A 69,964-nucleotide genomic window follows, 5' to 3' on the forward strand; every position below is an offset into this window, starting at 1 on the left:
GAACCGAAGGAGAGTGTGATGCGAGATGTTGATGAGATTGTGACCTTGTAGATTGGATGGTTCGTTGTGTTGCACGCTGGGTAGCATGTTGGGTGGCTCCCTTATGACAGTAGTAGCTGAATGGCTTGATCCCATCTCATTATGGTGTCATGACTCCTAACGCTAGTGTTGCTGTCGTTGACATGGAAGACGAACGGTTTCTTAGCACCTGGCGAGGTGAGAATGGAATTAGTACAAGATAATATCTTTAGCGGTTCAAATGAAATGGAGTGTGATGTGGTTTTCAGATATTTGGGCTGAAGGCTGGTCAAGTTGTCGAGAGGACCACGTTTATTTGGATTTTGTTCGTAGGTATGAAGATCTTTCCTGATTTCGGAAGTAAAAATCAAGGAGTTGGAACCATTGCAGTCAAGGAAAAGCAGCATAATAAAGGCTAGAATGTACCTGGGAGATGTTGGTTTTCTTACACAGGTCCTTTGAGAAGATGGTGCCACAACTGTTCTGACTCTCCTGAGGATGTCCGCACTGCGGGCACTGTTTCACGAGGTGCTTCACAACGTTATCAGCCGTACTGTTCTTGGTGGGAACTGCTGTAGGGAACCTGGTAATAGAAAACGGGATATTACTGATATGGATGTTACCTGGTCTTGTCCTGGGCAAATTCCCGACACTGTCAAGCTTACTGAACGGTTCCGAAGGCACTGGGATTGGAATCGGTGGTGCCTTGGGTACAGGAGCGTTCGGCTCACCTGCCATCTGACACGTGTGGCAAGTATTCACAAAGGTCTTCAAGTTACGAACCATACCTGGCCAGTAGTAGTCCTGTTTCAGGGCATTGTAAGTCTTGTTGAAGCCATAGTGAGAGAGAGGGCCATGGACCAGACACATGATCTCTCGTCGTAGGCTGGTAGGGACTACCAGCTGGTCGGCGTTAGCCCAATCGTCGTCGTCCTTTAACTTACTGGGTCTATATCTGCGGTAGAGTATATGATTATCCACAAAAAAAACAGGGATAGAATCTGATTAAGTCTGGGCCTGAAAGAATAAAGATGTTAGGGATTGATCTTCTCTCTGCAACTTACGGAACTCCAACATGTTGAGATTCGGTGGGAGACCCTGAGAATCTTGAGGGACAGCTGGAGCAGCTGGTTGCGGTCGAGCAGCTTGAGCACGCGTCGTCACCATGACAGGTTGGGAGATGTCCTCTGAATCGTTGTCGGTTGGACATCCTCTGCAATGTATTTCATAACTGGATTTTCCACGGAAGAGTCACATAACTGTGGTTTGTCACTGATAATGAGATTCGTGGGCTCTTGATCTTCTGCCCAAGTCATTGCCCAGGAGAAGTTGAATTCATGGCATGGGAAAAGGTTCCTCCCGGATGGCGACTTGGACTTCACCACGAACGAACGAACAATCCAGGTGAACTCTAGCGAGTGGGTATGGAGTGGTTGCAGTGAGGTCAGTCATGAGGACGGTTTCTCCGGTGTAGGTGACGTTGGGTACAGCTGCTTTGAGGAGTATAGATTGTAGAGCAAATGTGTCCCTCAAGATGTTCACTTGGATCCTTCCCTCCGAATCTCCACCGTTGGCAGAGACAGTTTCGGAGTATAGGTGTCAGTGGAAGAGAGAAAGATCAGAGGATGGAACATAAATATTCATTACAGGCATATGAATTTTAGGAGATGATTTGGGCTTGTTGGGTCTCACTGCTGGACTTAAATGTGGAAAAATCCTAGCAGGTTTTAATTAATTTTCTTTTTATGAATTATTTAATATTTACTTTAATTTATTTTTTATTTGACTTTAATATTATATTATTTTTCTTCTGAGGTAGTTCTTAGTTCTATCTTAGAGGACTGTATACTCTAATTCAGCTGCTAGAACTTATCACACACAGTTGGAGGGACAATTTGTAGCTTAAACCACTTTGAGGTGGATCCTTCATAAACCACAAATTGTTTACCCAGTCTTTAATATATAAATTATAATCATACCACATATGGTGGTCTAATCTACCGTTATTATACTTATAGTTAATCTATCTACAGTATAAAATAAAAGGGGGGGGGGCCTTAGCTGATACTGTAGATGGGTCTGCTAAGGCTGAATAATTGTAGCATCAGATACGGGTGTGGCCTTGTGCCTCAGAGTGCCACGTAATGGCGGCTATCTGGAGGCCTGCAAGTCTTGATGTACAGCAGGGTAACAACTTTCTATAATTATGTTGAGATCCAACTGTCTGCTTCAGTAACTTCCCTCACAATTACCTGTTTGGGATGTTTAACATCAGTAAAAGCACACCAACATATTAAGGCATAGGTATGACTGAAGTATAATGTTGAGTACGTACTTAGTTGAGCTTTAAAGCTCTCTTCATAACCGGCTACCTAACTAATGTTACCTAAGTGCTCATATTAATAAAAGTTATAAGGCAGTTGGATACTCAAGTGTTCCAGTTGTGTGGTAGAAGTGTTGCTGTTGTGGCTCTCTTGGGATGGAGTAAGTCTATCGTGCGAGACTAGTATCACAATTCTCTCTGGAGCACTCTCATGTTGTTTGTTATGATTCTGTGGTGTACATGACGACGCCTCTAGGGGAGACGTCCCAAAATATTTGGTAGTTCTATTTATGATTAAGGAATAGAGAGTTAAGCTATATTCCTGGTGTTGGAAATTATATTCAGTCCTAGTGAACAGTTTTTTATTAAGTTTAAATACTAGACTGAGGTTTAAAGAGAGATGAGATGTATAAATATACATCTTGTTAGATGACGACACAGAATAACCCATTCTCCATTTCTTTAATGGGTAAGTTATGTTATTTTGTGTGTCGGATTTCCGACATAATTCCAGGGTGGGGGAGGAAAACGTGTCGTAGTCCCTGTAACGACTGCGAACACTTTATTCCTGTCCTTCAGAAGTATAGTGTTGTTTTAATTTGAGTTTGCATCGTTGTGCAGCAGTCCACTCGGGACGGACGTCCCTTATTGGCTCATCGGGAGGTGGAAGTCGTTGAACGTCTTCTTTCCTTCCAGTTCTAAAGGAACTAATTTCTCTAATGTTTTGAGAGTACTGTTGTCTCGGCATTTTACTTTTACTATTCTCAAGATGCCCTGACTGTCTGGATGAACAGAGACTATTTAGCCTATAGGCCACTCTGAGCGTGGCCCATCGCTGTCTATCAGAACTATGTCACCAGGGTTCAAGTTAATTCTGTTGTAGGGGTTGTTTGCCCCGTAATGATACTCCCTCAGAGCAGTAAAGTATTCTCGAGTCCATACGTCATTCCACCGACTTATTACCCCTGATACATGCTTGAAACGTTGAACCAAATCACTCTCTCGGACATATGAAGGATCCTCTGGTTCCTCGTCCGTAAGGGACACAAGTGTTTTGAGAGGTCTCCCATACATGAGATGAGCTGGACTTAATGGTTCACGCTGCAAAACATCATCAGAGAGGTAGGTATGTGGTCGGTTATTAACTCGTGCTTCTATCTCTATGACTACTGTTTGAAGCTCCTGTTGGTCAATCTTTTGGCGGTGTAGGGTTTTCCATAGAGAACGTTTCATCGTACCAATCTTGCGTTCATAGAAGCCTCCGTGCCATGGTGCTCTGGGAGGTATGAATTTCCAGTGGCACTGCCGTTGATTTAGGGCCGTGCGCACCTTTGGGTGTGTCCAAATTTTCCTCAGACATGATTCTCCTACCATTAATATAGACCCATTGTCTGAGATCCATAACTTAGGACAGGATCAACATGAAGCAAACCTGCGGAAAGCCTGTAAGAATGCCTCAGCACTCATATCGGGAGTCACCTCTAGATGGACTACCCTTGTTGTGGCACAAGTGAAAAGACAGAGATTTTTCTGTTTTTTGTCCTTGGTGCCTGTTAGTGTTAGTGCTCCTGTGAAATCTACTCCTGTAGTGTCAAAGGGCTGAATATGTACAACTCGTTCCTTTGGAAGTGGTGGTCCTGGATATAGACACACTCTGGCATCGTATCTCCGGCAAATAACACAGGATTTAATTATGGATTTTACAATGTTGGATGTTGCTTAAGGCCTTGATCAGATAATGAGCCAATCTTGTTCCTAGCAGTAAGGCTGTTAATTCCAATTGTGGCAATGATCGTTTCTTTAACGGTGCCACTCTGGCCTTTGATGTGAGCAAATTAGCTTGCCCATTTAAGACCAGGTAAGCTACTGTGCCATAAGCCTTTCCTGAGGCATCATCGAATGCATGTAGCTTAATTGGTTCTATTTCATTTACTGCGTTCCGTTCTGATATCAGAATATCTGATATCCGTTCGTGATATCAACCCCTAGATCTTTCTCTCTGTCCGTTTTGTGAAGGACTTCGACTCCCATTCGGTATCCAGTGACTGGCCTACATCCAATGACTGTGTGTGGGTGTACTCACCTAATTGTGCTTGCGTGGGTTGAGCTTTCTCTTTGGTGCCGCCTCTCAACTGCCAATCAACTGGTGTTCAGATTCCTGAGCCTACTGGGCTCTATCATATCTACATTAGAAACTGTGTATGGAGTCAGCCTCCACCACATCACTGCCTAGTTCATTCCATTTATTAACTACTCTGACACTGAAAAATTCTTTCTAACGTCTCTGTGGCTCAACTGGGTACTAAGTTTCCACCTGTGTCCGCTTGTTCATGTCCCACCCGTGCTGAAGAGATTGTCTTTTTCCACCCTGTCAATTCCCCTGAGAATTTTGTAGGTGGTTATCATGTCTCCCCTTACTCTTCTGTTTTCCATGGACGTGAGGTTCAGCTCCTTTAGCCTTTCCTCGTAACTCATACCTCTTAGTTCCGGGACGAGCCTGGTGGCATACCGCTGAATCTTCTCTAACTTTGTCTTGTGTCTAACTAGGTATGGACTCCAGGCTGGAGCTGCATATTCCAGGATTGGTCTAACTAAAGTGGTATACTGGATCCTGAACGATTCCTTACACAAGTTTCTGAAGGCAGTTCTTATGTTGGCCAGTCTAGCTTATGCTGCTGATGATATCCTTTTGATGTGGGTATCTGGGGACAGGTTCGGTATGATATCAACCCCCAGATCTCTTTCTCTATTTGATTCTTGCAGGATTTCACCTCCCAGCTGGTACCGTGTGTTCAACCTCCTGCTCCCTTCGCCTAATTTCATTACCTTACAATTTCCTGAGTTAAACTCTAGCAGCCACTTTCTAGGCCATTCCTCCAGTTTGTCCAGGTCATCCTGTAGTCTCTGTCTATCTTCATCCGTCTTGATTCTTCTCATAATTTTTGCATCATCAGCAAACATTGAAAGGAACGAGTCTATCCCCGCCTGAAGATCGTTTACATATATTAGAACCAGGAAGGGTCCAAGTACTGAGCCCTGTGTGACTCCGCTGGTGACATCTCGCCACTCTGATGTCTCCTCCCTCACCGTTACTCGCTGTTTCCTGTTGCTTAAGTACTCCATTATCCACTTGAGCACCTTCCCTCTTACTCTTGCCTCTTGCTGCAACTTTTTTAACAGCTTTTTATGCGGTACTGTGTCAAAGGCTTTCTGGCAGTCCAGGAAAATACAGTCGGCCCACCCTTCTCTTTCCTGTCTAATTTTTGTTGCCTGTGTGTGTACTCACCTATTTGTGCTTGCGGGGGTTGAGCTTTGGCTCTTTGGTCCCGCCTCTCAACAGATCAATCAACTGGTGTACAGGTTCCTGAGCCTAATGGGCTCTATCATATCTAGATTTAAAACTGTGTATGGAGTCAGCCTCCACCACATCGCTTCCTAATGCATTCCATCCGTTAACTACTCTGACACTGAAAAAGTTCCTTCTAACGTCCCTGTGGCTCATGTGGGTACTCAGTTTCCACCTGTGTCCTCTTGTTCGCGTCCCGCCAGTGTTGAATTTTTTAATTCAGTGATTTTCCTTGTTTACCCGGTCGATTCCCCTGAGGATTTTGTAGGTTGTGATCATGTCCCCCCTTACTCTTCTGTCTTCCAGTGTCGTAAGGTGCATTTCCCGCAGCCTTTCCTCATAACTCATGCCTCTTAGTTCTGGGACTAGTCTAGTAGCATACCTTTGGGCTTTTTCCAGCTTCGTCTTGTGCTTGACAAGGTACGGGCTCCATGCTGGGGCCGCATACTCCAGGATTGGTCTTACATATGTGGAGTACAAGATTCTGAATGATTCCTTACACAGGTTCCTGAACGCTGTTCTGATGTTAGCCAGCCTCGCATATGCCGCAGACGTTATTCTATTTATGTGGGCTTCAGGAGACAGGTTTGGTGTGATATCAACTCCAAGATCTTTCTCTCTGTCTGTTTTATTAAGTACTTCATCTCCTATTCTGTATCCTGTGTCTGGCCTCCTGTTTCCACTTCCTAGTTTCATTACTTTGCATTTACTCGGGTTGAACTTCAACAGCCATTTGTTGGACCATTCACTCAGTCTGTCTAGGTCATCTTGTAGCCTCCTACTATCATCCTCTGATTCAATCCTCCTCATAACTTTTGCATCGTCGGCAAACATTGAGAGGAACGACTCTATACCCTCTGGGAGATCATTTACATATACCAGAAACAGTATAGGTCCAAGGACTGACCCCTGCGGGACTCCACTTGTAACGTCTCGCCAATCTGAGACCTCACCCCTCACACAGACTCGTTGTCTCCTGTTGCTTAGGTACTCCTCTATCCACCGGAGTACCTTCCCTTTCACTCCAGCCTGCATCTCCAGCTTTTTCACTAGCCTCTTGTGTGGTACTGTATCAAAGGCTTTCTGACAATCCAAAAATATGCAGTCTGTACACCCCTCTCTTTCTTGCCTTATTTTTGTTGCCTGGTCGTAGAAATCAAGTAACCCTGTGAGGCAGGACCTGCCATCCCTGAACCCATGTTGATGCTGTGTTACAAAGTTCCTTCGCTCCAGATGCTCCACTAGTTTTTTTCGCACAATCTTCTCCATCAGCTTGCATGGTATGCAGGTTAGGGACACTAGCCTGTAGTACAGTGCCTCCTGTCTATCCCCTTTCTTGTATATCGGGACTACGTTAGCTGCTTTCCAAATATCTGGCAGTTCCCCTGTTGCCAGTGATTTGTTATACACTATGGAGAGTGGTAGGCACAGTTCTTTTGCTCCTTCCTTTAGAACCCAAGGGGAGAATCCATCTGGGCCTATAGCCTTCGTCACGTCCAACTCTAGTAAACACTTCCTTACTTCCCCGCTGGTAGTCTCAAACTCTTCCAGTGGTTCCTGGTTAGCTATTCCCTCTCTTATCTCTGGAATTTCTCCTTGCTCTAAGGTGAAGACCTCCTGCAATTTCTTATTCAGTTCCTCACACACTTCCTTGTCGTTTGTAGTGAATCCTTCTGCTCCTATCCTTAATTTCATAATCTGTTCCTTTACTGTTGTTTTTCTCCTGATGTGGCTGTGCAGCAATTTAGGCTGAGTCTTTGCCTTGCTTGCGATGTCATTTTCGTATTGTCTTTCTGCCTCTCTTCTCAACCTGACACATTCATTCCTGGCATTCTGGTATCTTTCTCTGCTCTCAAGTGTCCTGTTATTCCTATAGTTTCTCCATGCCCTTTTACTTTGCTGCTTAGCTAGCCTACATCTCTGATTAAACCATGGGTTTCTCATCTTCATTTCTCTGTTTTCCTTTTGGACTGGAACAAACTTGTCTTCTACGTCCTTGCACTTCTGCGTGATGTAATCCATCATATCTTGGGCCGTCTTTCCCCTGAGCTCTGTTTCCCATGCTATATCTGTTAGGAATTTTCTTATCCCCTCATAGTTTCCCTTTCGGTATGCTAACCTTTTGGTTCGGTATCCCTCCTCGAGTTCAATAACCCTTCTTCAATCAGGTACTCAAACAGCAGTACACTGTGGTCGCTCATTCCTACTGGGTCCTCAAAACCGATTTCTCTTATGTCGGAGTCGTTCAGAGTGAAGACTAGGTCGAGTCTCGCTGGTTCGTCATTGCCTCTCATCCTTGTGGATTCTCTGACATGCTGGGTTAAAAAAAATTCTAGTCACCACCTCCAATAGTTTGGCTCTCCACGTATCCTCGCCTCCATGCGGTTCCTTGTTCTCCCAGTCAATCTTTCCGTGATTGAAGTCGCTCATGATGAGCACGTGGGATCTATTTCTACAGGCAGCAGAGGCTGCCCTCTCAATTATAGTGTTAACTGCCATGTTGTTGTTGTCATACTCTTGACTGGCTCATCTGTCATTTGGTGGAGGGTTGTATATTACTGCTACTACTATTCTTGGTCCTCCCATTGTCATGGTGCCTGCTATGTAGTCTCTGAAACCCTCACAGCCCGGGATAGCCATCTCCTTGAAACTCCATTCCTTGCTCGTGAGTAGGGCCACTCCGCCTCCTCCCCTACCTGCCCTCTCTTTCCTTATTACTGTGTACTCCTGAGGAAACACGGCATTCGTTATGATTCCAGAGAGTTTTGTTTCAGTGAGTCTGATTACATCTGGGTTCACTTCTTGTGCTCTTTCCCTTAGTTCACTTGCCTTGTTTGTGATCCCATCTATGTTCAAGTACATTACCCTGAAACTGACTCTCTTCTGCTTCTCCTCTGGGGGGGGGGCGACCTGTGGGATCTGGGGTGAGTGTGAGCTGGGAGGATCTGGTACGGGGAGACTGATGGAGGAGGAAGGACTTGGGGAGGTGGGGGAGAGGGGGAGGGTAGGAGTGGGGGAGGGTTAGGGGGGAAAGTGAGAGGGGGAGGGTTGGGGAAGGTGGGTGAGAGAGGGAGGGTTGGGGGGTATGGGAGACAGGGAGGCTTGGGGGGACATGGGGGGGGGGAGGAGAGTGTGTGTGTGTGTGTGTGTGTGTGTGTGTGTGTGTGTGTGTGTGTGTGTGTGTGTGTGTGTGTGTGTGTATTCACCTAGTTGTGTTTGCGGGGGTTGAGCTCTGCTCTTTCGGCCTGCCTCTCAACTGTCAATCAACTGTTTACTAACTACTTTTTTTTCCCACACCACACACACACACACACACCAGGAAGCAGCCCGCAACAGCTGACTAACTCCCAGGTACCTATTTACTGCTAGGTAACAGGGGCATTCAGGGTGAAAGAAACTTTGCCCATTTGTTTCTGCCGGGTGCGGGAATCGAACCCGCGCCACAGAATTACGAGTCCTGCGCGCTATCCACCAGGCTACCAGGCCCCCCTAGGTTGAGTGTGTGTGTGTGTGTGTGTGTGTGTGTGTGTGAGGGGAAAGGGTGAGAGGGAGAAAGGTAGGAACAAGGGAACATTAGCAGAAACACACACAATACACAACCGTCATTTGCATATAATATGAAAAGCAGGAAAATTAAGAAAAGAATGCAGATTTACGGTAGAATTTCCCCAAAAATTCATATCCGATGCTTCTGAAAAATAAGTTCTTTCCTGCCCATTGTACTCGGCTTTAAAATATGAGGGGGAGTGACCCGCGGGGGGGTCCTCGCCCGGTGTCTGTGTACACTTGGGTGTATCTGATGCTGGGGACCCCACGCTGGGGACCCCACGCTTGGGACCCCACGCTGGGGACCCCACGCTTGGGACCCCACGCTGGGGACCCCACGCTGGGGACCAGCGAGTATGGTTGTGATGTATACCAGAAGTAGGCACCCTACCAGCAGTGTTATCATGGTATATCAGTAGAAACCACCCACCAGTATGGTTGTTACTGTCTTCCAGGAACAGAAACGTTCCATATGCATCGTGACGTTCAATAAAGAGCAAGACTGGACCCCCAAACAGTTCGGCTCTTCAGGTGCAGCTGTCAGTTCCCCGCTAAAGCTGTCAGAACAGTTGTGAAGGCCCCAGCAACAACACCAGTGCTCCCCTCTCCCCCTACACATACATGGCCGAGAAGCTGTAAAGGTTGAAGCAGCAGCAGAGACAAGTGAGCCTGTTACTGCTGTAGCCGCTGTGAGGGCTCCTCCATGGCTCATAACCCAGCGTCTGCCCACCATATTGCTCTTGTCGCACCAGCTGGTAGAGGGCGCTGGGGGCCACAGGCCAGTGTCCGGTGTGAGAGAGAGGGGAACGTGTCCGGTGTCAGAGACAGAGGGAACGTGTCCGGTGTGAGAGAGAGAGGGAACGTGTCCGGTGTGAGAGAGAGGGGGACCGTGTCCGGTGTGAGAGAGAGGGGGACCGTGTCCGGTGTGAGAGAGAGGGGGACCGTGTCCGGTGTGAGAGAGAGGGGGACCGTGTCCGGTGTGAGAGAGAGGGGGAACGTGTCCGGTGTCAGAGACAGAGGGAACGTGTCCGGTGTGAGAGAGAGGGGGAACGAGACCGATGTGTGAGAAAGGGGAAACGTGTCCGGTGTGTGAGAGAGTGGGGGAACGTGTCCAGTGTGAGAGAGATGCAGAACGTGACCGGTGTGAGAGAGAGACGGGGTACGTGTCCGGTATGAGAGAGAGAGGGAGAACGTGTCCGGTGTGAGACAGAGAAAGGGAACGTGTCCAGTGTGAGAAAGAGGCAGAACGTGAACGGTGTGAGAGAGGGGGAACGTGTCCGGTGTGAGAGAGAGGGGGAGAACGTGTCCGGTGTGAGTGAGAGGGGGAACGTGTCCAGTGTGAGAGAGAGAGAGGAGGAACGTGTCCAGTGTGAGAGAGAGAGAGGGAACGTGTCCAGTGTGAGAGAGAGAGGAGGAACGTGTCCAGTGTGAGAGAGAGAGAGGGGGAACTTGTCCGGTGTGTGAGAGAGAGAGGGAACGTGTCCAGTGTGAGAGAGAGAGGAGGAACGTGTCCAGTGTGAGAGAGAGAGGGGGAACGTGTCCAGTGTGAGAGAGAAGGGGAACGTGTCCAGTGTGAGAGAGAGAGAGAGAGAGAGAGAGAGAGGGGGGGGGAACGTGTCCGGTGAGAGAGAGAGAGGGGGAACTTGTCCGGTGTGTGAGAGAGAGAGGGAACGTGTCCAGTGTGAGAGAGAGAGGAGGAACGTGTCCAGTGTGAGAGAGAGAGGGGGAACGTGTCCAGTGTGAGAGAGAAGGGGAACGTGTCCAGTGTGAGAGAGAGAGAGAGAGAGAGAGAGAGAGAGGGGGGGAACGTGTCCAGTGTGAGAGAGAGAGGAGGAACGTGTCCAGTGTGAGAGAGAGAGGAGGAACGTGTCCAGTGTGAGAGAAAGAGGGAAACGTATCCGGTGTGAGAGAGAGGGAACGTGTCCAGTGTTGGCAATGTGGAGATAGATGAAATGTTCACACGTAATAGTAACAGAACGAGGGGACATGGGTGGAAGCTGGAAACTCAGATGAGTCACAGAGATGTCAGGATGTATTCTTTTAGAGTGAGAGTAGTGGGAAAAATGGAATGCACTTAATGAACAGGTTGTGGAAGCAAACTGTATTCATAATTTTAAAACTAGATGTGATAGGGAAATGGGACAGGAGTCATTGTTTTAAAAAAACGATAGCTAGAAAGGCGGGATCCAGTGTCAATGCTCGATCCTGCAAGTACAAATAGGTGAGTACAAATAGGTAAGTACAAATAGGTGAGTATGTGTAGATGTGATATGGCAGACCAATCCTGGAGTATGCGGCTCCAGCATGGAGTCCATATCTAGTCAAGCATAAGACTAAACTGGAAAAGGTTCAAAGGTTTGCCACCAGACTAGTACCCGAGCTGAGAGGTATGAGCTACGAGGAGAGACTACGGGAATTAAACCTCACCTCGTTGGAAGACAGAAGAGTTAGGGGGGGACATGATCACTACATTCAAGATTCTCAAGGGAATCGACAGGATTGATAAAGACAGGCTATTTAACACAAGGGGCACACGCACTAGGGGACACAGGTGGAAACTGAGTGCCCAAATGAGCCACAGAGATATTAGAAAGAACTTTTTTAGCGTCAGAATGGTTGACAAATGGAATGCATTAGGAAGTGATATGGTGGAGGCTGACTCCATACAGAGTTTCAAGTGTAGATATGATAGAGCCCAATAGGCTCAGGAACCTGTACACCTGTTGATTGATGGTTGAGAGGCGGGACCAAAGAGCCAGAGCTCAACCCCCACAAGCACAACTAGGTGAGTTGTGCCACACACAAACACACACACCAGTAAGCACACACACACACCCACACAGAGCCACAGGGCTCTGGGTCACTGCTCCAGGAGCGGGAGTTGTGGCTATTAAATCTAGCCAGAGGGCGTGACGAGCGCTGAGCAGGGAGACAGACAGAGCATAGGGCAGAGACGGGACCTGATGGACAGATACACTGCTCCACTCTATACCAACACACTGTCAGAGCACATGAGCAGAGTGTCACAAGGGTGAGGGAGAAGACGTAGTATCACAGGGGTGAGGGAGTCGAGGTAGTGCCACAAGGGTGAGGGGAGAAGAGGTAGTGCCACAAGAGTAAGGGGAGAAGAGGTAGTGCCACAAGGGTGAGGGGAGAAGAGGTAGTGCCACAAAGGTACCTGATACTAGGCGTGACAGTTTTGGAGGTGTATAAATGCTCCGTGTACAGATAGGAGACAGAGTGCCGGGTGCCAGAGTCGGTGGCTGGTCTGCCGAACATCACACAGCCAGGGACAGCCAGTGAGTCTCCAGCGGTGAGAGGCAGCGGCCCATAAGGTGTTTGTCTCTGATGTATTGTCTATGTCGAAAATACTTACTATTTGTGCCATTGTAGGATTGGGACTTCGGATATTGTCAGTGTGTAGGGACTTGGGGTCTGTGATGAATATCTTAATTTTGATTTAATAAACTCCTGTTAAATTTACATCTTTATGTGTCGCTTGGTTACCTCTTTTGACATCTCCCGTGTGTGTCATCAAGGACATTGAACCTCCCAATTTCTCCAGAATCAGATTATTAACATACTGTCAGTAAGTGATTACATCAGAAGAAGAAACCTCTCAGTAAAGCAGTTTCCTGTCACATCCTGTTTTTAAAATCTCATTAAGACAGGATGGTGGCAGCATTAAGACAGGATGGTGGCAGCATTAAGACAGGATGGTGGCAGCATTAAGACAGGATGGTGGCAGCATTAAGACAGGATGGGGGCAGCATTAAGACAGGATGGTGGCAGCATTAAGACAGGATGGTGGCAGCATTAAGACAGGATGGTGGCAGCATTAAGACAGGATGGTGGCAGCATTAAGACAGGATGGGGGCAGCATTAAGACAGGATGGGGGCAGCATTAAGACAGGATGGGGGCAGCATTAAGACAGGATGGTGGCAGCATTAAGACAGGATGGTGGCAGCATTAGTAATTAGTTTCCCAATAGATCCATATTCTCCTACTCCCCCTCCCCCCTTCCTACTTTCCTCCTGCTCTGATCCTCCGTTTTCTATTCACTCCGTACTGAGTCACCCCTCGACCTCCCATGTTTTCTATCCAAACTCTCCTCACTCCTCCCTTCATCACCTTACTCCTTCTCTTCCTTCCTTACTCTGCCTTGCTTCGCACCACCAAGGAGTAGAGAACCTCATCTTGCTTCTCCTTTGAATTGAGATTAAGAAGTTTGTTGAAAACGTACCATTTGTTCCGTGCTAGATATGCGAGTACCAGGCTACCCTCAACTACATATATTGGTTAGACGTTTTAAGGAAATATACTTAAGAGCCTAATTGTGTAAGCCTACAGTGTTACAGTGGTATCAAGTAAGGGGGTTACACAATACATCAGGTCGAGTTATAATTAACATTTTAGTTAGTGTTACAATAGTGGCAGCGGTGGGATTTGGGCTACACCAGGTGCAGATAAGGAGGAGTAAAAACGGCATTCTCGGATAGTGTTCACACTTTCCAATTTAAGCGTATGACGTTTAATTAGCGTATGACGTATATTTAAGCGTATGACGTTTGGGTGAAAGACAGCCTCTTCATCCTTTCACAGGGCTATTAATTACATCCTGAGACCATCCTTTCACAGGGCTATTAATTACATCCTGAGACCAGTCTTGGGTAACCATTCATACGTGGATGACGTTGTGATCTACTCCAAGTCGTTTGATGAACCCCACGAGAGCCATTCATTGTTAGATATGGGAGGTTTTAAATTAAATGTACAGAAATGCACTCTGACGTCTCAGAAATTCAAGTCTCTGGGGGTTCCAGGTGAGCACAGATGACATCCGCCTTGACCCGGTCTCATGCAGCGCCATTGCTGAGATGCCCAGGCCTAAGTCAGCTGAGATTCCTAGGCCTAGGTCACCAGAGATGCCCAGGCCTAAGTCAGCTGAGATTCCTAGGCCTAGGTCACCAGAGATGCCCAGGCCTAAGTCAGCTGAGATTCCCAGGCCTAGGTCACCAGAGATGCCCAGGCCTAAGTCAGCTGAGATTCCCAGGCCTAGGTCACCAGAGATGCCCAGGCCTAAGTCAGCTGAGATTCCCAGGCCTAGGTCACCAGAGATGCCCAGGCCTAAGTCAGCTGAGATTCCCAGGCCTAGGTCACCAGAGATGCCCAGGCCTAAGTCACCTGAGATGCCCAGGCCTAAGTCACCTGAGATGCCCAGGCCTAGGTCACCTGAGATGCCCAGGCCTAGGTCACCTGAGATGCCCAGGCCTAGGTCACCAGAGATGCCCAGGCCTAGGTCACCTGAGATGCCCAGGCCTAGGCCAGCAAAAAATGTGCGCAAGTTTCTCGGGGCTTGATACTTCCAGATACTTCCGTCACCATATTGAGGGTTTTCCCAGTACTTCAGCACCCTTGACTGATCCTACAAATAAAAATGCTCAATTTGTGTGGACTCTGACAGCTGAGTGGACAGCGCTTCGGATTCATATTCCTGAGGTTCCGGGTTCGATCCCTAGGTGGAGGCGGAGACAAATGGACAAAAAAGTTACTTTTACCCTGATGCTCCTGTTACCTAGCAGTAAATAGGTACCTGGGAGTTAGACAGCTGCTTCCTGGGAGTGTGTAACAAAAAGGAGGCCTGGTCGAGGACCTGGCGGCGAGGACGCTAAGCCCGAAATCTTCTCAAGATAACCTCAAGATAACCTCCAGAACGTGATAAGGTTTATACTAAACTTAAATCTCAATTAATGACACACCCGGCATTAGCGGTGCCTGACTTTGATCAGGAGTGGCAGGTGCATACAGACGTTAGTGGCATCGCTATAGGAAGTTGTTTAATGCAGTGCGATTCTGAGAACCATCCTCACCCTGTAGTGTATTTCAGTAGAAAAGTAAATGGCCCTGATGTACGGTACTCGGCTACAGACAAGGAAGTGCTGTCACTTGTGGAGAGAGTTCGATATTATGAGCCCTATCTATTCCAACGTCATTTTGTAACTTTTACAGATCACAGAGATCTCACACATATCTTCAAAAAGAAAACAAAGTGTCTCCAGATGTTCCGCTGGTCTCACCAACTGTCAGCTCACTCATTTTAGATCCATTACAAACCTGGACCGTCACTTGTAGTGTCAGATACGTTGAGTCAGAACGTCATACCAGTTAACATAAGTGTTAACACTGAAACTATTGTGAGCGATAAAAAGGGAGAATTCCAAATGAAACAGACACGATGGAAGGAGATAATTGAATACTTGGAAGGTGGTAAATACCCGTCAAAGAAAGGTAACTCCCCCACCCCCCACATGAACGAATTTGAACTTAAGGATCGATTTCTGTATTATGTTAACGACCTGAAAGATAGAGCAGTTCACCAGTTAGTCATTCCCGACTCATTAAGATCATCAGCACTGAAAGTTGCACATGCGTCTGAGATCGCTGGTCACCCTGGTATTTCATAAAACCTATAAGTTATTATTCAACAACTTTATTGAATAATAAAGTTTTTTTTTATTATTCAATAAAATATTTTATTGAATAATAAATTATTTTATATTATTTATTGGTTGGAATATATTATTTATATTATTTTGGTTGGAATAACTTTGGTTTTATTTCATAAAACCAAAGTTATTATTCAATTTCCCTTGTATGTTATCTCACACTATCAAGTATGTTAAACCATGTCCCAATTGTCAGAGAAGAAGAGATACCTCTAAGGTACAAGAATTCCCTGAAATTGTTAAACCTTTAGGTCATGTAGAAGCCGATTTGATTATTTACATACTAGTCATTCAGGTAATGTCTACGTGTCAGTACTAGTGGATCATCTGTCCCGGTACATGACCTTGGTTACTCTTCCTTGTAAAGACTCTCGGACCGGTGCAGACGCTTCCTTAAGCGAATTTGCCTCTATTTTTGGACCACCTAAAGTGGTAGCGTCTGACCGAGGTCAAGAATTCGTTGGCAACATTTATAGGAATGTTTTTAAAATCTAAGATATTACCACAGACCTCACGACGACTTGCCATTAGCAAGAAACGGAATGACTGAAAGAATGAATCGTATAGTTAAGGCCATACTTGCAGAGCACGATGCAGCCACCTGGGACGAACAACTTCCCTATATATAACTAGCCTTGAACACGGCTATACATCAGTCCATTAATACGCAGCCACTTTTGCTTTTCACAGGGCGCTCACGTAATTTCCCATCAGGTCTCCTTAATAGACACGAGGTTGTGTATAGTGAGGATTATCCTTCAGAAATCCTCTCCACAATGAGAACTGCTTGGAGGATTACATCTGAGGCGTCTAATACAGCACGGAGCCGGTATCCACACTACTATGATTAGTAAGGTTCAACCTTTGACGCTTAGAGAGAGAGATGTTTAGTTATGAGGTTAAATGAAACGGATCCTGCAAATCAAAGTTGGAAGTTAGCACCTAGATGGCGGGAGCCTTATAGAGTAATTAAGAAGCTTGGCCCAGGTTAATTTTGTAATTACGAGCATATTTGATGACCAGTGTGACACAATTATTCATGTCAACAAATTGTAAGTTAATGTTGCCAGGGAGGAACTGGAACTGCCTTCAGCGATTCCCATTCCTGACCCTTCTGAGTTGACTGACCCAGCTGGGCTCGCCCGGGATGGAGAGGTCGACTTTGTTTCAACTCTCATTGGTCCTCAGAGTCAGCATTGTCACCCCATGGTAACGAGGTCAAGGGGCGAGGCGGGAGTGCACAATTAGTTCTCTCTCTTGTACCCGAGCTGATTTTCATTATTTCATATATCTGGCTGGCAAAATGGTTTGGAATTTGTCATCGATAGCAAGCCTTACCTGCCCTTGGGCTGTTATTCCTGTTACCAAAACCCAGGGGAGAGTCCATACTGCCGCCAGTTGGAGTGTTTGTCTGTCTTCCCCAGGTCTGATTGTCTACACTACCCTGTCCATGGTACCAGCAACTCGTGAACCAAACCTGAGGCCAGTAGGGTGACCCTAGTCACCCCTTGTGGTAGAGTGGAGAGCGGGATTACGTTACCACCCACCACCTCCCCCAATCCCAGTAACCCCACCAGTCGGTTACCTGCGAGGGTGATAGTCACACCAATCCCCACAAACTAGGTTGTCCAGGCCAGAGCTTCCTGCTGTCCATATATCAACGTACCAGTCTGGTGGGCCGCTGTCTTACAGTCGTCATCAGAAGCACTCACCCGCCAGCACCGACACACAGTGCAAGCACACCGGAAGTGGAGGCGCCAGGTCAACGAAGAGGGTATGCCGGCAGCAGTAACAAACCAGTTCCTCCCGATCTTGTGGATGATACAACGCTGATACCAAAGAGGTGGTCACATTTCAATGGCACAGCCATACAGAGTGAGCGTGACTCGCCAATTGGGTGCACGTTTCGCATCGTCGGCCCAAGATTAGGCACATTAGGGTATGCATGATTAGCGGTACTGGCTTAGTAGTTGTGACACAAGTAATGTCTGTACAGTGATGGGACCCAGGAGCTGAAGTCGGGATCCATCCGGCATGCCGCCAGGTCACCTGCGCCTCAACTTGCTTACTTCTTATGTAAGACATCGTTGACGTCGCCCCCTGTGCTCTGCTGTCACGACTCATGCTATAAAGCAGCCGACACTCACTACTCTTGGTTGTAAGCAGCTGGTTGTGAGATGTGCCATGCATGCATCTTCCCCAACAACGTTCACCTGTGACCGCCCAAGTCTCCAGCCACTGCTCTACCCACCACCCCATGAGTGTCGGAAAATCCGACACCATTTAATAATATCATACAGACAGATAATAATTGCTGCTGTATTGTATAAACAAGTTACCCATAGAAAATGTAATTGTAGTGGAATTTCCGTCTATAGAAAACAGGATATCATTCCACATACTGTTATAAATTCACCACCTATTATGGTGGGAATTATTCTTAAATACATTAGTCTTTGGACTTTACCATCATAAAAACATCTCATATAAATTATCTTAATTATCAGAATTAAAATAGAGTAAATGTGACCCTTCTATCACTTTCTGTCATCTGGACAATGTAGGCCAGTAGCGTCAGGAGTGGGGAGTGGTCAGCCATTGTTTGGACTTAGACCACAGAGGCTCACGGGAGCAAATACGGCTCCTGTTAATTTTACTTGGACGAAGTGCTATGGAAACCAAAGGTGTACCATCATCAACATGCTGTCAACAAATTCAAGTTAACACTTTCGCGCTTTAGATTAGAGATAACTCATCGCCGTTTTTTCTTACGATTCCGCATAACAGCCTACTTTTCTCGTCCATCGAAAAAATATTTCTATAAATTCCATTTTTTAACCGAAATGGATGGGGATACTCTCAGATTTTTCTCCATGAAATTCCCGTTCTCCCTCACCGAACACATGGCATCTCGGCCTACCCGGTCACGTGGTATACCACATGTTCCCGACATAGATGCCAGCGCAGCTCCTCCTGCTGACGCGGCAGTTTCAACACCCGGGCCATCTGGTGCAAGGCCTCCTCTGTTCACCTCAACACCTCAAGCCCACTCATCAACCACAAATTCTGAAATGGACGTTGAGGACATAGAACCACTTGATGTTTCTGATTTCATAGAAGATTCTACTACAAGTTTGGTGGTTCCTGTAGAAGACAATATTCCTCCAGTGCATCCAAGAAATACAAGAATTATAGATTCAGAACAACGTCTCAACTACAAGTTGACGCATGAAGTCGTGCACTTGGCTAAAAAAAGAAGATGCCGTGTTTGTTTCAAGTCTGGCAAAAGGAGGGACGTGATATATGGATGTAAAACTTGTGATGTGGCACTGTGCGCTGCGCCTTGCTACACAAGGTACCACCGAAGAAAGATATTTTGGGTGGAGAAAAAATAACCACCGGCAACAGCTTCACTCCACCTAAGAAACATCAGATGAGCAACTTCAGGATCAGAAGCCTGAAGATGGTGGAGTGAAGAAAAAATGCTCAACTGTTGATCTTCAATCAACATAGACAGGGTAAGTACACCTATTTGGAATTTTTTATCATCTATAACAAGTTATATTATATACGTTTTGTAGAGAATTTATTTGCGAATTTTTTGGTACCAGAATGAATATTATATCACAAACTTCTATGAGTAAAAAAAAAAAAACACAAAGTATGTTTGGGGGTGTGGCGGGTGTGGCTCTGGGTGTGGCGGCCGTGTGACAGTGGGTTCCCTTTTGCCGTTGATATATCCAACACGTGGGAAATATTTGTATGTGTTATGTATATGTCTGTGTAGGGAATTTTACTGCGATCACTGTCATACAAATTATAAAATGTTTCAACAAGTATAAACATGACAACCATCAAACGAACGAAAACAATGCGTTCGTTTCTGCCGCGAACGCATACTGAGCGACATGGTTCTACATTTGGCGCTTCTCTTACACATGCTTTGTACAAATGTTATACATTTCATCTTATAGAACATTTTATTGCGAACACATTGGTATAAAAAAGAAATACGTACATAGAAAAGTAGGGTCAGGAAACGTATAAATGTATAAACTTTCCAAGCATGATTTCCCCCCTGTGTTTTCGCCAGTGCGCTCGCGGCTAACTACTCTCCACTTCACACACTCTTGCGGGTGGGCAATTACCTATATTAAACATTCATATGCATATGTCCGTGTAGAGAATTTTATTGCGATTCCAATGATACCAAAATTAACGATGTAGGACAACTGTAGGCTTCGCAACCATTAAGAGAGTGGAAACATTTTGTTGCTGTTTGGCGCTCTTGGCGAGTGATCTGCATAGTTTTTTATTTGGTGTTGATACTCCTTATGCTTGGGCGGCATTTTATAGGTATGCTCTTATAGACAATTTCATTGCGAACACAGTGATACCAAATTTAAATACGTGCGCCTTCAATTATTGTCAGGACAGTCAAAAGAGTGTACACTTTTTCGGTCTTACCGCGTAGGCGCGCGAAGTGCCGAAAGCATCTGGGGTATTGATTTTTTTTGAGCGCCGAGAGCGCGAAAGTGTTAAGTGTTCTGCCGAAACGCATTTATCTATCATTTATGGCCATTAATGTCATTAGGTAGGTCAACGGGTCAGGGTGGCCCGGTTAGAGCACGAGATCGCCTCATACTAAAGGTAATTAAGCCTAGGTCTGTATGGTTCCATGTACAGTGTTTTCTCTGATATAGCTGTCATATATCAGGATTCTGGCTTTACAGCTAGCGCCCTTTTGACAGGTCAAGACGAGGAAGCATGCTTTGTGCACCAGTTACTGGGTGATGGAAGCTACCTCAAAGAGGATAATTTGGTGTCTACATCCTGGTTATACCTGGTGGACTAAGGCCTGCTGTACAATAAGATAAGGAACCTCTTCAATGTGTAGTTAATACTGTAGTGTGATTGGCTGCATATATATATGAATTTAATAAAACCCCCTAATGTGTAGAGGATCGATTTGTGAGATTATGAGATTATTGCAGAAATACAGTCCACTTAACATTATACAAATTGCTATCGAAGTATATAAATTAACGTAAATATAAATTCATATAAATCAAATAAATATAAATCTCACAGGTCGGTTCCCACAATGAGCGCGGTTGAGCTGGTTTGACGGGGAGTCTCTGTCTCCAACAACCAAGCTCTAGTTCACCAGAAGGATACCGGAGCTGATGCCAGATGATCACAAGGGACACACAGGACATCAACGGGCTGACGCTGGACCAGTCAGCACCACAAGGTCACACACCAGTTTACAACGGATGCAACATTACAAATGAGTATATGAACATAATCAATTGATGGGAAATATTTATAAATGCTGCATGAACAGAAAACACTATTCTTAATAATGTGTCTACCGCATCTGGAGAACGACTCACTCTTAGGAAATTTTATTGTACCGTCTATGAGGAAGTAAAGACCTATGCTTTAGAAAAGTGTCTCTAGAGGAACTCTTAAGTAGACGATTCTAGTATTCTAAGAAGTGTCTTAGGATATAATGATTGTCAAAATGTTGAAATTGTCGAAATGTGTGCCTAGTAAATAATAGCAGGATAATCGGACAATGTGGAATTATCTGCTAAACCGGTAGGGGAGATTCCCTTGGCCTGTTCATTTTTAGAATTGGGTATCTAGAAAATAGACTTATCTAGAATTTTGTTATTATTTTGTTTCATTCATACACTAGTGGAGTAGATTGTTCCTGGTGAGGGTGTCCAGAAGGTCTATACTGCACCATTGTAATGGGTGCATATATTTACTGTTGTATGCCTTGTGTATCAGTTATACTAAGTAAGTTTAAGTAATTTCCACCTGGCAGTGCCCCCACTCCACCTACGCGTGGCGGCATACCAGGTGGGTGACAGGGAGTAGTCTTATAGTGTCAGTATTTTACAGGGTTAAGTGGAGTCGACCCTGGCATTGTGATGTGGGATTGGTGGACTGGCCCACAAGTTTTATTATGTGTTTATACATTTTCTTAGTTAAGGGTTTATTTCTTATATCAATAATTTGTATTATATTCTACCACGTTTGTGAATTTGTTAATTATAGGATGACTGTAGGTCATGCAGTACCCCGGCAAATGTTTGGGTATGTCCCACTTAGGATTATACTGATGAACCTTTTATTTTGTTTATATCAATTTTGTTTTGAAATGTTTGTTTTAATTCTTTCCAGCCTTCTAGGGAAGACTTGCTGGGCTGCCTAACGTGCAGTCGAGATATGTGTTTTTACACTTGTATACATTGTTTTATATCATGTTTCTCAGTGTAGGATCATTTATGATTGTGTCATTACTTGTAATTTTCTTTAATCAGTTCTTTCAATATAATTCTGCACAATGTTCCTTTGAAGTGAACCTGTATGATGTACTTTTGTTTGTTCTCATTTAGTTAGATTAATTTTAATGATCAAGACACTGGCATATTTTTATTTTGTAATTTTGTTTCTTGTATTGTGAACAAGATAGGATAAGTCAAAATCAGGCTTAATTGTCATATACACGAATTTTGCCCTAATTCCGGTTAAAGGATGTTGTAAAACCAAGGGAGGCAACCCAGAGAGGCAACCCAGAGAGGCAGCCCAGAGAGGCAGCCCAGAGAGGCAGCCCAGAGAGGCAACCCAGAGAGGCAACCCAGAGGTCCCCGGAACTCTGAAACGCTGACAAGTTTGTTTTGGTTTGCAAACATTTTAATGGAAACATTCCTGGCGAGTCCGGAGTCGTCTAGAGTCAAGCCCTCCTCTTAAGTGGAAGATAGATTTGCTTTCTCCCATAAAAATTTAGGAGTGGTCTGTCGCATGCACTAATTACGATAGTCTGTCAAAAAACTTTATTTAAAAGAATCCTGAGTGTATTGTAGGTGTGGAGCAAACAAGCCTCCCACTTGTAGGTTTGCAATAACCCCCCCCCCCCCAAGCAGCAGGTACTAGGCATGGCAGTTTTAGGGTGTATAAATGCTCCTTGAGTGGAGATATGAGACACAGAGTTCCAGGTACGAGACTCGTGGGCTGGTCTGTCGGGCACTGAAGGTCTACATCAGCACCCATGACTGAGCTTATAAAGACAAATTTAAAATTTATGCAGCACTTCCGGCAGCAATTGTGGCTGCATATTTGGCAGCATTTTTGGAAGCACTTCTGGCAGTACTTCTGCCAGTACTTCTGCCAGTTTTTCTTGCAGCACTTTAGGCTGCATTTCAGGCAGCACTTCATTTAGCACTTCTGGCAGCACTTCAGGCAGCTCTCATGGCAGCGCTTCTGGCAGCACTTTTGGTAGTACTTAAGGCAGCACTTCTGGCAGCACTTCTAGAAGCAATTCTGGTAGCACGTCTGGCAGCACTTCTGGACGCATTTCGGGCAGCACTTCTGGCAGCACTTTTGACAGCACTTCTAGCAGCACTTCTGGCAGCACTTCTGGCAGCACTTCTAGCAGCACTTCTGGCAGTACTTCTGGCAGCACTTCTGGCAGCACCTCTCACAACACTTCTAGCAGCACTTCTGGCAGTTCTTCTGGCAGCACTTTTGACAGCACTTCTGGCACTACTTATGGCAGCACTTCTGGCAGCACTTCTAGAGCACTTCTAGCAGCACTTCTGGCAGCACTTCTGACCGCACTTCTGGCAGCACTTCTGGCAGTTCTTCTGGCAGCACTTTTGGCAGCACTTCTGGCAGCACTTCTGGCAGCACTTCTAGCAGCACTTCTAGCAGCACTTCTGGCAGCACTTCTGGCAGCACTTCTGGCAGCACTTCTAGCAGCACTTCTGACCGCACTTCTGGCAGCACTTCTGGCAGTTCTTCTGGCAGCACTTTTGACAGCACTTCTGGCAGCACCTCTGACAGCACTACTGACAGCACTTTTGACAGCACTTCTGGCAGCACTTCAGGTAGCACTTCTGGCAGCACTTCTGGCAGCACTTCAGGTAGCACTTCTGGCAGCACTTCTGGCAGTTTTTCTTGCAGCACTTCAGGCTGCATTTCAGGCAGCACTCCAATTAGCACTTCTGGCAGCACTTCAGACAGCTTTCATGGCAGCGCTTCTGGTAGCACTTCTAGAAGCAATTCTGGTAGCACTTCAGGCAGCACTTCTGGCAGCACTTCTGGCAGCACTTCTGGCAGCACTTCTGGCAGCACTTCAGGTAGCACTTCTGGCAGCACTTCTGGCAGCACTTCTGGCAGTACTTCAGGCAGCACTTCTGGCAGCACTTCTGGCAGCACTTCTAAAAGTACTTCTGGCAGTACTTTTGGCAGCACTTCAGGCAGCACTTCTGGCAGCACTTCTGGCAGCACTTCTGGCAGCACTTCTAAAAGTACTTCTGGCAGCACTTCTGGCAGCACTTCTGGCAGCACTTCAGGCAGCACTTCTGGCAGCACTTCTGGCAGCACTTCTGGCAGTACTTCTGGCAGTACTTCAGGCAGCACTTCAGGCAGCACTTCAGGCAACACTTCTGGCAGCACTTCTGGCAGCACTTCTGGCAGCACTTCAGGCAGCACTTCTGGCAGCACTTCAGGCAGCACTTCTGGCAGCACTTCTGGCAGCACTTCTAAAAGTACTTCTGGCAGCACTTCTGGCAGCACTTCTAAAAGTACTTCTGGCAGTACTTCTGGCAGCACTTCTGGCAGCACTTCAGGCAGCACTTCTGGCAGCACTTCTGGCAGCACCTCTGGCAGCACTTCTGGCAGCATTTCTGGCAGCACTTCTGACAGCACTTCTGGAAGCACTTTTGGCAGCACTTCTGACAACACTTCTGGCAGCACTTTTGCCAGCACTTCAGGCAACACTTTTGGCAGCACTTCTGGCAGCACCTCTGGCAGCACTTCTGGCAGCATTTCTGGCAGCACTTCTGGCAGCACTTCTTACAGCTCTTCTGGCAGCACTTCTGGCAGCACTTCTGGCAGCACTTCTGGCAGAACCTCTGACAGCACTTCTGACAGCACTTCTGGTAGCACTTCTGGCAGCTCTTCTGGCAGCACCTCTAACAGCTCCTCTGACAGCACTTCTAACAGCACTTCTGGTAGCACTTCTGGCAGCACTTCTGGCAGCACTTTAGGCAGCACTTCTGGCAGCCCCCCTGTTGCAGCTCCTCTGACAGCACTTCTAACAGCACTTCTGGCAGCACCTCTGACAGCACTTCTGACAGCACTTCTGGCAGTACTTCTGGCAGCACCTCTGGCAGCACTTCTGGCAGAACCTCTGACAGCACCTCTGACAGCACTTCTGGCAGCACTTCTGGCAGCACTTCAGACAGCACTTCTGGCAGCACCTCTGGCAGCACATCTGGCAGCACTTCTGGCAGCACTTCTGGCAGCATTTCTGGCATCACCTCTGACAGCACTTCTGGCAGCACTTCTGGCAGTACTTCTGGCAGCACCTCTGACAGCACTTCTGGCAGCACCTCTGACAGCACTACTGACAGCACTTCTGGCGGTTCTTCTGGCAGCACCTCTGACAGCACTTCTGGCAGCACCTCTGACAGCACTACTGACAGCACTTCTGGCGGTTCTTCTGGCAGAACTTCTAGCAGACTTTCGGCAGTACTTCTGGCAGCACCTCTGACAGCACTTCTGGCAGTACTTCTGGCAGTACTTCTGGCAGCAGTTATGGCAGCACTTCTGGCAGCACCTCTGGCAGTACTTCTGGCAGCACTTCTGGCAGCACTTCTGGCAACACTTAATGTAGCACTTTTGGCAGCACTTCTCGCAGGACTTCTGGCAGCACTTCTGGCAAAACTTCGGGCAGCACTTCTGGCAACACCCCCCTCCCCATCCGGCCCGTTTGCGCCGTGAGGGGGCTTAGTGAACGGCTGCTGGAGTGTGATGCTCCGTGGGGCAGTTCTCTTTCCTTTTTTGGCCTTGCACTCCTGCTGCTGTCTTCTCTAATTGTGCCGGATCGCTTTTCCTTTTCCTTATGTTTCGTTTTTCTCCCCCTCTTCTCTTTCTGCTTGTCGTTTCCTGCCGACCTTTTGCTAGTTTTGGTTATTCCTTTGGACTTCGTCTATTTTGACGCCCGGGTGCTTGAGGAGGCATAGTCCTGCACCCGTAGAACTGTAGTACCCAACGTCGAGAGCGAGGGGAACCTTTTATTGTCACTCCCCCTTTCGTCGCTGAACCCGATCTCGACGGACTGACGGTTCTTAATAATAAGGTAACATTTGTGGGGCGTATACTCAAGACGCTCCCCTAGGAGGCCCCGGCATGATCGGCGATAGCTTCCTGTTGGGTGTCCTGCCTCTAATTGTGGCTCCATGGTGGGTATGGGGGCACATTCATGGATGAATTTCTCTCTTCGTCTCTATGTTGATGAATGTTTCTGTTGTACCCTCTCAGGCTCGTGGGGTGGGCGACCAATCCCCTGAGTCGGCCTGTATTGGAAGACCGGGCTTTGTAGCCCCCGCTGCGTTGGGCCCCGACCTTGCTCCTCCTTTGACCCTCCTGACTTCTTCCCCTAGCTCCCCTCCCTCCTCTGTGGTTGGGTCGAGCCTCAAGTCCCCAGTGGTGACCACTTCGTCCCCTGGTGCAGCTAAGTCTCTCATTGTGACTACTGCGCCTTTTAACCCCTCTCTCTCTCTCTCTGGGGGTTCTCAACGCTGTCCGCGCCATGGCCGCACTCGCTTGATTCCTTCCCGTACTGATATATCAGGCCTTGTTTGGTCCCGCTTCATGGGTCGAATACTTTGATCTCCTCCCTCTTGATTCTGCGCCTCCTGATGATTTCTCCCTCCATTGGTATCTTGTTGATTCCGTGGATGCCTCTGTTACCTTCAACCCCTCTCGTCTCGTACACGTGTCGTTGCTGCTCCTTCTCAGGGTGCAGCTTCCCACTTGGCTGCCTTGGCGAGATCCCTATTCGGGTCTCAAAGAATGCTCGGTTGAATGGCAGTGTTGGCACTATTCTCCTCCCGCCCCATGTTGCGACCGGTGTTCGGAATCTGCAGGATTGCCATGATGATATTCGGCATTCGGCATATGTCCTCCAGGTAGACTCGTTTACTCGTCCCCCTCGTGGTCGTCGCCGTCAACCCCTTCGGGTTTTGAAGATTACCTTTGATGGTAGGACCCATTAACCATCCTCTGTCATTCTTGCTGGTGCCAGGTGCTCTGTCCAGGAGTACATTCCTTCTCCTCAGCTTCGTAACAAGTGCTGGAGGTTTGGGCATGGTGCCCTCCGCTGCTCTGGGACTGTCTCTCTCTGTTCTTTGTGTGGGGGTGAAGGTCACTCTAAGTCGGAGTGCACTTTTTCCCAGGCTCGCTGCCTCAACTGCGGTGAGGCCCACCCTACCTTCTCCAGTGCCTGTATCCATTACAAGCTTGAGGCAGCCGTCCTCAACTTGAAGCACCGGGAGCGTTTATCTTTTCCTGAGGCGAGGCGCCAGGTTCGCCGGCTCCCGCCTTATGCTAACATCTCTTATGCTCGTGTGTTGCGCTCTTCCTCTCGTCCTTCCCACCTTCCTCAGACCCACAACCGTTTCCGGGCCTTGGATCCTGATACGCCCACTGCCCCCTCCTCTGTTCCTTTGAGTTCTGTCCCGAAGGGTCCCCCTCCTGGTCCTCTGTCTGGGGTTCCCCTTCTTTATGCCCGGTCTGTCATGTCTCCTGTGTCTTCTTCCTCGTCTCCCTCCGATCCTCCTTCCACTCCTTCTCCTCCATCTATTGACTCTCCCCACCACCTGTCAGTGTGGGCTGATGTCCATTGCTCTCCTACCGGCCATCGTGTGTGCTCTCGTTCAGCTTCTCCTGTTGAGACACTGGAATCCGTTGCCCAGTACGTAGTTGCTGAGACACCTGTCTCTTTAAGTCAGAAGCATAAGCCTGGCTCCTCTCCTTCCTCCTCCCCGGCAAGTAAGAAGGCTTCGCTTTCTTCCTCGGCCCCTACTTCTGACTCTATCGCCCCTTTCCCTCCCGTTTTGGTGGTTGTGCCTCCTGTTCCTGCTGTGGAGGTTTCTTTGGCCCCCACTTCCCTCTCGATTGCTGCCCTTGCTGAAGTGTGCTCCCCTCTTTCTACTCCCCATCTTCCTGCTGCTGTCCTTGACTACTCCTCTCGGTTGCCTCCTCCTCCTCCTCCTCCTCCTCCTCCTCCGGACCCCGCCCATCTGTTCTCCTGCTTCCTTCCCTCCGTTTTTGCTCAGTTTACCCATGCTCCCTAACCCTGACTTTGCTGACCCTGATCCCGACCCTGATCTTCTTTAACGTACTATGTTGCTCTTTCGCCTTTGTTTCTTCCTTGTTCTCTGTTGTTATCCTTTCTCTTCTCGTCGATGTCTATTCTTCAATGGAACGTTCGGGGTTATTACGCCAATTTCTTTGAACTCCAACTTCTGATTTCGCGATTTTCACCCCTTTGTGTCTGTCTCCAGGAGCCGATGCTTGGTGCTCGTCCTGGTTGATTTCGTGGCTATTCCTTTCTCTCTCCCCCCCCCCAAGCCGTTGCTGGGGCTCCTAACTCTTCTGCTCTCCTGATTCGCTCTGATGTTCCCTCTGTTCCCTTACTTTTTCCTTCGCCTCTCCATTGTTCAGCTGCTTATATCTTTGTGGGGAAATGGTACACCGTTTGTTCCATTTATCTCCCCCCGAGTGTCCCGCTTTCTCTTCCTGATCTGAAACACTTACTGGACTGAAACACTTGCCGGAGCCTGTGCTCCTGCTGGGTGATTTCAATTGTCGTCATTCCCTTTGGGGTGATGTTCTGACGAAGACCCGTGGTCGCCTTCTTGAGCCGTTTATCCTCTCTTCTTCCCTGTCTCTTCTGAATTCTGGTGTGCCCACACATTTGGTCTCTCGGACTCGCACCCTTTCCTGTCTTGATCTTTCTCTTTGCTCGTTTTCTCTTTACTTAGATTTCACGTGGCAGGTTCTTGATGACCTCCATGGCAGTGACCATTTCCCCATCCTTGTTACCTTTTTCTCTTTTCGCCCTCCCCTCTCCTTCCCTAGGTAGCATTTGCCAAAGCGGACTGGAACCTCTTTATCCTCAGTACTACTCTCTCTGGCCTCTCCCTTCTGCCTCTCCCTCTCTCTCTCCTCCTTTTCATGACACTGTCTTCGACGCTGCCCTCCACTCTATTCCTAACACTTCCTCTCGGGGTCCACGGAAGTGAGTTCCCTGGTGAAATGCAAACTGTGCTCGGGCTGTCCACTGTAAGCGTACAGCCTGGAAGAGACACCGCCGTCGGCAGACGGCCGATTCTTTTCTTTTCTTTCGGAAGGTGAGTGCGGTGGCCCCGTAGGGCCATCCATACGGCTAAACGTGAATGGTAGGGTATCTTATGTCTCCACCATTACGTCCGAAACTCCTCTGCCACAGATCTGCAAGCGTATTCGCAAGATAGCGGGTAAGTTCGTTCCCGATGTTTCACCGGTCCTTCACCTCTGTGGTACTCTTGTGACGGACCCGTTGCAGGTCGCTACCGAACTGGGTTCCCACTTTTCTTCTGTTAGCTCTGGTCTTCATCTTCCCCTATCTTTCCTTCTTCGTAAACCTGTCCTCGAGTCTCGTCCTTTAAATTTCTGCACTCGTCTTCGATTTCCCTATAATGATCCCTTCTCTCTCTCTCTGAACTTCGTTCTGCCCTGGCCCTCTGCGGTTCTACGGCGGCGGGCTCCGATGGTATTCATTATGAGATGCTTTGCCATCTCCCTCCGTGCACGTCTCAGTATTTACTGAGTCTGTTTAATCGGATCTGGGAGTCGTCGTTAGTCCCTGAGGACTGGCTCGATGCCGTTGTCCTCCCTGTTCGCAAACCAGGGTCTCTGGGAACATCCCCTAAGGACTTTCGCCCTATTGCCCTCACAAGTTGTGTCTACAAATTCTTTGAACGTATGGTTAACGTTCGTCTGATGTGGTTCCTGGAACACCATCACCTCCTCTCCCCTTCTCAATTTGGTTTCCGCAAGTGCCGCAGCACGACAGATGTCCTGGTGAACTTGGAGGTCTATATTCGTAATGCTTTTGCTGCGAAGACCTCCATTGTTGCCGTCCTTTTTGACTTAGAAAAGGCTTACAACACCACTTGGCGATATCATATTCTATCCCAGCTTCATTCTTTTGGCCTTCGTGTTCATCTCCCTCTCTTTCTTCGCAGCTTCCTCTCTCGTCGTTCCTTTCGGGTGCGCCTTGGTACCACTCTCTCTGCCTCTTTTCAGCAATACGAAGGTGTTCCCCAGGGTAGTGTTCTGAGCACTACTCTTTTTCTGGTTGCAATCAATGGTCTTCTTTCCTCTCTTCCTTCAGACGTCTTCTCCGCTCTCTATGTCGATGATCTTACCCTTTGCTGTCAGGGTGATGATTCGCCTCTCCTTCAATGCCGGCTTTAACTTGCGATTGATGCCGTGTCATCTTGGGCCACCGATTATGACTTCAAGTTCTCTACTACTAAGACTTGTGCCATGACTTTTACTCGGAAACGGGTCGTTCTTCGTCCCTCTTTGTCACTTTATGGTCATCCCCTTGAGTACAAAGATTCCGCGAAGCTTTTGGGGTTATTCCTTGACACTCGTTTGTCTTGGTCCCCCCATATCTCTTACCTCTGTGTTGAGTGCTCTAAGGCCCTTACCCTCCTTCGGGTATTGTCCCATACTTCTTGGGGAGCGGATAGGCGCACTCTCCTTGCTTTACATTCCTCTCTCGTCCTGTCTAAGCTCGATTATGGTTGCCCTGCTTACTCGTCTGCTTCTCCTACTACTCTTCACCGTCTTGATGCTTTGCACCATGCTGGGTTGCGCCTCAGTTCTGGTGCCTTTCGTTCGACTCCCGTCCTTAGCTTGTATGTTTACACTGGCTTCCTGTCTCGCCAGGACCGCCGTGATCGCTATCTTGCTCGGTCCTTACAACATCCTTCCTCTCGCCTCTGTCGTGCTTTAACTTTTACCCCTCCTGCTGTTCCTGTTCCTCTTCACCACCTCCCTCTTTCTGTCCGGTTATCTCGCTTACAAGATTCTCTTTCCGTTTGTATTTCTAATGTTTCTTCTCGTGTTGTTTCTTCTTTGCCCCCGTGGAGAGTCCCCCTTCCGCCGTTTTGTACATTCTTGACCCGCATCACTAAAGCTTTTACCCCTCCTACGGTTCTAAAACGCCTTTTCCTTGAGCACTTTTCTTCTCACTCCCGCTCCGTTTCTGTCTTCACCGATGGGTCTAAGTCTGCGGACGGTGTTGGCTACTCTGTTGTTTTTCCTGATCGCACTTATATGTGTCGCTTATATCTGGAGACTAGCATCTTCACAGCGGAGCTTTATGCTATTCTCTATGCTCTTCGTTTCCTGCTTTATCGTTGTCATTCTTCCTTTGTAGTTGTTGTTGACTCTCGTAGTGCTCAGGTCCTTTAATCTGGTTCATCCAGTAGTTCTCGAGATCCAGCATTGGCTGTTTCTTGTTCACAGTAAATTTAAGTTGGATGAGTTTTGTTGGGTTCCCAGCCATATTGGTGTGTCTGTAAATGAGCGTGCAGATGCTGCCGCCAAGGAAGCTGTCCGCTCTTGTTCCATCTCTTGTAAAGGTATTCCATTTTCTGACATTTACCCGGTTATCCATTCCTCCATTCTTACCCGTTGGCAGGCTTCTTGGTCGTCTGTTACTGGTAACAAACTTCGTACTCTTAAATGTTGTGTTTCCTCGTGGCCGTCCTCCTGCCACCGTAACCGGCGGTGGGAAATGGCTATGGCGAGGTAGCGTATTGGCCATACTCGCTTAACCCATGGTCACTTGATGGAGCGCCGCCCTGCTCCTTATTGTACCAATTGCATTGTCCCTCTTACGGTAATGCATGTTCTTCTTGAATGTCCTGACTTCCAGGACGAGCATGTGTCTTCCTTTCCGACCGCCCCTGACGGTCACCTGTCCCTTGATACAATTCTTGGTGACTCGGATACTTTTTATATCTTTCGCCTTATGCGTTTTTGTTCTCGTATTGGCATCCTTGGTGATATTTAGCGCCCTCTGATTATTCTGCACATTTGATGGTGCTACATAGCCTTCCCGGTTTGGTGCCTTCTTTTGATAATTGCTTACTTATGGCAGCACTTTTGGCAGCACTTCTGGCAGTACTTCTGGCAGTACTTCTGGCAGCACTTTTGGCAGCACTTCTCGCAGCACTTCTGGCAGTACTTCTGGCAGCACCTCTGGCGGTTCTTCTGGCAGCACTTTTGCCAGTACTTCTGGCAGCCAGATGTGACAGAATACCCCCGGGGACACTACAGTCAGGTGATGGTCTATACCCCCGGGGACACTACAGTCAGGTGATGGTCTATACCCCCGGGGACACTACAGTCAGGTGATGGTCAATACCCCCGGGGACACTACAGTCAGGTGATGGTCTATACCCCCGGGGACACTACAGTCAGGTGATGGTCTATACCCCCGGGGACACTACAGTCAGGTGATGGTCTATACCCCCGGGGACACTACAGTCAGGTGATGGTCAATACCCCCGGGGACACTACAGTCAGGTGATGGTCTATACCCCCGGGGACACTACAGTCAGGTGATGGTCTATACCCCCGGGGACACTACAGTCAGGTGATGGTCTATACCCCCGGGGACACTACAGTCAGGTGATGGTCTATACCCCCGGGGACACTACAGTCAGGTGATGGTCTATACCCCCGGGGACACAACAGTCAGGTGATGGTCTATACCCCCGGGGACACTACAGTCAGGTGATGGTCTATACCCCCGGGGACACTACAGTCAGGTGATGGTCTATACCCCCGGGGACACTAGTCAGGTGATGGTCTATACCCCCGGGGACACTACAGTCAGGTGATGGTCAATACCCCCGGGGACACTACAGTCAGGTGATGGTCTATACCCCCGGGGACACTACAGTCAGGTGATGGTCAATACCCCCGGGGACACTACAGTCAGGTGATGGTCAATACCCCCGGGGACACTACAGTCAGGTGATGGTCTATACCCCCGGGGACACTACAGTCAGGTGATGGTCTATAACCCCCGGGGACACTACAGTCAGGTGATGGTCTATACCCCCGGGGACACTACAGTCAGGTGATGGTCTATACTCCCGGGGACACTAGTCAGGTGATGGTCTATACCCCCGGGGACACTACAGTCAGGTGATGGTCTATACCCCCGGGGACACTACAGTCAGGTGATGGTCTATACCCCCGGGGACACTACAGTCAGGTGATGGTCTATACCCCCGGGGACACTACAGTCAGGTGATGGTCTATACCCCCGGGGACACTACAGTCAGGTGATGGTCAATACCCCCGGGGACACTACAGTCAGGTGATGGTCTATACCCCCGGGGACACTACAGTCAGGTGATGGTCTATACTCCCGGGGACACTAGTCAGGTGATGGTCTATACCCCCGGGGACACTACAGTCAGGTGATGGTCTATACCCCCGGGGACACTACAGTCAGGTGATGGTCTATACCCCCGGGGACACTACAGTCAGGTGATGGTCTATACCCCCGGGGACACTACAGTCAGGTGATGGTCTATACCCCCGGGGACACTACAGTCTGGTGATGGTCTATACCCCCGGGGACACTACAGTCAGGTGATGGTCTATACCCCCGGGGACACTACAGTCAGGTGATGGTCTATACCCCCGGGGACACTACAGTCAGGTGATGGTCTATACCCCCGGGGACACATGGGTAAAAGTTCACACCTTAACTTACTAGTGTAAAGCGCTAAATACAATGTTGACAGCGAAGAGAAATACAGAGAGTGAAAAAAACAATAGATGGGAGAGTGAGCCAAACAGTTAAGTGGTGTGGATGACAGATGGGCAAGAGGTGTGGGGAGTGAGCGGGAGCTCGTGTGTGGCCAAGATAGAAGCAGAATAAAAACTCCAGAAAAATAACAAAAAATGAGAATGGGATGGACGAGGTGTCTGGGGACGCGGGGACGTGTTGGGATAGTGTGACTGGGAATCGAACAGTGGGAAGATAGATGAATATTGAACTAGACGCAGTGTTATGTATCTCCCACCACAGCTATGACCAGTGTCCACACCTGCACCTCCCACCACAGCTATGACCAGTGTCCACACCTGCACCTCCCATCACAGCTATGACCAGTGTCCACACCTGCACCTCCCACCACAGCTATGACCAGTGACCACACCTGCACCTCCCACCACAGCTATGACCAGTGTCCACACCTGCACCTCCCACCACAGCTATGACCAGTGACCACACCTGCACCTCCCACCACAGCTATGACCAGTGACCACACCTGCACCTCCCACCACAGCTATGACCAGTGTCCACACCTGCACCTCCCACCACAGCTATGACCAGTGTCCACACCTCCACCTCCCACCACAGCTATGACCAGTGTCCACACCTGCTCCTCCCACCACAGCTATGACCAGTGTCCACACCTCCACCTCCCACCACAGCTATGACCAGTGTCCACACCTGCTCCTCCCACCACAGCTATGACCAGTGTCCACACCTCCACCTCCCACCACAGCTATCACCAGTGTCCACACCTCCACCTCCCACCACAGCTATCACCAGTGTCCACACCTCCACCTCCCACCACAGCTATGACCAGTGTCCACACCTGCACCTCCCACCACAGCTATCACCAGTGTCCACACCTCCACCTCCCACCACAGCTATCACCAGTGTCCACACCTGCACCTCCCACCACAGCTATGACCAGTGACCACACCTGCACCTCCCACCACAGCTATGACCAGTGACCACACCTGCACCTCCCACCACAGCTATGACCAGTGACCACACCTGCACCTCCCACCACAGCTATGACCAGTGTCCACACCTCCACCTCCCACCACAGCTATGACCAGTGACCACACCTGCACCTCCCACCACAGCTATGACCAGTGACCACACCTGCACCTCCCACCACAGCTATGACCAGTGACCACACCTGCACCTCCCACCACAGCTATGACCAGTGTCCACACCTGCACCTCCCACCACAGCTATGACCAGTGACCACACCTGCACCTCCCACCACAGCTATGACCAGTGACCACACCTGCACCTCCCACCACAGCTATGACCAGTGACCACACCTGCACCTCCCACCACAGCTATGACCAGTGTCCACACCTTCTCCTCTCAAACTTAGCCACTTAGAGAAGTAGTGAAATAATTACTTAGTTTTACGCAGAAATATTATGTACATATATGTACATGTTAAACATACGATTCAAGTATTTTAAATGTTATATTTTAATTTATTTTAAACGAAATGCTGTTGATATTGGCCCGGAGTTTTGAAGTGCTTCAAGACCCCGGGCCAATGCAGAAGCAGGAGCGAGTGACCCTGCAACAGGACCGGGAGCCCAGAAGAACATAAACTGCCAACATGTCACACTCTTAATTTACTACCCTATTATATAGGACCCCAATGGAAAGGCGTATGCCTTTCCATTGGAGACTTTCAGCGCCGTGGAGAGGGGGGACCTGCTGCATGGGTAACATCTTCTCCCCCGAATCAACCTACCCTGGCTTTGTGCCCTAGTGAGACCACTCCAAATTAGGCCAACACCAGAGTGCAACTCCATAGTCTCCTGAGACTGATGGACCCTACTAATACTCCATGTGTCATTCATCCATGTCACCTACCACCCTACCATTAGAGGATGTAAACAGGTGCTACACTGAAGAATTTGTCTGTGAGAATGTGAGGTGAGACCTTACGAAACGCATCACTAGGCGTCAGACCCAATTAATAAGTAAATATTAATTTTGGACAGTTAATTTTTAATCTTCCAGCTTAAGTGAAGAAAAACATGAGGAATATCGAGAAGATTCAAATAACTCCCGGTGGTGAGGTGTGGTGAGAAGATAACAACCCCCAGTGATCGTGCTCGCCTCACAGCAGTGCAGGCTCCCCATGCAGGGGATTTCTTTTTGGCTGTGAAAGGCATATATCTTGATCCGCAGGAGCTCCGTTTGCAGTCGCTCTCTGCCTCGCAGCCCTTATCCACACCGTCCCCTCGTGCTCCCCATCATTTTCCCCTTCCCGACGTCCTCCCCACCATCCCCCACTCCCCCGTTCCTTCGTCCTCCCCATCATTCCCCATTCCTCCATCCGCTGCAATATAAGGAATTAACATCATCAACAACAACAATAAGTGGTCGGACACCTCGGTGTCTAGACACACACCACCTCCCTCCACCCTCTAGTACCCGAGCCACCTGGACACCTGCTGTCTGGGGGCCAACGCCACACACACCAGTTGACCAGCCACTCACTGCTTGTTTAAGACTACCGGCCGATGGTAACCTGCAACACCTACACTAATCCTGACCCGCATATATAAGTAGCTCACCGACGGCCAGTCCTCAGAATGCACTTCGTGTTCTCAGCAGCAACGTATATTGTAGCAGTCCCACGAAACAGACGTAGTTTGTTCAGTTTGTGTATAGTGTATTGTTTTGCACTTCTCTTTTGATATTAACCTAACTGTCACATGTTTATATTTCTTTTATATATTATATATTGCGTTCTCGCCAAGTTAATAAGGGCTTTGTTTTGTTTGTTATTAAATTCATTTTGTTATATTAAATATTTTAAGTGTTTCTTCTCTTTATTTTACCTGAAGGTCTCACAGTGTAGAGGTCACTAGCAGTTTTATTTACTTTATTTTTTTTATTTAATGTGATTGGCACAATACCAGCCAGAATAGCCACTGCTCTATTTTTCAGATTACCGTCACATTTAATTGGGGGCTTGTCCGGGGACAAACCTTCTAAACCTGGTAGGGACTACCACCTGGTAGTCCTACCAGCCGACGGCCAGATATCATGCGTCTGGTCCATGGCCCTCTCTCACACTACGGCTTTAACAAGACTTACTACACCTTGGAACAGGACTGCTACTGGTCAGGTATGGTTCGTGACATCAAGACCTTTGTAAATACTTGCCACACGTGTCAGATACCGCTGACACCACTGATTCAGGTACCGGTGTCTTCTGAACCGTTCAGCCGTCAACAACAATGTCGGGCCTCTGTTCAAGACAAGCTCAGGTAACTTGCATATCAGTAATATCCCATGTCCTATCACCAGGTTCCCTATCACCGACTCGGCCATGACGATACAAAAGCCGACCCACCCAGAACTCTACTGAATTCACTGGAAGGTTCTGGAGGCCCGTATTGGTGCCCAAGCAGGAGTTTTATGACTGACCCGCCTACACTCTGGCCTGAGAGTAAAGGTGTCCACACCCTTAGTTCGCTTCTTAAGCAGCAGTCAAGGAAAAGGCTCACCTACCTCATTTAAGTTCCATACGTTGGAGTAAATGGTAGAGCAACGGTCTCGCTTAATACAGGTCGGCGTTCAATCCCCGACCGTCCAAGTGGTTGAGCACCATTCCTCCCCCCCCCAACAATCCCATCAAAAATCCTTATGCTGACCCCTTCCCAGTGCTATATAGTTGCAATGTCTAGCGGCTTTCTCCTTATAGTGCCGTTCCCTTCCATACCTTGCAGCATCAGGCAAGAAACACCTCAGAAATACACACACAAAACTGCAAACTGTTTCGTTGAAAGCTCAATAGATGAGAGACGGACTCAGCGAGCACCGTTTATTAAAGAGTTACCTTGTTTATGGATCTGGTGTCCAAGGCGTTAAGGCGGCCGGATATTGGAGCAGCAGCAGGCTCCACGGCCGCTCTGGCTACACCTCGCCCTCGGGGAATGTGCGGATACAAATATCCAGCGAAGTGTGCCGACATTTTCAAATATGACCCGCGTCGTTTGAGGGGTTCCTTGGGCGGCCCGTACCTCAGGTTATTGTCTCAGCGCTGCCAGGTGCTCAGGGCTCAGGGCCACGTGGTAGCGAGAGTTCTTGACGGATCATTTTTAAGGCGTGAGTTGGCAACTGTGGCCTCGGATACGAGCCTATACGGGTGTTTGGTGAGAGGAAGTGTCGGTAGTGTTCCGTGTTCCATCACTGTGTTCCGTGGTACCGTAGTGTTCCGTGTTCCACCACTGTGTTCCGTGGTACCGTAGTGTTCCACCACTGTGTTCCGTGTTCCACCACCGTGTTCCGTGGTACCGTAGTGTTCCGTGTTCCACCACCGTGTTCCATGGTACCGTAGTGTTCCGTGTTCCACCACTGTGTTCCGTGGTACTGTAGTGTTCCGTGTTCCACCACTGTTTCGTAGGTACCGTAGTGTTCCACCACTGTGTTCCGTGTTCCACCACCGTGTTCCGTGGTACCGTAGTGTTCCGTGTTCCACCACTGTTCCGTGGTACCGTAGTGTTCCACCACTGTGTTCCGTGTTCCACCACCGTGTTCCGTGGTACTGTAGTGTTCCGTGTTCCACCACTGTTCCGTGGTACCGTAGTGTTCCACCACTGTGTTCCGTGTTCCACCACCGTGTTCCGTGGTACCGTAGTGTTCCGTGTTCCACCACCGTGTTCCGTGGTACCGTAGTGTTCCGTGTTCCACCACTGTGTTCCGTGGTACTGTAGTGTTCCGTGTTCCACCACTGTTTCGTGGTACCGTAGTGTTCCGTGTTCCACCACTGTGTTCCGTGGTACCGTAGTGTTCCGTGTTCCACCACTGTGTTCCGTGGTACCGTAGTGTTCCGTGTTCCACCACTGTGTTCCGTGGTACCGTAGTGTTCCATGTTCCATCACTGTGTTCCGTGGTACCATAGTGTTCCGTGTTCCACAACTGTGTTCCGTGGTACCCTAGTGTTCCGTGTTCCGCCACTGTGTTCTGTAGTGTTTCGTGTTCCACCACCGTGTTCCGTGGTACCGTAGTGTTCCGTGTTCCACCACCGTGTTCTGTGGTACCGTAGTGTTCCGTGTTCCACCACTGTGTTCCGTGGTACCGTAGTGTTCCATGTTCCACCACTGTGTTCCGTGGTACCGTAGTGTTCCATGTTCCACCACTGTGTTCTGTAGTGTTCCGTGTTCCACCACCGTGTTCCGTGGTACCGTAGTGTTCCATGTTCCACCACTGTGTTCCGTGGTACCGTAGTGTTCCGTGTTCCACCACTGTGTTCTGTAGTGTTCCGTGTTCCACCACCGTGTTCCGTGGTACCGTTGTGTTCCGTGTTCCACCACCGTGTTCTGTGGTACCGTAGTGTTCCGTGTTCCACCACTGTGTTCCGTGGTACCGTAGTGTTCCGTGTTCCACCACTGTGTTCCGCGTTCCACCACCGTGTTCCGTGTTCCACCACCGTGTTCCGTGGTACCGTAGTGTTCCGTGTTCCACCACCGTGTTCCGTGGTACCGTAGTGTTCCGTGTTCCACCACTGTGTTCCGTGTTCCACCACCGTGTTCCGTGGTACCGTAGTGTTCCGTGTTCCACCACCGTGTTCCGTAGTACTGTAGTGTTCCGTGTTCCACCACCGTGTTCCGTGGTACCGTAGTGTTCCGTGTTCCACCACCGTGTTCTGTGGTACCGTAGTGTTCCGTGTTCCACCACTGTGTTCCGTGGTACCGTAGTGTTCCGTGTTCCACAACTGTGTTCCGTGGTACCGTAGTGTTCCGTGTTCCACCACTGTATTCCGTAGTGTTCCGTGTTCCACCACCGTGTTCCGTGGTACCGTAGTGTTCCGTGTTCCACCACCGTGTTCTGTGGTACCGTAGTGTTCCGTGTTCCACCACTGTGTTCCGTGGTACCGTAGTGTTCCGTGTTCCACCACTGTGTTCCATGGTACCGTAGTGTTCTGTGTTCCATCACTGTGTTCCGTGGTACCGTAGTGTTCCGTGTTCCACCACTGTGTTCCGTAGTGTTCCGTGTTCCACCACCGTGTTCCGTGGTACCGTAGTGTTCCGTGTTCCACCACCGTGTTCTGTGGTACCGTAGTGTTCCGTGTTCCACCACTGGGTTCCGTGGTACCGTAGTGTTCCGTGTTCCACCACTGTGTTCCGTAGTGTTCCGTGTTCCACCACCGTGTTCCGTGGTACCGTAGTGTTCCGTGTTCCACCACCGTGTTCTGTGGTACCGTAGTGTTCCGTGTTCCACCACCGTGTTCTGTGGTACCGTAGTGTTCCATGTTCCACCACTGTGTTCCGAGGTACCGTAGTGTTCCGTGTTCCACCACTGTGTTCTGTAGTGTTCCGTGTTCCACCACCGTGTTCCGTGGTACCGTAGTGTTCCGTGTTCCACCACCGTGTTCCGTGGTACCGTAGTGTTCCGTGTTCCACCACTGTGTTCCGTGGTACCGTAGTGTTCCGTGTTCCACCACTGTGTTCCGTGGTACCGTAGTGTTCCGTGTTCCATCACTGTGTTCCGTGGTACCGTAGTGTTTCGTGTTCCACCACCGTGTTCCGTGGTACCGTAGTGTTCCGTGTTCCACCACCGTGTTCTGTGGTACCGTAGTGTTCCGTGTTCCACCACTGTGTTCCGTGGTACCGTAGTGTTCCATGTTCCACCACTGTGTTCCGTGGTACCGTAGTGTTCCATGTTCCACCACTGTGTTCTGTAGTGTTCCGTGTTCCACCACCGTGTTCCGTGGTACCGTAGTGTTCCATGTTCCACCACTGTGTTCCGTGGTACCGTAGTGTTCCGTGTTCCACCACTGTGTTCTGTAGTGTTCCGTGTTCCACCACCGTGTTCCGTGGTACCGTTGTGTTCCGTGTTCCACCACCGTGTTCTGTGGTACCGTAGTGTTCCGTGTTCCACCACTGTGTTCCGCGTTCCACCACCGTGTTCCGTGTTCCACCACCGTGTTCCGTGGTACCGTAGTGTTCCGTGTTCCACCACCGTGTTCCGTGGTACCGTAGTGTTCCGTGTTCCACCACTGTGTTCCGTGTTCCACCACCGTGTTCCGTGGTACCGTAGTGTTCCGTGTTCCACCACCGTGTTCCGTGGTACTGTAGTGTTCCGTGTTCCACCACCGTGTTCCGTGGTACCGTAGTGTTCCGTGTTCCACCACCGTGTTCTGTGGTACCGTAGTGTTCCGTGTTCCACCACTGTGTTCCGTGGTACCGTAGTGTTCCATGTTCCACAACTGTGTTCCGTGGTACCGTAGTGTTCCGTGTTCCACCACTGTATTCCGTAGTGTTCCGTGTTCCACCACCGTGTTCCGTGGTACCGTAGTGTTCCGTGTTCCACCACCGTGTTCTGTGGTACCGTAGTGTTCCGTGTTCCACCACTGTGTTCCGTGGTACCGTAGTGTTCCGTGTTCCACCACTGTGTTCCGTGGTACCGTAGTGTTCCTTGTTCCATCACTGTGTTCCGTGGTACCGTAGTGTTCCGTGTTCCACCACTGTGTTCCGTAGTGTTCCGTGTTCCACCACCGTGTTCCGTGGTACCGTAGTGTTCCGTGTTCCACCACCGTGTTCTGTGGTACCGTAGTGTTCCGTGTTCCACCACTGTGTTCCGTGGTACCGTAGTGTTCCGTGTTCCACCACTGTGTTCCGTAGTGTTCCGTGTTCCACCACCGTGTTCCGTGGTACCGTAGTGTTCCGTGTTCCACCACCGTGTTCTGTGGTACCGTTGTGTTCCGTGTTCCACCACCGTGTTCTGTGGTACCGTAGTGTTCCATGTTCCACCACTGTGTTCCGAGGTACCGTAGTGTTCCGTGTTCCACCACTGTGTTCTGTAGTGTTCCGTGTTCCACCACCGTGTTCCGTGGTACCGTAGTGTTCCGTGTTCCACCACCGTGTTCCGTGGTACCGTAGTGTTCCGTGTTCCACCACCGTGTTCCGTGGTACCGTAGTGTTCCGTGTTCCACCACTGTGTTCCGTGCTACCGTAGTGTTCCGTGTTCCACCACTGTGTTCCGTGGTACCGTAGTGTTCCGTGTTCCATCACTGTGTTCCGTGGTACCGTAGTGTTCCGTGTTCCACCACTGTGTTCCGTAGTGTTCCGTGTTCCACCACCGTGTTCCGTGGTACCGTAGTGTTACGTGTTCCACCACCGTGTTCTGTGGTACCGTAGTGTTCCGTGTTCCACCACTGTGTTCCGTGGTACCGTAGTGTTCCGTGTTCCACCACTGTGTTCTGTAGTGTTCCGTGTTCCACCACCGTGTTCCGTGGTACCGTAGTGTTCCGTGTTCCACCACCGTGTTCCGTGGTACCGTAGTGTTCCGTGTTCCACCACCGTGTTCCGTGGTACCGTAGTGTTCCGTGTTCCACCACTGTGTTCCGTGGTACCGTAGTGTTCCGTGTTCCACCACTGTGTTCCGTGGTACCGTAGTGTTCCGTGTTCCATCACTGTGTTCCGTGGTACCGTAGTGTTCCGTGTTCCACCACTGTGTTCCGTAGTGTTCCGTGTTCCACCACCGTGTTCCGTGGTACCGTAGTGTTACGTGTTCCACCACCGTGTTCTGTGGTACCGTAGTGTTCCGTGTTCCACCACTGTGTTCCGTGGTACCGTAGTGTTCCGTGTTCCACCACTGTGTTCCGTAGTGTTCCGTGTTCCACCACCGTGTTCCGTGGTACCGTAGTGTTCCGTGTTCCACCACCGTGTTCTGTGGTACCGTAGTGTTCCGTGTTCCACCACCGTGTTCTGTGGTACCGTAGTGTTCCATGTTCCACCACTGTGTTCCGAGGTACCGTAGTGTTCCGTGTTCCACCACTGTGTTCTGTAGTGTTCCGTGTTCCACCACCGTGTTCCGTGGTACCGTAGTGTTCCGTGTTCCACCACCGTGTTCCGTGGTACCGTGGTGTTCCGTGTTCCACCACTGTGTTCCGTGGTGAAGCAGGAGCATGCCACCAGGGATCGTTGAGTTGCAATAGGACAACAGTCCGATTACTGTCCAAGTCATACCTTGCTGTGACTACTGTCCGAGTCATACCTTGCTGTGACTACTGTCCAAGTCATACCTTGCTGTGACTGCTGTCCGAGTCATACCTTGCTGTGACTGCTGTCCAAGTCATACCTTGCTGTGACTGCTGTCCAAGTCATACCTTGCTGTGACTACTGTCCGAGTCATACCTTGCTGTGACTACTGTCCGAGTCATACCTTGCTGTGACTGCTGTCCGAGTCATACCTTGCTGTGACTGCTGTCCAAGTCATACCTTGCTGTGACTGCTGTCCGAGTCATACCTTGCTGTGACTACTGTCCGAGTCATACCTTGCTGTGACTACTGTCCGAGTCATACCTTGCTGTGACTACTGTCCAAGTCATACCTTGCTGTGACTGCTGTCCAAGTTGTACCTTGCTGTGACTACTGTCCGAGTCATACCTTGCTGTGACTGCTGTCCAAGTCATACCTTGCTGTGACTGCTGTCCGAGTCATACCTTGCTGTGACTGCTGTCCAAGTCATACCTTGCTGTGACTACTGTCCGAGTCATACCTTGCTGTGACTGCTGTCCAAGTCATACCTTGCTGTGACTGCTGTCCGAGTCATACCTTGCTGTGACTGCTGTCCAAGTCATACCTTGCTGTGACTGCTGTCCAAGTCATATCTTGCTGTGACTACTGTGCAAGTCATACCTTGCTGTGACTGCTGTCCGAGTTGTACCGTGCTGTGACTGCTGTCCAAGTCATACCTTGCTGTGACTGCTGTCCGAGTTGTACCATGCTATGACTGCTGTCCAAGTCATACCTTGCTGTGACTGCTGTCCGAGTTGTACCATGCTGTGACTGCTGTCCAAGTCATACCTTGCTGTGACTGCTGTCCAAGTTGTACCTTGCTGTGACTGCTGTCCAAGTCATACCTTGCTGTGACTGCTGTCCGAGTTGTACCATGCTGTGACTGCTGTCCAAGTCATACCTTGCTGTGACTACTGTCCGAGTTGTACCTTGCTGTGACTGCTGTCCAAGTCATACCTTGCTGTGACTGCTGTCCGAGTTGTACCATGCTGTGACTGCTGTCCAAGTCATACCTTGCTGTGACTACTGTCCGAGTCATACCTTGCTGTGACTACTGTCCAAGTCATACCTTGCTGTGACTACTGTCCAAGTCATACCTTGCTGTGACTGCTGTCCGAGTCATACCTTGCTGTGACTGCTGTCCAAGTCATACCTTGCTGTGACTGCTGTCCAAGTCATACCTTGCTGTGACTACTGTCCGAGTCATACCTTGCTGTGACTACTGTCCGAGTCATACCTTGCTGTGACTGCTGTCCGAGTCATACCTTGCTGTGACTGCTGTCCAAGTCATACCTTGCTGTGACTGCTGTCCGAGTCATACCTTGCTGTGACTACTGTCCGAGTCATACCTTGCTGTGACTACTGTCCGAGTCATACCTTGCTGTGACTACTGTCCAAGTCATACCTTGCTGTGACTGCTGTCCAAGTTGTACCTTGCTGTGACTACTGTCCGAGTCATACCTTGCTGTGACTGCTGTCCAAGTCATACCTTGCTGTGACTGCTGTCCGAGTCATACCTTGCTGTGACTGCTGTCCAAGTCATACCTTGCTGTGACTACTGTCCGAGTCATACCTTGCTGTGACTGCTGTCCAAGTCATACCTTGCTGTGACTGCTGTCCGAGTCATACCTTGCTGTGACTGCTGTCCAAGTCATACCTTGCTGTGACTGCTGTCCAAGTCATATCTTGCTGTGACTACTGTCCAAGTCATACCTTGCTGTGACTGCTGTCCGAGTTGTACCGTGCTGTGACTGCTGTCCAAGTCATACCTTGCTGTGACTGCTGTCCGAGTTGTACCATGCTATGACTGCTGTCCAAGTCATACCTTGCTGTGACTGCTGTCCGAGTTGTACCATGCTGTGACTGCTGTCCAAGTCATACCTTGCTGTGACTGCTGTCCAAGTTGTACCTTGCTGTGACTGCTGTCCAAGTCATACCTTGCTGTGACTGCTGTCCGAGTTGTACCATGCTGTGACTGCTGTCCAAGTCATACCTTGCTGTGACTACTGTCCGAGTTGTACCTTGCTGTGACTGCTGTCCAAGTCATACCTTGCTGTGACTGCTGTCCGAGTTGTACCATGCTGTGACTGCTGTCCAAGTCATACCTTGCTGTGACTACTGTCCGAGTTGTACCTTGCTGTGACTGCTGTCCAAGTCATACCTTGCTGTGACTGCTGTCCAAGTTGTACCATGCTGTGACTGCTGTCCAAGTTGTACCTTGCTGTGACTGCTGTCCGAGTTGTACCATGCTGTGACTGCTGTCCAAGTCATACCTTGCTGTGACTGCTGTCCGAGTTGTACCATGCTGTGACTGCTGTCCAAGTCATACCTTGCTGTGACTGCTGTCCAAGTTGTACCATGCTGTGACTGCTGTCCAAGTTGTACCTTGCTGTGACTGCTGTCCAAGTTGTACCATGCTGTGACTGCTGTCCAAGTCATACCTTGCTGTGACTGCTGTCCAAGTTGTACCATGCTGTGACTGCTGTCCAAGTTGTACCTTGCTGTGACTGCTGTCCAAGTTGTACCATGCTGTGACTGCTGTCCAAGTCATACCTTGCTGTGACTGCTGTCCGAGTTGTACCATGCTGTGACTGCTGTCCAAGTCATACCTTGCTGTGACTACTGTCCGAGTTGTACCTTGCTGTGACTGCTGTCCAAGTCATACCTTGCTGTGACTGCTGTCCAAGTTGTACCTTGCTGTGACTGCTGTCCAAGTCATACCTTGCTGTGACTGCTGTCCGAGTCATACCTTGCTGTGACTACTGTCCAAGTCATACCTTGCTGTGACTGCTGTCCAAGTCATACCTTGCTGTGACTGCTGTCCAAGTCATACCTTGCTGTGACTACTGTCCGAGTCATACCTTGCTGTGACTACTGTCCAAGTCATACCTTGCTGTGACTACTGTCCGAGTCATACCTTGCTGTGACTACTGTCCGAGTCATATCTTGCTGTGACTACTGTCCGAGTCATACCTTGCTGTGACTACTGTCCGAGTCATACCTTGCTGTGACTGCTGTCCAAGTCATACCTTGCTGTGACTACTGTCCGAGTCATACTTGCTGTGACTGCTGTCCAAGTCATACCTTGCTGTGACTGCTGTCCGAGTCATACCTTGCTGTGACTACTGTCCGAGTCATACCTTGCTGTGACTACTGTCCGAGTCATACCTTGCTGTGACTACTGTCCAAGTCATACCTTGCTGTGACTACTGTCCGAGTCATACTTGCTGTGACTGCTGTCCAAGTCATACCTTGCTGTGACTGCTGTCCGAGTCATATCTTGCTGTCAACAACGACCTGGCCGGCACGGCGCATAAACTTTTTAAATATATCGACGCACAATCGACGACGAAGTGATGATATAAATTGGATTGGTTTAGCTTGCAAAGACCTGGGTAAATACAAGTTTGGTAAGAGGGTTTATGAAACCCATTAGCGGGTATCTAGAGGCGTATGATCCCAGGAGTGTTTTAGGGATGAGACACATGTTTGAATAAGTTTAAGTGAATGTAAACTGGGACTCCCTAGTATAGGCCAATATAGGCCTTCTTCATTCGCCTAAATTTTTATATGTGAACAAATCCATAAGGGCCGTGACGAGGTTCGAACCTCCGTCCCAGTGGATCCCATACGCTGCCTTAATCGGTTGAGGTACGACATGGTTAAAAGAATTGCAACCGGAAGTTCTGTGTGTTTAATATGTGAACTTGTATAGATAAGTTGTTACTTCATACAAATATCTTGGCATAATTTTAACTTAAAGATACTTTTCAATATCATCTTTTATTTATGGAATTATTGCTAAAATATAATGAGAGATACATCGACAAAACTGAAATGTTGTTTACTACATTATAGCTTAACTACGCTTTGGTTACATTGTAAGTTGAGTGAGACTTGAGACGTCACACTTCAAGCATCAACCCGGACACGGGTAATACTATAGAAAGAATTTTCGAGGAAAAATTATCAATCATTACAATGAGGAAACCTTCAACGTCCTTCTAGCGTGTGAAGAGTGACTCCTGGGGGTCCTTAGGGCCTTTGTAGCGTGTGAAGAGTGACTCCTGGGGGTCCTTAGGGCCCTTGTAGTGTGTGAAGAGTGACTCCTGGGGGTCCTTAGGGCCCGTTGTAGCGTGTGAAAAGGGACTCCTGGGGGTCCTTAGGGCCCTTGTAGCGTGTGAAGAGTGACTCCTGGGGGTCCTTAGGGACCGTTGTAGGGTGTGAAGAGTGACTCCTGGGGGTCCTTAGGGACCGTTGTAGCGTGTGAAGAGTGACTCCTGGGGGTCCTTAGGGCCCTTGTAGTGTGTGAAGAGTGACTCCTGGGGGTCCTTAGGGCCCTTGTAGCGTGTGAAGAGTGACTCCTGGGGGTCTTTAGGGCCCTTGTAGTGTGTGAAGAGTGACTCCTGGGGGTCCTTAGGGCCCTTGTAGTGTGTGAAGAGTGACTCCTGGGGGTCTTTAGGGCCCTTGTAGTGTGTGAAGAGTGACTCCTGGGGGTCTTTAGGGCCCTTGTAGTGTGTGAAGAGTGACTCCTGGGGGTCCTTAGGGCCCTTGTAGTGTGTGAAGAGTGACTCCTGGGGGTCCTTAGGGCCCTTGTAGTGTGTGAAGAGTGACTCCTGGGGGTCCTTAGGGCCCTTGTAGGGTGTGAAGAGTGACTCCTGGGGGTCCTTAGGGCCCTTGTAGCATGTGAAGAGTGACTCCTGGGGGTTCTTAGGGCCCTTGTAGCGTGTGAAGAGTGACTCCTGGGGGTCCTTAGGGGCCTTGTGGTGTGTGAAGAGTGACTCCTGGGGGTCCTTAGGGTCCTTGTAGTGTGTGAAGAGTGACTCCTGGGGGTCCTTAGGGTCCTAGTAGTGTGTGAAGAGTGACTCCTGGGGGTCCTTAGGGTCCTTGTAGCGTGTGAAGAGTGACTCCTGGGGGTCCTTAGGCCCTTGTAGTGTGTGAAGAGTGACTCCTGGGGGTCCTTAGGCCCTTGTAGTGTGTGAAGAGTGACTCCTGGGGTCCTTAGGGTCCTTGTAGCGTGTGAAAAGGGACTCCTGGGGGTCCTTAGGGTCCTTGTAGTGTGTGAAGAGTGACTCCTGGGGGTCCTTAGGCCAAAACACAGCGGGAGATGGAACTCGTTACCACTGAAATTGTCAACTGATAAAACAAACAACAGAGGAGGTGTTTTGAAGCAGGTGAGCGCCAAGTACAGGGAACAACACTCCCACGTCCTCAGCGACACGCCATTAGACTTTTCTAGAAGCTTCCATGAGGAGAGTCTGCTCTTTGTTAATGACTGTAAACCAATTTGTGTGTCCACTAAGGGAACCATCAGCTAACTACTCTGACGACCTCTAAACATCATGGGTACTCATGGTAAACCACCTGACAGATAGTTTACCATGAGTAAGACGCAGCTGGTCCTAGACAGGATACATTTATCTTTGCTAGGTGTGTTGGGTCACATTCACTCTGGAGGTGTGTTGGGTCACCTTCACCCTGGAGGTGTGTTGGGTCACCTTCACCCTGGAGGTGTGTTGGGTCACGTTCACTCTGGAGGTGAGTTGGGTCACCTTCACCCTGGAGGTGAGTTGGGTCACGTTCACTCTGGAGGTGTGTTGGGTCACCTTCACCCTGGAGGTGTGTTGGGTCACCTTCACCCTGGAGGTGTGTTGGGTCACCTTCACCCTGGAGGTGTGTTGGGTGACCTTCACCCTGGAGGTGTGTTGGGTCACCTTCACCCTGGAGGTGAGTTGGGTCACCTTCACCCTGGAGGTGTGTTGGGTCACCTTCACCCTGGAGGTGTGTTGGGTCACCTTCACCCTGGAGGTGAGTTGGGTCACCTTCACCCTGGAGGTGAGTTGGGTCACCTTCACCCTGGAGGTGTGTTGGGTCACGTTCACTCTGGAGGAGTGTTGGGTCACCTTCACCCTGGAGGTGAGTTGGGTCACCTTCACCCTGGAGGTGTGTTGGGTCACGTTCACTCTGGAGGTGAGTTGGGTCACCTTCACCCTGGAGGTGAGTTGGGTCACCTTCACTCTGGAGGTGAGTTGGGTCACGTTCACCCTGGAGGTGAGTTGGGTGACCTTCACCCTGGAAGTGTGTTGGGTCACGTTCGCTCTGGAGGTGTGTTGGGTCACGTTCACCCTGGAGGTGTGTTGGGTCACGTTCACCCTGGAGGTGTGTTGAGTCACGTTCACTCTGGAGGTGTGTTGGGTCACGTTCACTCTGGAGGTGTGTTGGGTCACGTTCACCCTGGAGGTGTGTTGGGTCACCTTCACCCTGGAGGTGTGTTGGGTCACGTTCACTCTGGAGGTGTGTTGGGTCACCTTCACCCTTGAGGTGAGTTGGGTCACGTTCACTCTGGAGGTGTGTTGGGTCACCTTCACCCTGGAGGTGAGTTGGGTCACGTTCACCCTGGAGGTGAGTTGGGTCACCTTCACCCTGTAGGTGTGTTGGGTCACCTTCACCCTGGAGGTGTGTTGGGTCAACTTCACCCTGGAGATGAGTTGGGTCACGTTCACCCTGGAGGTGTGTTGGGTCACCTTCACCCTGGAGGTGAGTTGGGTCACCTTCACTCTGGAGGTGAGTTGGGTCACCTTCACCCTGGAGGTGAGTTGGGTCACGTTCACCCTGGAGGTGAGTTGGGTCACCTTCACCCTGTAGGTGTGTTGGGTCACCTTCACCCTGGAGGTGTGTTGGGTCAACTTCACCCTGGAGGTGAGTTGGGTCACCTTCACCCTGGAGGTGTGTTGGGTCACCTTCACCCTGGAGGTGAGTTGGGTCACCTTCACTCTGGAGGTGAGTTGGGTCACCTTCACCCTGGAGGTGAGTTGGGTCACCTTCACCCTGGAGGTGAGTTGGGTCACCTTCACCCTGGAGGTGAGTTGGGTCACCTTCACCCTGGAGGTGAGTTGGGTCACCTTCACCCTGGAGGTGAGTTGGGTCACGTTCACTCTGGAGGTGTGTTGGGTCACGTTCACTCTGGAGGTGTGTTGGGTCACGTTCACTCTGGAGGTGTGTTGGGTCACGTTCACCCTGGAGGTGTGTTGGGTCACCTTCACCCTGGAGGTGAGTTGGGTCACGTTCACTCTGGAGGTGTGTTGGGTCACCTTCACCCTGGAGGTGAGTTGGGTCACCTTCACCCTGGAGGTGAGTTGGGTCACCTTCACTCTGGAGGTGTGTTGGGTCACCTTCACTCTGGAGGTGAGTTGGGTCACGTTCACTCTGGAGGTGAGTTGGGTCACTTTCACTCTGGAGGTGAGTTGGGTCACGTTCACTCTGGAGGTGAGTTGGGTCACCTTCACCCTGGAGGTGTGTTGGGTCACCTTCACTCTGGAGGTGAGTTGGGTCACGTTCACTCTGGAGGTGAGTTGGGTCACCTTCACCCTGGAGGTGAGTTGGGTCACCTTCACCCTGGAGGTGTGTTGGGTGACCTTCATCCTAGAGGTGTGTTGGGTCACGTTCACTCTGGAGGTGTGTTGGGTCACGTTCACTCTGGAGGTGTGTTGGGTCACGTTCACTATGGAGGTGTGTTGGGTCACCTTCACCCTGGAGGTGTGTTGGGTCACGTTCACTCTGGAGGTGTGTTGGGTCACCTTCACCCTGGAGGTGAGTTGGGTCACCTTCACCCTGGAGGTGTGTTGGGTCACCTTCACCCTGGAGGTGTGTTGGGTCACCTTCACCCTGGAGGTGAGTTGGGTCACCTTCACCCTGGAGGTGAGTTGGGTCACCTTCACCCTGGAGGTGTGTTGGGTCACGTTCACTCTGGAGGTGTGTTGGGTGACCTTCACCCTGGAGGTGAGTTGGGTCACCTTCACCCTGGAGGTGTGTTGGGTCACGTTCACTCTGGAGGTGAGTTGGGTCACCTTCACCCTGGAGGTGAGTTGGGTCACCTTCACTCTGGAGGTGAGTTGGGTCACGTTCACCCTGGAGGTGAGTTGGGTGACCTTCACCCTGGAAGTGTGTTGGGTCACGTTCGCTCTGGAGGTGTGTTTGGTCACGTTCACCCTGGAGGTGTGTTGGGTCACGTTCACCCTGGAGGTGTGTTGGGTCACGTTCACTCTGGAGGTGTGTTGGGTCACGTTCACTCTGGAGGTGTGTTGGGTCACGTTCACCCTGGAGGTGTGTTGGGTCACCTTCACCCTGGAGGTGTGTTGGGTCACGTTCACTCTGGAGGTGTGTTGGGTCACCTTCACCCTTGAGGTGAGTTGGGTCACGTTCACTCTGGAGGTGTGTTGGGTCACCTTCACCCTGGAGGTGAGTTGGGTCACGTTCACCCTGGAGGTGAGTTGGGTCACCTTCACCCTGTAGGTGTGTTGGGTCACCTTCACCCTGGAGGTGTGTTGGGTCAACTTCACCCTGGAGATGAGTTGGGTCACGTTCACCCTGGAGGTGTGTTGGGTCACCTTCACCCTGGAGGTGAGTTGGGTCACCTTCACTCTGGAGGTGAGTTGGGTCACCTTCACCCTGGAGGTGAGTTGGGTCACGTTCACCCTGGAGGTGAGTTGGGTCACCTTCACCCTGTAGGTGTGTTGGGTCACCTTCACCCTGGAGGTGTGTTGGGTCAACTTCACCCTGGAGGTGAGTTGGGTCACCTTCACCCTGGAGGTGTGTTGGGTCACCTTCACCCTGGAGGTGAGTTGGGTCACCTTCACTCTGGAGGTGAGTTGGGTCACCTTCACCCTGGAGGTGAGTTGGGTCACCTTCACCCTGGAGGTGAGTTGGGTCACCTTCACCCTGGAGGTGAGTTAGGTCACCTTCACCCTGGAGGTGAGTTGGGTCACCTTCACCCTGGAGGTGAGTTGGGTCACGTTCACTCTGGAGGTGTGTTGGGTCACGTTCACTCTGGAGGTGTGTTGGGTCACGTTCACTCTGGAGGTGTGTTGGGTCACGTTCACCCTGGAGGTGTGTTGGGTCACCTTCACCCTGGAGGTGAGTTGGGTCACGTTCACTCTGGAGGTGTGTTGGGTCACCTTCACCCTGGAGGTGAGTTGGGTCACCTTCACCCTGGAGGTGAGTTGGGTCACCTTCACTCTGGAGGTGTGTTGGGTCACCTTCACTCTGGAGGTGAGTTGGGTCACGTTCACTCTGGAGGTGAGTTGGGTCACTTTCACTCTGGAGGTGAGTTGGGTCACGTTCACTCTGGAGGTGAGTTGGGTCACCTTCACCCTGGAGGTGTGTTGGGTCACCTTCACTCTGGAGGTGAGTTGGGTCACGTTCACTCTGGAGGTGAGTTGGGTCACCTTCACCCTGGAGGTGAGTTGGGTCACCTTCACCCTGGAGGTGTGTTGGGTCACCTTCACCCTGGAGGTGTGTTGGGTCACGTTCACTCTGGAGGTGTGTTGGGTCACCTTCACCATGGAGGTGTGTTGGGTCACGTTCACTCTGGAGGTGTGTTGGGTCACGTTCACCCTGGAGGTGTGTTGGGTCACGTTCACTCTGGAGGTGTGTTGGGTCACCTTCACTCTGGAGGTGTGATGGGTCACCTTCACTCTGGAGGTGTGTTGGGTCACGTTCACTCTGGAGGTGTGTTGGGTCACCTTCACTCTGGAGGTGTGTTGGGTCACCTTCACTCTGGAGGTGTGTTGGGTCACCTTCACCCTGGAGGTGTGTTAATGGGTGACCTTCACCCTGGAGGTGTGTTGGGTCACCTTCACTCTGGAGGTGTGTTGGGTCACCTTCACTCTGGAGGTGTGTTGGGTCACCTTCACCCTGGAGGTGTGTTAATGGGTGACCTTCACCCTGGAGGTGTGTTGGGTCACCTTCACTCTGGAGGTGTGTTGGGTCACCTTCACTCTGGAGGTGTGTTGGGTCACCTTCACTCTGGAGGTGTGTTGGGTCACCTTCACCCTGGAGGTGTGTTAATGGGTGACCTTCACCCTGGAGGTGTGTTGGGTCACCTTCACTCTGGAGGTGTGTTGGGTCACGTTCACCCTGGAGGTGTGTTGGGTCACCTTCACCCTGGAGGTGTGTTGGGTCACGTTCACTCTGGAGGTAAGTTGGGTCACGTTCACCCTGGAGGTGTGTTGGGTCACGTTCACCCTGGAGGTGTGTTGGGTCACCTTCACCCTGGAGGTGAGTTGGGTCACCTTCACCCTGGAGGTGAGTTGGGTCACTTTCACCCTGGAGGTGAGTTGGGTCACCTTCCAAGGGTCTAAGACTTCAATCAGTTCATATGATGGAGAGAGAGAGAGAGAGAGAGAGAGAGAGAGAGAGAGAGAGAGAGAGAGAGAGAGAGAGAGAGAGAGAGAGAGAGAGAGAGAGAGAGAGAGAGAGAGAGAGAGAGAGAGAGAGAGAGAGAGAGAGAGAGAGAGAGAGAGAGAGAGAGAGAGAGAGAGAGAGAGAGAGAGAGAGAGAGAGAGAGAGAGAGAGAGAGAGAGAGAGAGAGAGAGAGAGAGAGAGAGAGAGAGAGAGAGAGAGAGAGAGAGAGAGAGAGAGAGAGAGAGAGAGAGAGAGAGAGAGAGAGAGAGAGAGAGAGAGAGAGAGAGAGAGAGAGAGAGAGAGAGAGAGAGAGAGAGAGAGAGAGAGAGAGAGAGAGAGAGAGAGAGAGCGTGAGAGAGAGAGAGAGAGAGCGTGAGAGAGAGAGAGAGAGAGCGTGAGAGAGAGAGAGAGAGAGCGTGAGAGAGAGAGAGAGAGAGAGCGTGAGAGAGAGAGAGAGCGTGAGAGAGAGAGAGCGTGAGAGAGAGAGAGCGTGAGAGAGTGAGAGAGTGTGAGTGAGCTAATAACACCAGACGTAGGAACCTGAGATCGTTTCGCGGACAAATGGTATATGTCAGAGGAAAATTACACCGAGGTAACCTGTCCACTCCTGCGTGGTCAAGGCTCCAAGTGGTAGCTCACTAGAACACGTGGTCAAGGCTCCACGTGGTGGCTCAATACAACACGTCGTCATGGCTCCACGTGGTTGCTCACGAGAACACGTGGTTAAGGCTCCACGTCGTGGCTCACTAGAACACGTGGTCAAGGCTCCAGGTGGTGGCTCGCCAGAAAACGAGATCAAGGCTCCACGTGGTGGCCCACTAGAACACGTGGTCAAGGCTCCACGTGGTGGCTCACCAGAACAAGTGGTCATGGCTCTACGTGGTGGCTCACAGAACACGTGGTCAAGGCTCCACGTGGTGGCTCACCAGAATCCATGGTCAAGGCTCCACGCGGTGGCTCCCCAGAAGAAGTGGTCAAGGCTCCACGTGGTAGCTCCACTGAACACGTGGTCAAGGCTCCACGAGTTGGCGCACCTGAACAGGTGGTCAAAGCTCAACGTGGTGGCTAACCAGAACACGTGGTCAAGGCTCCACGTGGTGGCTCCCTAGAACACGTGGTCATTGCTCCACGAGGTGGCTCACCAGAACACGTGGTCAAAGCTCAACGTGGTGGCTAACCAGAACACGTGGTAAAGGCTCAACGTGGTGGCTCACCAGAACACGTGGTCAAGGCTCCACGTGGTGGCCCCCCAAAACACGTGGTGATTCACCCGAGCACGTAGTCAAGGTTCCACGTGGTGGCTCACCAGAACCCGTGGTCAAGGCTCCACGTGGTGATTCACCCGAACACGTGGTCAAAGCTCCACGTGGTGGCTCACTAGAAAACAAGGTCAAGGCTCAACGTGGTGGCTCACCAGAACACGTGGTCAAGGCTCCACGTGGTGGCCCCCAGAACACGTGGTCAAGGCTCCACGTGGTGATTCACCCGAACACGTAGTCAAGGTTCCACGTGGTGGCTCACCAGAACACGTGGTCAAGGCTCCAGGTAGTGGCTCGCTAGAACACATGGTCAAGGCTCCACGTGGTGGCTCGCTAGAACACATGGTCAAGGCTCCACGTGGTGGCTCGCTAGAACACATGGTCAAGGCTCCACGTGGTGGCTCGCTAGAACAAGTGGTCAAGGCTCCACGTGGTGGCTCACCAGAACAAGTGGTCAAGGCTCCACGTGGTGGCTCACCAGAACAAGTGGTCAAGGCTCCACGGGGTGGCTCGCCAGAACACGTGACCTAGGCTCCACGTGGTGGCTCACCTGAACACGTGGTCATGGCTACACGTGGTGGCTCCCCAGAACACGTGGTCAAGGCTCCATGTGGTTGCTCGCTAGAACACGCTGTCAAGGCTCCACGTAGTGGTTTACCAGAACACGTGGTCAAGGCTCCACGTGGTGGCTCACCAGAACACGTGGTCAAGGCTCCACGTGGTAGCTCATCAGAACACGTGGTCAAGACTCCACGTGGTGGCTCATAAGAACACGTGGTCAAGTCTCTACGTGGTGGCTCACCAGAACACGTGGTCAAGGCTCCACGTGGTGGCTCGCCAGAACCAGTGGTCAAGGCTCCACGTGGTGGCTCACCAGAACACATGGTCATGGCTCTACGTGGTTGCACACCAGAACACGTGGTTAAGGCTCCACGTCGTGGCTCACTAGAACACGTGGGTCAAGGCTTCGCGTGGTGGCTCACCAGAACAAGTGGTCAAGGCTTCACGTGGTCGCTCGCTAGAACAAGTGGTCAAGGCTCCACGTGGTGGCTCACCAGAACAAGTGGTCATGGCTCCACGTGTGGCTCACCAGAACACGTGGTCAAGGCTCCACGTGTAGTTCCCTAGAACACGTGGTCAAGGCTCCTCGTGGTGGCTCACCAGAACACGTGGTCAAGGCTCCACGTGGGGGCACACCAGAACACGTGATCATGACTCCACGTGATGGATCACCAGAACACGTGGTCAAGGCTCCACGTGTGGCTCCCTAGAACACGTGATCAAGGCTCCACCTGGTGGCACACCAGAACACGTGGTCAAGGCTCCACGTGTGGCTCCCTAGAACACGTGGTCATGGGTCCACCTGGTGGCACACCAGAACACGTGGTCAAGGCTCCACGTGTGGCTCCCTAGAACACGTGGTCAAGGCTCCACGTGGTGGCTCGCCAGAACCAGTGGTCAAGGCTCCACGTGGTGGCTCACCAGAACACATGGTCAAGGCTCTACGTGGTGGCTCGCCAGAACACGAGATCAAGGCTTCACGTGGTGGCACCCTAGAACATGTGGTCAAGGCTCCACGTGGTTGCACACCAGAACACGTGGTTAACGCTCCACGTCGTGGCTCACTAGAACACGTGGGTCAAGGCTTCACGTGGTGGCTCACCAGAACACGAGATCAAGGCTTCACGTGGTGGCACCCTAGAACATGTGGTCAAGGCTCCACGTGGTTGTACACCAGAACACGTGGTTAAGGCTCCACGTCGTGGCTCACTAGAACACGTGGGTCATGGCTCCACGTGGTGGCTCACTAGAACACGTGGTCAAGGCTCCAGGTGGTGGCTCGCCCGAACACGAGATCAAGGCTTCACGTGGTGGCTCGTCAGAACACATGGTCTAGGCTCCACGTGGTGGCGCCCTAGAACAAGTAGTCAAGGCTCCACGTGGTGGCTCGCTAGAACACATGGTCAAGGCTCCACGTGGTGGCTCACCAGAACAAGTAGTCAAGGCTCCACGTGGTGGCTCACCAGAACACGTGGTCAAGGCTCCACGTGGTGGCTCACCTGAACACGTGGTCAAGGCTCCACGTGGTGGCTCGCTAGAACAAGTGGTCAAGGCTCCACGTGGTGGCTCACCAGAACAAGTGGTCAAGGCCCCACGGGGTGGCTCGCCATAACACGTGACCTAGGCTCCACGTGGTGGCTCACCTGAACACGTGGTCAAGGCTACACGTGGTGGCTCCCCAGAACACGTAGTCAAGGCTCCATGTGGTTGCTCGCTAGAACACGCTGTCAAGGCTCCACGTAGTGGCGCGCCAGAACACGTGGTCAAGGCTCCACGTGGTGACTCGGTAGAACACGTGGTCAAGGCTCCACGTGGTGGCGCGCCAGAACACGTGGTCAAGGCTCCACGTGGTGGCACCCTAGAACATGTGGTCAAGGCTCCACGTGGTGGCATACCAGAACACGTGGTCAAGGCTCCACGTGGTGGCACCCTAGAACACGTAGTCAAGGTTCCACGTGGTGGCTCACCAGCACTCGTGGTCAAGGCTCCACGTGGTAGCTCCTTAGAACACGTAGTCAAGGTTCCACGTGCTGGTTCACCAGAACACGTGGTCAAGGCTCCACGTGGTGGCTCACCAGAACACGTGGTCAAGGCTCCACGTGGTAGCTCATCAGAACACGTGGTCAAGACTCCACGTGGTGGCTCATAAGAACACGTGGTCAAGGCTCTACGTGGTGGCTCACCAGAACACGTGGTCAAGGCTCCACGTGGTGGCTCGCCAGAACCAGTGGTCAAGGCTCCACGTGGTGGCTCACCAGAACACATGGTCATGGCTCTACGTGGTTGCACACCAGAACACGTGGTTAAGGCTCCACGTCGTGGCTCACTAGAACACGTGGGTCAAGGCTTCACGTGGTGGCTCGCCAGAACAAGTGGTCAAGGCTTCACGTGGTCGCTCGCTAGAACAAGTGGTCAAGGCTCCACGTGGTGGCTCACCAGAACAAGTGGTCATGGCTCCACGTGTGGCTCACCAGAACACGTGGTCAAGGCTCCACGTGTAGTTCCCTAGAACACGTGGTCAAGGCTCCTCGTGGTGGCTCACCAGAACACGTGGTCAAGGCTCCACGTGGGGGCACACCAGAACACGTGGTCATGACTCCACGTGATGGATCACCAGAACACGTGGTCAAGGCTCCACGTGTGGCTCCCTAGAACACGTGATCAAGGCTCCACCTGGTGGCACACCAGAACACGTGGTCAAGGCTCCACGTGTGGCTCCCTAGAACACGTGGTCATGGGTCCACGTGGTGGCTCATCAGAACACGTGGTCATGCCTCCACGTGGTGGCTCATCAGAACACGTGGTCAAGGCTCCACGTGGTGGCTCACCAGAACACGTGGTCATGGCTCTACGTGGTGGTTCCCTAGAACAAGTGGTCAACGCTCCACGTGGTAGCTCCACAGAACACGTGGTTAAGGCTCCACGTGGTGGCTCCCTTGAACAAGTGGTCAAGGCTCCACGTGGTGGCTCCACAGAACCCGTGGTCAAGGGTCCACGTGGTAGCACACCAGAACAAGTGGTCATGACTCCACGTGGTGGCTCACCAGAAAACGTGGTCATGCCTCCACGTGCTGGCTCACCAAAACCCGTGGTTAAGGCTCCACGTAGTGGCTCACCAGGACAAGTGGTCATGGCTCCACGTGGTGGCTCACCAGAACCCGTGGTCAAGGCTCCACGTGGTGGCTCCCTAGAACATGTGGTCAAGGCTCCAATTGGTGGCTCCCCAGAACAACTGGTCTAGACTCCACGTGGTGGTTCCCAAGAACACGTGGACAAAGCTCCACGTGTTGGCTCCCTAGAGCACGTGGTCAAAGCTCCACGTGGTGGCTCCCCAGAACACGTGGTCAAGGCTCCAAGAGTCGGCTCCCCAGAACACGTGGTCAAGGCTTTCAATATATATATCCAAAAGCTGATATGTCAATTATTATTTTTACAGAAGGGAGAGGAGCAGGAGCCAAGCAGAGAACAAGGAGGCGAGATTTAATTGACAGTTAAATGAGAGTAATTGGATGAGAACTGAGACGCCTGTCACCAGAGTGCCAGGGGCAGAGGAGACAGTAACACCAGAGGGGCAGGGGTAGTGGTGACGGTAACACTAGAGGGGCAGGGGTAGTGGTGACAGTAACACCAGAGGGGCAGGGGTAGTGGTGACGGTAACACCAGAGGGGCAGGGGTAGTGGTGACGGTAACACCAGAGGGGCAGGGGTAGTGGTGACAGTAACACCAGAGGGGCAGGGGTAGTGGTGACAGTAACACCAGAGGGGCAGGGGTAGTGATGACGGTAACACCAGAGAGGCAGGGGTAGTGGTGACAGTAACACCAGAGGGGGCAGGGGTAGTGGTGACAGTAACACCAGAGGGGCAGGGGTAGTGGTGACAGTAACACCAGAGGGGCAGGGGTAGTGGTGACAGTAACACCAGAGGGGCAGGTGTAGTGGTGACAGTAACACCAGAGGGGCAGGGGTAGTGGTGACGGTAACACCAGAGGGACAGGGGTAGAGGTGACGGTAACACCAGAGGGGCAGGTGTAGTGGTGACAGTAACACCAGAGGGGCAGGGGTAGTGGTGACGGTAACACCAGAGGGACAGGGGTAGAGGTGACGGTAACACCAGAGGGGCAGGGGTAGTGGTGACGGTAACACCAGAGGGACAGGGGTAGTGGTGACGGTAACACCAGAGGGGCAGGGGTAGAGGTGACGGTAACACCAGAGAGGCAGGGGTAGTGGTGACGGTAACACCAGAGGAGCAGGGGTAGAGGTGACGGTAACACCAGAGGGGCAGGGGTAGAGGTGACGGTAACACCAGAGGGGAAGGGGTAGAGGTGACAGTAACACCAGAGGGGCAGGGGTAGTGGAGACGGTAACACCAGAGGGGCAGGGGTAGTGGTGACGGTAACACCAGAGGGGCAGGTGTAGTGGTGACAGTAACACCAGAGGGGTAGGGGTAGTGGTGACAGTAACACCAGAGGGGCAGGGGTAGTGGTGACAGTAACACCAGAGGGGCAGGTGTAGTGGTGACAGTAACACCAGAGAGGCAGGGGTAGTGGTGACGGTAACACCAGAGGGGGCAGGTGTAGTGGTGACAGTAACACCAGAGGGGCAGGGGTAGTGGTGACAGTAACACCAGAGGGGCAGGGGGAGTGGTGACAGTAACACCAGAGGGGCAGGGGTAGTGGTGACAGTAACACCAGAGGGGCAGGGGTAGTGATGACGGTAACACCAGAGAGGCAGGGGTAGTGGTGACAGTAACACCAGAGGGGGCAGGTGTAGTGGTGACAGTAACACCAGAGGGGCAGGGGTAGTGGTGACAGTAACACCAGAGGGGCAGGGGTAGTGGTGACAGTAACACCAGAGGGGCAGGTGTAGTGGTGACAGTAACACCAGAGGGGCAGGGGTAGTGGTGACGGTAACACCAGAGGGACAGGGGTAGAGGTGACGGTAACACCAGAGGGGCAGGTGTAGTGGTGACAGTAACACCAGAGGGGCAGGGGTAGTGGTGACGGTAACACCAGAGGGACAGGGGTAGAGGTGACGGTAACACCAGAGGGCCAGGGGTAGTGGTGACGGTAACACCAGAGGGACAGGGGTAGTGGTGACGGTAACACCAGAGGGGCAGGGGTAGAGGTGACGGTAACACCAGAGAGGCAGGGGTAGTGGTGACGGTAACACCAGAGGGGCAGGGGTAGAGGTGACGGTAACACCAGAGGGGCAGGGGTAGAGGTGACGGTAACACCAGAGGGGAAGGGGTAGAGGTGACAGTAACACCAGAGGGGCAGGGGTAGTGGAGACGGTAACACCAGAGGGGCAGGGGTAGTGGTGACGGTAACACCAGAGGGGCAGGTGTAGTGGTGACAGTAACACCAGAGGGGTAGGGGTAGTGGTGACAGTAACACCAGAGGGGCAGGGGTAGTGGTGACAGTAACACCAGAGGGGCAGGTGTAGTGGTGACAGTAACACCAGAGGGGCAGGGGTAGTGGTGACGGTAACACCAGAGGGGGCAGGTGTAGTGGTGACAGTAACACCAGAGGGGCAGGGGTAGTGGTGACAGTAACACCAGAGGGGCAGGGGGAGTGGTGACAGTAACACCAGAGGGGCAGGTGTAGTGGTGACAGTAACACCAGAGGGGCAGGGGTAGTGGTGACAGTAACACCAGAGGGGCAGGTGTAGTGGTGACAGTAACACCAGAGGGGCAGGGGTAGTGGTGACAGTAACACCAGAGGGGCAGGGGTAGTGGTGACAGTAACACCAGAGGGGCAGGGGTAGTGGTGACGGTAACACCAGAGGGGCAGGGGTAGTGGTGACAGTAACACCAGAGGGGCAGGGGTAGTGGTGACAGTAACACCAGAGGGGCAGGGGTAGTGGTGACGGTAACACCAGAGGGGCAGGGGTAGTGGTGACAGTAACACCAGAGGGGCAAGGGTAGAGGAGACGGTAACACCAGAGGGGCAGGGGTAGTGGTGACGGTAACACCAGAGGGGCAGGTGTAGTGGTGACAGTAACACCAGAGGGGCAGGGGTAGTGGAGACGGTAACACCAGAGGGGCAGGGGTAGTGGTGACAGTAACACCAGAGGGGTAGGGGTAGAGGAGACGGTAACACCAGAGGGACAGGGGTAGTGGTGACGGTAACACCAGAGGGGCAGGGGTAGTGGAGACAGTAACACCAGAGGGGCAGGGGTAGTGGTGACGGTAACACCAGAAGGGGCAGGGGTAGTGGTGACAGTAACACCAGAGGGGCAGGTGTAGTGGTGACAGTAACACCAGAGGGGCAGGTGTAGTGGTGACAGTAACACCAGATGGGCAGGTGTAGTGGTGACAGTAACACCAGAGGGGCAGGGGTAGTGGTGACAGTAACACCAGAGGGGCAGGGGTAGTGGTGACGGTAACACCAGAGGGGCAGGGGTAGTGGTGACAGTAACACCAGAGGGGCAGGGGTAGTGGTGACAGTAACACCAGAGGGGCAGGGGTAGTGGTGACAGTAACACCAGAGGGGCAGGGGTAGTGGTGACAGTAACACCAGAGGGGCAGGGGTAGTGGTGACAGTAACACCAGAGGGGCAGGGGTAGTGGTGACAGTAACACCAGAGGGGCAGGGGTACTGGTGACAGTAACACCAGAGGGGCAGGGGTAGTGGTGACAGTAACACCAGAGGGGCAGGGGTAGTGGAGACGGTAACACCAGAGGGACAGGGGTAGTGGTGACGGTAACACCAGAGGGGCAGGGGTAGTGGTGACAGTAACACCAGAGGGGCAGGGGTAGTGGTGACGGTAACACCAGAGGGGCAGGGGTAGTGGTGACGGTAACACCAGAGGGGCAGGGGTAGTGGTGACAGTAACACCAGAGGGGCAGGTGTAGTGGTGACAGTAACACCAGAGGGGCAGGGGTAGTGGTGACAGTAACACCAGAGGGGGCAGGGGTAGTGGTGACGGTAACACCAGAGGGGCAGGTGTAGTGGTGACGGTAACACCAGAGGGGCAGGGGTAGAGGAGACGGTAACACCAGAGGGGCAGGGGTAGAGGAGACGGTAACACCAGAGGGGCAGGGGTAGAGGAGACGGTAACACCAGAGGGGCAGGGGTAGAGGAGACGGTAACACCAGAGGGGCAGGGGTAGTGGTGACGGTAACACCAGAGGGGCAGGGGTAGAGGAGATGGTAACACCAGAGGGGTAGGGGTAGAGGTGACAGTAACACCAGAGGGGCAGGGGTAGAGAAGACGGTAACACCAGAGGGGCAGGGGTAGTGGTGACGGTAACACCAGAGGGGCAGGTGTAGAGGAGACGGTAACACTAGAGGGGCAGGGGTAGTGGTGACAGTAACACCAGAGGGGCAGGGGTAGTGGTGACGGTAACACCAGAGGGGTAGGGGTAGTGGAGACAGTAACACCAGAGGGGCAGGGGTAGAGGAGATGGTAACACCAGAGGGGCAGGGGTAGTGGTGACGGTAACACCAGAGGGGCAGGGGTAGTGGTGACTGTTACGAACCCGGATCCAGCGTCTGAGCCTGGAGCAGTGACAAACACGCCATCTGTGGGTCAGCTCCCGAAACCCCCGCCAAACGAACGACGACACCTAGTGAGGACAGCGTGTACTGGCCTCGAGGACCAGTTTCCAGTCTGGTTCAGCGCTCAACACCGCCGCTCCTGACCTCTGGTGAGGTGGTGCTCCGACGACAGCGCCATCTATGGACTGGATACGTCAGGTGTTTGTGCCCTAGCCTGTGAGTGTGGTGTATTAGTGTCCCAGTTATTGATGACGTGTCTGCTTACAGAGTCGACCTGGGACCACTGTGTTGACGATTGAGTCAGTCTACCCGAGGCAGCCAGTCTCCAAACTGTGAAGTTTGCTGCAGCTGTTGTGACGTCGTCCCCCCGGAAGAACACTGTGGTGTGTTAAGCCTGCCAGTGGAGTGGCAGTGAAAGGATTTACCCGGGACCGACGGTTGGAGACGATAATCCACTGGGGTATTGAGGACAGGAGGGTGATTGGTGATATCACACGAGACTCCTGTCTAGGGCGTACCCCTTTTATCGTTCGTGGAGTGGCCGTACCAGCCTTGGTGGCTCAGTACCTGCCAGCAGACCTGCTGGACGTGTGGTTGACGGCCTCCACGACGGTGCCCCCAGTGGACCTGTGTTGTGGCTGACCTGTGGCCAGGGTAGGCTCGGCGTTCTCAGAGGACACGTCTTGAGGCCACGAAGAAAGCACCGCGGACTCAGCACCTAGCTTCGTGATCAAGAGTCTTCAGCAGAAGACTAGATTGTGCATGATCCCCTTGTAAAGTGTTAATACCCCTCCCCCTTGTGTACTCTTTTATTCTATATATTTAATCGGTGATGGTGAACATTATAATATTAAGTTCTTAACTTTCTTTCCCTACTCCCTTTTAAGTTACTTGCGTCACGGATCTCATCCCTTGATAGCCACTACTGGCTTGGGAACGGATACATATATCTTCCTCTAACAACATCAGAGTGAGAACCCCGTTGCGTCCCGAGAGGGCCGTAACATAATTGGCATCCCCAGCGGGATCCGTCCCCTTGTTAAGTATGTTTGACAGGGGTGGTGAAGTGGCGTAATCCCTGTAAATAATTCCCCCTGTGTGACGATTGTGACGTTATACGTCCTGTGCGGTGCTAAAGAGTGACTTAAGTGCGATATTGTGCAGTGCGGTGCTCGCTGTGATTAAGCGATTAAGTGCAATATTGACTAGTGCGGTGCTCAGTGATTCAGTGCAATATTGTAGAGCGAAGTATTCGCTTGGATTCAGTGCAATATTGGGTAGTGCGGTGCCCGAAGTGATTACGTGCAATATTGGCAAGTGCAGTGTTTGGTGCGATAAAGTGCAATATTGGCGCAGAACAGTGCTCGGTGCGTTAAGTGCTAACGTGTAAAAGGTGTGTTAAGTGCACGTTAAGTATTCCATCTGTGACAATGGCAGAAAAAGCTACCATCGATGATCTGGACGATGTTCAGGCTTTTCTGAACAGAGTGGACTGTCTTGCCAGATTAAAATATCTGAGCAAACCAGAGCTTGTACTAGTGAGCGCCTACCTGGAGATCAAGATCCGTGCCAGTGATTCCCGTGTGGAGATTTTGTCCAAGGTTCACCGGCACCTGAAGGCAGAAGAGAAACAGGAAGGCGAGACTCCTAGTACAAGGGAAGGTGAGGAAATAGCTTCCACAGAAAAGGAAGATAAGGGCAGTGACATTGACAGTGATGCCGGTGAGCTTAATATCAGCTTCCTAACAGTCAAAATGCGTGCCCTAGAGATCAATCGCGAGATAGAGTGGAAGAAGTTAGAAGTAGAACGAGAATTAAAAGATAAAGAAGTGGAGATGAAAAATAAAGAAATGGAGATGAAAGAAAAAGAATTGGCGATGAGGCGTTTAGAATTAGAAAGAGAAGAAAGAAGAGAAGAACGAGAAAGAGAGAGAGAAGAACGAGAAAGAGAGAGAGAAGAACGAGAAAGAGAAGAGAGACGAGAGAGAGAAGAACGAGAGCGAGAAAGGGAGGAAAGACAGAGACAACATGAACTAGAAGTATTACGATTAGGCGCTGGACAGAGACAAACTGGAGTAAGCGGTTTCGATCCGGTAAGAAATATCAAAATGGTCCCCAAATTCAATGAGAGGGAAGTCTCGAAGTTCTTTGCAGCCTTCGAGAAAGTCGCTGCCTCTTTGGAGTGGCCAAGGGAGAATTGGGCCATCATGATACAGTCAGTCTTGACTGGGAAGGCCCAAATTGCCTACTCTACGTTATCCCTTGACGACTCCGGCGATTACGATATGGTGAAGAAAGTAGTGCTCATGGCGTACCAATTGGTACCTGAGGCGTACAGGCAGAAGTTCCGAAACCTGAAGAAGACCTCAGAGCACACTTTCACCGAATTCGCCACCATCAAGGAGCGACTTTTTCAAGAATGGTGTGCCTCTCGGAAGGTGGAGACCAAGGAAGACCTCGAACAGCTGATTCTGCTCGAGGACTTCAAGGATTGTTTGTCTGGAGACCTCAAGACATACTTAGAAGAGCAGCAGGTGAAGACCTTGAGTGCAGCAGCCACCATGGCTGAAGAGTATATCCTGACTCATAGGCCGTCTGCTAAGTACGTCCCGAGGAATTACCAGCGCCAGTTTGACAGACCTCACGACGAAGAAGAAGAAAGACCCGTCCCACAAAGTGCTAAGAAGACTCCCCCAGGTAGCCCTCGAAGAACAAGTCCTAGTAGTCCGAAACACCGTAGTCCGAGGAGGAACATGGTGTGCTGGACTTGTGGGCAGAAGGGGCATATAGCTGCTAGGTGCCGAGGCAGAAGAGGTGGCAGCGCACGGAGGGAGGTGATGATGATGAGCTGTGTTACACCACCAGCAGGAAGCCAGTCGACGACGACGCAGGAAGGACCAAGTTTGTTGGCCCCTCACACTTCAACCGGGTATGTAACGAGTGATCATACTGGTAGATCAACAGTAGTGCTCAGAGATAGTGGAGCAGCCCAGTCCCTGATCGTGAAGAGCTCGTTACCCGAGGGAGTAAGTGTGGACGGGAGACAAGAGGTTGTCCTGGTTGGGTTTCCTAGGACGCAGTACATCGCCCCCTTAGTGCCAGTACATCTCGACTCGCCTTATTTCAGCGGCACATGTGCGTTGGCAGTAGTCGATACCCTCCCCGTGGCTGGGATTGACGTGGTACTAGCCAACGACTTGGTGACCGATTGGAGCACCAATAGTCCCAAGGTTGCGGACGAGCCTACCGGAACAGCACGGTCTGAGGTAACAGGCAATGGTAATGTCCAGGTAAGGACAGACCCGGATGTAAACATATTTAATTTGTCCTCTTACCCGCAGATCGACGATATTCTAGCAGTGTCTCCTGATTCTCTCGACGAGGAACATGAAGTTAAGAAGGCAGAGGTACCTGAGCAAGAAGAGAGGCCTTGTGTGCGGGCACCCACGGATACCAACGAGTCTGGAGCGAAGGCGGATGTGTGCTTGCGGTATGGCAAGTTACAGCGTGTAGTGAACCAGCCAGAGATTCCCCAGACGTCAGAGGTAGGTGCGGTGTGTTCAAAAGGTCTAGGGCCCTCTTCGGTCCAAGCCAGGCGTGTGGATGTGGCCGGCTATGGACATGACTGGCTCGGGAAGCTTATCCCTCAATTGGCCTCATGTTTCTTAGCGGTATTTTGTTTTGTTCTTCTATGTGTTCTCTGTGTTCTCAGTAAGGACCGGTGGACGACCCGACGAATGATGGCTCCCATGAACATCGCGAAGAGGTCCCAGGGATTGGAGATTTGTACTGCAGGTGTTGCAGTTGAAGGAGGGACCTGGAAGGTGATGGTTGATACAGGAGGTACGACAAATGATAATATGAGTGACTGTTTCCGACAGGTTGACACCCCCCGCGTGATAGCTGAGCCTCAATGCAGCGTTATACGGAACGTTGGTCGACCTGACGGTGGCAGAGCGAATGCCATCTTCGGTGAGCAAGCAGCCCTGTTGGAACTAGGTGTGGGCCTAGTAGAGGAGAGTATAGTAAGTACTGACTTGCCCATTGTCGCTAGTACTCTGAATTATCAGACCCCTGTATTCCAGGTTCCTGTCTCCCTGAAGGACCATCTGACCGGCACCAGAAATGCCGTCTGTGATCAGCCATCATCGGTGCCACGACGCAGGGAAGTGTCGAGACGCCCCAGATCGTGTCTACACCGATCCTTCCTTGAGACATGTGAGATGACGCCCCTGCTTGACATCGCAGTGGAGACGTGGAAGGTTACGCCAGACAGGACATCGCCTTCAATTTTAAAGTTCCCGTTGTGCCGGAATTGCCCAGTAGGACAGTTCTGTGGACGAGACAGCCTCGCTATTCCAGATCATAAACCATGTGTGTCCATTTGGAGTTGTGTCGTCGTACTAATTTGGTTTGTGTTTCTTTTTATAGAACCCCAAACCAAATTCTTTTTGGTGGGGAGGTGTTACGAACCCGGATCCAGCGTCCGAGCCTGGAGCAGTGACAAACACGCCATCTGTGGGTCAGCTCCCGAAACCCCCGCCAAACGAACGACGACACCTAGTGAGGACAGCGTGTACTGGCCTCGAGGACCAGTTTCCAGTCTGGTTCAGCGCTCAACACCGCCGCTCCTGACCTCTGGTGAGGTGGTGCTCCGATGACAGCGCCATCTATGGACTGGATACGTCAGGTGTTTGTGCCCTAGCCTGTGAGTGTGGTGTATTAGTGTCCCAGTTATTGATGACGTGTCTGCTTACTGAGTCGACCTGGGACCACTGTGTTGACGATTGAGTCAGTCTACCCGAGGCAGCCAGTCTCCAAACTGTGAAGTTTGCTGCAGCTGTTGTGACGTCGTCCCCCTGGAAGAACACTGTGGTGTGTTAAGCCTGCCAGTGGAGTGGCAGTGAAAGGATTTACCCGGGACCGACGGTTGGAGACGATAATCCACTGGGGAATTGAGGACAGGAGGGTGATTGGTGATATCACACGAGACTCCTGTCTAGGGCGTACCCCTTTTATCGTTCGTGGAGTGGCCGTACCAGCCTTGGTGGCTCAGTACCTGCCAGCAGACCTGCTGGACGTGTGGTTGACGGCCTCCACGACGGTGCCCCCAGTGGACCTGTGTTGTGGCTGACCTGTGGCCAGGGTAGGCTCGGCGTTCTCAGAGGACACGTCTTGAGGCCACGAAGAAAGCACCGCGGACTCAGCACCTAGCTTCGTGATCAAGAGTCTTCAGCAGAAGACTAGATTGTGCATGATCCCCTTGTAAAGTGTTAATACCCCCCCCCCCCTTGTGTACTCTTTTATTCTATATATTTAATCGGTGATGGTGAACATTATAATATTAAGTTCTTAACTTTCTTTCCCTACTCCCTTTTAAGTTACTTGCGTCACGGATCTCATCCCTTGATAGCCACTACTGGCTTGGGAACGGATACATATATCTTCCTCTAACAACATCAGAGTGAGAACCCCGTTGCGTCCCGAGAGGGCCGTAACAGTGACAGTAACACCAGAGGGGTAGGGGTAGTGGAGACAGTAACACCAGAGGGGCAGGGGTAGAGGAGATGGTAACACCAGAGGGGCAGGGGTTGAGGAGATGGTAACACCAGAGGGGCATGGGTAGTGGTGACAGTAACACCAGAGGGGCAGGGGTAGAGGAGATGGTAACACCAGAGGGGTAGGGGTAGAGGAGACGGTAACACCAGAGGGGTAGGGGTAGAGGAGACGGTAACACCAGAGGGGCAGGGGTAGAGGAGACGGTAACACCAGAGGGGCAGGTGTAGTGGTGACGGTAACACCAGAGGGGCAGGGGTAGTGATGACAGTAACACCAGAGGGGCAGGGGTAGTGGTGACGGTAACACCAGAGGGGCAGGGGTAGTGGTGACGGTAACACCAGAGGGGCAGGTGTAGTGGTGACGGTAACACCAGAGGGGCAGGGGTAGTGATGACAGTAACACCAGAGGGGCAGGTGTAGTGATGACAGTAACACCAGAGGGGCAGGGGTAGTGATGACAGTAACACCAGAGGGGCAGGGGTAGTGGTGACGGTAACACCAGAGGGGCAGGTGTAGTGGTGACGGTAACACCAGAAGGGCAGGGGTAGTGGTGACGGTAACACCAGAGGGGCAGGGGTAGTGGAGACGGTAACACCAGAGGGGCAGGGGTAGTGATGACAGTAACACCAGAGGGGCAGGGGTAGTGGTGACGGTAACACCAGAGGGGCAGGGGTAGTGGAGACGGTAACACCAGAGGGGCAGGGGTAGTGGTGACGGTAACACCAGAGGGGCAGGGGTAGTGGTGACAGTAACACCAGAGGGGCAGGGGTAGTGGAGACGGTAACACCAGAGGGGCAGGGGTAGTGGTGACGGTAACACCAGAGGGGCAGGGGTAGTGGTGACGGTAACACCAGAGGGGCAAGGGTAGTGGTGACGGTAACACCAGAGGGGCAGGGGTAGTGGAGACGGTAACACCAGAGGGGCAGGGGTAGTGGTGACGGTAACACCAGAGGGGCAGGGGTAGAGGAGACGGTAACACCAGAGGGGCAGGGGTAGAGGAGACGGTAACACCAGAGGGGCAGGGGTAGTGGTGACGGTAACACCAGAGGGGGCAGGTGTAGTGGTGACGGTAACACCAGAGGGGCAGGGGTAGAGGAGACGGTAACACCAGAGGGGCAGGGGTAGTGGTGACGGTAACACCAGAGGGGCAGGGGTAGTGGTGACGGTAACACCAGAGGGGGCAGGTGTAGTGGTGACGGTAACACCAGAGGGGCAGGGGTAGAGGAGACGGTAACACCAGAGGGGCAGGGGTAGTGGTGACGGTAACACCAGAGGGGCAGGGGTAGAGGAGACGGTAACACCAGAGGGGCAGGGGTAGAGGAGACGGTAACACCGGAGGGGCAGGGGTAGTGGTGACAGTAACACCAGAGGGGCAGGGTTAGTGGTAACGGTAACACCAGAGGGGCAGGGGTAGTGGTGACGGTAACACTAGAGGGGCAGGGGTAGTGGTGACGGTAACCATCGGCCGATGGTGCAGTCATCAGGCAACAAGAAGAAAGAGACAAGACAGGCCTGACGTATACAGACACACACATGAACTTCAGCCTGGTGTATTCAGACGCTCATGAACGTCTTCCTAGCGTATACAGACGAATATGAACGTCAGCCTGTTGTATACATAGACATATGAACTTCAGCCTTGCGTATACAGACACACATGTACGTCAGCCTGGCTTATACAGACACACATGAACGTCAGCCTGGCTTATACAGACGCACAGCTTCCTGGTGTATGTGTCTTTACACCATAGGCAAATCCTAAGCCATAGTCGCCTTGGAGTTTGGCGAAATGAACGGAACCTCTCTTTGCGTTGATTGAAGTAATAATTTTGTTCACTTTGCGTTTAAGGTCTTCCACAGGGTTCCTCGTGATTCGCTGAACCTTAGTGTCATCACTGAGGATGTCGCTAATTTTATTCATATATTCTTGAGTAAGGATCAACACGTATGTTGCTGTCTTGTCGGCTTTTCTTTTTGTTATACCTTCCGCATATTTTAGCTGTTGTGCTGCTTCTTTGAGTCGTGGGGTTATGACTGTTGATGAGTATGTTCCTCGTTTTCACCCCTGCCTGTTAGTAGTTCAGCCTGAAGTGTGTCTGTGGTGAAGACTTTTTCTGTTTGCTAACATATGGATGTCGTCCAGAAGCATTTCGATTTCAAGGTGTTTTTTATGCTTTTTTGGTTGTGACAAGAACTGACAGTTTAGACTAAGATTCAAGAGGTCCTGTTGGTTCTGAGAAAGATCGTAAGTTGTGAGGTTTATGTAGCCATCGTTTGGAGGAGGGATCTTTAACTGTCCACCGCTCAGGGCTGTCAACTTTTGGAGGGTCTTCGTTTCTACATGGGTTTTGTGTTGTTGTTTTAGGTTAAATAGTTCACTGTTGATGGTTTGCCGGAGTTGGTTGGAGATGTCGTACT

At 51.1% G+C, this 69,964-nt stretch overlaps 5 protein-coding genes across 5 annotated transcripts; 3 read left to right on the forward strand and 2 right to left on the reverse strand.

Moving 5' to 3' along the window:
• Positions 1–17,774: 17,774 nt before the first annotated feature.
• On the forward strand, positions 17,775–25,311 carry LOC138351450 (streptococcal hemagglutinin-like). The gene is made up of 2 exons (XM_069303275.1): positions 17,775–17,816; positions 23,332–25,311. Exons 1-2 carry the CDS (start codon positions 17,775–17,777, stop codon positions 25,309–25,311), a joined length of 2,022 nt encoding a protein of 673 aa, XP_069159376.1.
• A 21,427-nt stretch (positions 25,312–46,738) lies between these two features.
• Positions 46,739–49,912, reverse strand: LOC123748075 (collagen alpha-2(I) chain-like). The gene is made up of 3 exons (XM_069303276.1): positions 49,853–49,912; positions 47,907–49,805; positions 46,739–47,335 (listed from the first exon to the last, which is right to left on the reverse strand). The coding sequence occupies exons 1-3, from the start codon at positions 49,910–49,912 to the stop codon at positions 46,739–46,741; spliced, it is 2,556 nt and encodes an 851-aa protein (XP_069159377.1).
• Position 49,913: 1 nt separating this feature from the next.
• LOC138351451 (collagen alpha-1(V) chain-like) lies at positions 49,914–53,364 on the reverse strand. Its single transcript, XM_069303277.1, has 3 exons — positions 53,271–53,364; positions 50,588–52,615; positions 49,914–50,419 (listed from the first exon to the last, which is right to left on the reverse strand). Exons 1-3 carry the CDS (start codon positions 53,362–53,364, stop codon positions 49,914–49,916), a joined length of 2,628 nt encoding a protein of 875 aa, XP_069159378.1.
• Positions 53,365–54,496: 1,132 nt separating this feature from the next.
• LOC138351452 (coiled-coil domain-containing protein 85A-like) lies at positions 54,497–56,642 on the forward strand. The gene is made up of 3 exons (XM_069303278.1): positions 54,497–54,653; positions 55,346–55,566; positions 56,118–56,642. The coding sequence occupies exons 1-3, from the start codon at positions 54,497–54,499 to the stop codon at positions 56,640–56,642; spliced, it is 903 nt and encodes a 300-aa protein (XP_069159379.1).
• Positions 56,643–57,098: 456 nt separating this feature from the next.
• On the forward strand, positions 57,099–57,734 carry LOC123748076 (coiled-coil domain-containing protein 85A-like). The gene has a single exon (XM_045730278.1). It carries the CDS (start codon positions 57,099–57,101, stop codon positions 57,732–57,734), a length of 636 nt encoding a protein of 211 aa, XP_045586234.1.
• Positions 57,735–69,964: the final 12,230 nt, after the last annotated feature.

This window comes from Procambarus clarkii, chromosome 49 (genome assembly GCF_040958095.1).
Source record: "Procambarus clarkii isolate CNS0578487 chromosome 49, FALCON_Pclarkii_2.0, whole genome shotgun sequence".
NCBI classification, from domain to species: Eukaryota; Metazoa; Arthropoda; class Malacostraca; order Decapoda; family Cambaridae; genus Procambarus; species Procambarus clarkii.

Bases quoted from the DNA above. Each gene is read 5' to 3' on its own strand.
- LOC138351450 (XM_069303275.1), top strand. From the start codon at position 17,775: ATGCCGCCAGGTCACCTGCGCCTCAACTTGCTTACTTCTTAT. The intron at 17,817-23,331 runs GTAAGACATCGT...CAGCACTTCTAG, and splicing joins TCAACTTGCTTACTTCTTAT to AGCACTTCTAGCAGCACTTC.
- LOC123748075 (XM_069303276.1), bottom strand. From the start codon at position 49,912: ATGAAGGTCACCCAACACACCTCCAGGGTGAAGGTGACCCAACTCACC. The intron at 49,806-49,852 runs GTGACCCAACTC...ACTCACCTCCAG, and splicing joins AACTCACCTCCAGGGTGAAG to AGTGAAGGTGACCCAACACA. The intron at 47,336-47,906 runs GTATCCTGTCTA...ACACACTACTAG, and splicing joins CACACCTAGCAAAGATAAAT to GACCCTAAGGACCCCCAGGA.
- LOC138351451 (XM_069303277.1), bottom strand. From the start codon at position 53,364: ATGACGACGTGTTGTATTGAGCCACCACGTGGAGCCTTGACCACGTGT. The intron at 52,616-53,270 runs GTTACCTCGGTG...GACCCTTGGAAG, and splicing joins GACCACGCAGGAGTGGACAG to GTGACCCAACTCACCTCCAG. The intron at 50,420-50,587 runs GTGAACGTGACC...TCCAGGGTGAAG, and splicing joins TGACCCAACACACCTCCAGG to GTCACCCAACTCACCTCCAG.
- LOC138351452 (XM_069303278.1), top strand. From the start codon at position 54,497: ATGGCTACACGTGGTGGCTCCCCAGAACACGTGGTCAAGGCTCCATGT. The intron at 54,654-55,345 runs GTAGCTCATCAG...GTGGCTCCCTAG, and splicing joins CGTGGTCAAGGCTCCACGTG to AACACGTGGTCAAGGCTCCA. The intron at 55,567-56,117 runs GTGGGTCAAGGC...CACGTGACCTAG, and splicing joins GTCGTGGCTCACTAGAACAC to GCTCCACGTGGTGGCTCACC.
- LOC123748076 (XM_045730278.1), top strand. From the start codon at position 57,099: ATGGATCACCAGAACACGTGGTCAAGGCTCCACGTGTGGCTCCCTAGA.